Below are 71,228 nucleotides of genomic sequence, written 5' to 3'. Positions count from 1 at the left end.
CTACACTTGTCAAGTGCCTAGAGGCACAGCACAACGAGAAAGCTGACCCGAAAGTTGATCCACCAAATGAGGAAACTGACGAAAAGGAGGAGGCTCTGGTGGAGAAAGTTGAGGAGAAGCTGGAGGTGGACCGCGCTGCAACACTCATAGGATCTCTCTTTATCCAACAGCTGCAAGATATGATCACAAACACCATCAAGGTGTAGTATGAAAGAAGCTTGCATGACTCCATTCTGTACTCAAAGCCTTACTCCAAGAAGATTGACACCTTGAGGATGCCAAGGGGTTATCAGCCGCCCAAATTCATGCAATTCGATGAGAAGGGCAATCCTAAATAACATATTGCCAATTTCATTGAAACCTGTAACAATGCTGGGACGGAGAGAGACTATCTCATCAAACAATTCGTGCGCTCGCTAAAAGGTAACGCCTTTGACTGGTACACCGACCTCGAGCCCGAATCTATCAACAGTTGGGATCAGCTTGAAAGGGAATTCTTTAACCGCTTCTATAGCACTCGCTGCACCGTAAGCATGTTAGAGCTGACAAGTATGAAACAATGGAAGGATGAACCTATCGTCGACTACATCAATAGATGACGTTCATTAAGTTTGGATTGCAAATACCGGCTTTCTGAAACCTCTACTATTGAGATATGTGTTCAAGGCATGCACCGAGGGCTACATTACATCCTCCAAGGCATAAAGCCGAGAACATTTAAGGAGTTGGTAACTTGGTCCCACGACATGGAGCTGAGTATCGCTAATCATAGGAAAAATGAGCCGATCACCGACTTTAAGAAGGATAAGGTGTTCACCCCAAAGGTAGATAAGACTAGGAAAAAACCCGCCAAGGAAGTTTTTACCATCAACACTGCCCCCATTAAGACCTCCTCTGTGCCCGTTAAGATCTCATCCAAAAACAAAATGAAGGAGATGAAAAGAGGTGAGCCTTCTCGCACCCAAGACAGGTACAAAAACACCTTGAGGTACCGTTTGGTACGTGGGACGGGACGGAACAGAGTGGGACGAGGCGTCCGTCCCACATTTGGTGCGCCTAAAATGGGTGGAGCGCATTGTTCCACAAGATGAGTTTTGGGTGAATTTTCGTTTATCCTCACCCTCTGGAACGACTTGTTCCACATCCGTGGAACACAAAATTATAACCTCTCTGTCTCCTTCTTATTCCTCTTTGTTTCCATCCGAGGGCATCTTTGCTCCCTCTCCGTTCCGTCCCGTCCCATTTCGTTCTGTCTCGTCCCGTCCCATCTGCATACCAAACGATACCTGAGGGAACTAGAGCAGAAGATGTACCATTTTCCTGACTCTGATGTGGCTACAATGCTATACCACTTGCTGGAAAAAAAGGTGATTAAGTTACATGAATGCAATCACCCCGAAAAGATGAATCGCGTTAACGATCCTAGGTACTGCAAATACCATCGTATCGTAAATCATCCAATTGGCAAGTGCTTCGTCCTTAAGGAGCTTATCATGAAACTGGCACAACAAGGGCTAATCAAACTCAACCTGGAAGACACGACCGTAACACATACTACTACGATCGTGTTTGGATCCTTTGATCTCATGCCTCTCCAAGTGACACATAACCACTCATGTCCATGCTCAAACTACATGACACCTTTTACACAACCATCACTGGGGGCAAGCGACCAAAATCAACTGCATGCTCGTGGATGGTGGGTCGGCCATAAACATCATGCCAAAGTCAAGAATAACCACAATTGACCTCAAGGTGGATGAACTATCCCGAAGCCGCCTCCTAATCCAAGGTTTTAACCAAGAAGGACAAAAAGTGATGGGCATGATCCGAGTAGAGATGACCATTGGAAAACTTAAAACAAGCACGTTATTCCACGTGATTGATGCAAGAACTTCTTACAGCTTACTCTTAGGAAGGCTTTGGATCCACGAGAATAGAGTAGTGTCATCCACCCTCCACCAATGCTTACAGTTCTACCGAGAAAGGGTGAAGGTGATACAAAGTGACACCAAGCCATTCATTGAAGCTGAATCATACATTACGGACACCAAGTACTATATGGATGAAGAAATGGTGACCGAAGCTCTTCCAAAGGAGATCAAATCCATAGGCAAAGCAGCACCTAAGAAATAGGAATGGCAAGCCATGCCCAAGAAGCAAGAAGGGGAAGCCGTGCCATTTTCAAACAAAGATGATGATGAGCCTGCTAAACCCACAACAACCAAAGGGAGTGTGACGCCCTCAAAATGACCAAACACACCCGTCTTCTGATACATCCCGACGTAGAGAAGAAAGAAGGGGCAATCCCCGTTCGAAACTGGAACAAGCAAAGCTAACACACGGCTACACAAAGACGATGTGAAGTTGCTCAAGACAAATGTAGTTTTACCTCTAACACAGCTAGGTGACGATAAAGTTTGAAAACCATCGCAAGGTTTCGTAAAACCTCTACCAAAGAGGGCGGAACCAAGCTCTCTTCTAACCAAGAGGACCGAAGAAGGTTTGCACCCAAACGCCTACAAATTCATGTCAAAGGCTGGGTACGATTGTGCCTCCCCTTCAACTCTTGGAAAGAATTTCAAACACTGTCAACGACAAAGAATGTGACCTCACCAAGACTTAAAACAAGTTGAATGAGCATGGTTACGGAGTTGACAACAACAAAGCTGGACTTGGCTTCGCACCAAATACGCCCATGAAGATTTCAAGAAAAGCAAAAAATGCTAGCGGTCAACACCTCAAAGCTCTGTGTTCAAAAGGTTGTCAAAACCTAAGAAGCAAATCGACATTGCTAGCTCTCTTCCATGACAGTCGGCCTTGGAAAGACTTGAAGAAACCAAGAAGCCTTTTAGAAAGAGGAAGACGACGCCAAAGGAAGAAACGCTTAACAATCTAGCAGAAAAAGACGACGTTCCAAGCTCGATTCCTTCAAGGATAAAGCACCAAGCAACCTTGAAGTCGACACAAAAAGCCAACGGAAGGTAAAGAGATGCACCACCGTTTACACCGGCCAATCTTCAAGCCAACAAGCCCTAGGGGACGGCATTGAAGAAGAGGTCCAAAATGTCGTCCATATCACGATCTAAAAAGACAAATAAGATGAAATGCCCGAAAAGGACGTCACTGCTGCGCCACCACATCTCAATGATGGGGGGCAAGCCATAGTAGATGATCTCAAGGAGTTTAACTTACGCACAAATGAGGAGCCGAAGCCTATCTTTGTAAGTGTACTGCTAAGTGCGAACAAGAACGAGGAGTACTACCAACTGCTATTGGAGTACAAAGATGTCTTTGCTTAGACCTACAAAAAAATGCTCAGCCTTAACCCTACCATTGTCATGCATCATCTTGCAGCCAAGCCCGGAACACGACCGATAAAGCAAACTCAAAGAGGCTATCGATCTGAGCTCATCCCATAAATTGAAGCTAAGATTGACAAGCTAATCGAAGCAGGCTTCATTCGAAAGGTGCAATACCTTAAGTGAATCTCCAACATCATCATTATCCTTAAGAAATCTGGACAAATACGTGTTTACATAGACTTCCGAGACTTTAACGATGCTTACCCAAATGATGACTTTCCTTTGCCAATCATCAAAATCATGGCGAAAGCGACCACTGGCCAGGAGGAACTATCATTCATGGAGGGCTCCTCTGGGTACAATAAAGTTCACATGGCTCCAGAAAACGAGGAACTAACAGCCTTCCGCACTCCAAAAGGTATTTACTGCTACAAGGTAATGCCCTTCGGCTTGACAAACGTTGGGGCTACATATCAACATGCAATGTAAAAGATCTTCAATGACATGCTACACAAAAAACGTAGAGTTTTACGTAGACAACGTGGTTGTCAAGACCAAGAAGAGATCCGATCACTTGAAGGATTTACGAATGGTGTTCAACAAACTACAACACTACAACCTCAAGATGAACCTGTTGAATTGTGCATTTGGCATCACCTCTGGGAAGTTCCCCGACTTTATTGTCAAGCATCGTGGCATTGAAGTAAACCAATAAAAGATTAAGGCCATTCAAAGCATGCCCGAGCCAAGGAATATACACGAGCTGAAAAGTTTACAAGGGCGGCTAGCCTTCATCAGACGCTCTCACTGGTGCCGAGCTCTACTACTACAATAAAATACTTTACCAAAAGGAAATAGCACTCTACTACCTAAGTAGAACTCTCACTGGTGTCGAGCTCAACTACTCACCGATCGAGAAGATGTACCTTGCCCTAGTCTTTGCCGTCCAAAAGCTAAGACACTATATGCATGCCTACACCATCCACTTGGTTGCTAAAGCCGACCCAGTCAAATATGTCATGTCTAAGCCAGTTTTGATAGAGCGACTAGCTAAATGGGCATTACTTCTCAATCAGTATAAGATCATTAACATCTCAGCTAAAGCCGTCAAGGGACACGTGCTAGCAAACTTCCTTGCCAATCATCCAATATCAGCTAATTGGAAAATCTCAAATGACTTGCTTGACGAGGAGGTGTTCTACATTGACATCTTCCTGACATAGACTATGTTCTTCGACGGATCCACATAAGCAGACGGAGCGGGGGCAGGAGTTGTGTTCATGTCACCACAAACACAAGTGCTACCCTATTCCTTCAGACTAAGCAAACTATGTTCCAACAACGTTGCTGAGTACCAATCATTGATTATTGGACTCCAAATGGCGATCGACATGGAAATCACAACACTAGAAGTGTATGGCGACTCCAGGCTCATAATCAATCAACTATTAACTTAATATGAAGTAAAGAAGATGATCTCGTCCCATATTTCCAGCTAGAAACTCAATTGCTACAAAAGTTCGAGTATAGCGCTAGGAGACGATGAAGCTGTAGACGTGCCATTTTGCCAAAGATGGGTGATCCCACTCGTCATTGAAATGTTACTAGATGACATAAACGTCATCTCAGTACTTTTAGTAAACACTAAAGAATGGAGACAGCTGCTGATCAACTACTTGGAGCATGGAAAGCTTCTGGATGATCCTAGACATTGCTCTAAAATACGTTGATGAGCACCTCACTTTCTCTACTACAAAGGAACACTCTACTGATGCTCTTTTGAAAGATTACTTCTAAGATGCCTAGGTAAGGAAGAAGCAAATCAAGCCATGGAAGAAGCACACTCAGGCGTATGTGGAGCGTATCAATCTGGACCAAAGCGACACTTCTAGCTCAAAAGAATGGGCTACTACTGGCCAAGCATGGTGAAGGATTGCCTGGAATATGCCAAGAGGTGCCAAGCCTGCCAATTCCACGCCAACTTCATACATCAACCGCCTGAGCCATTACACCCTACGGTTGCTTCATGGTCATTAGATGCATGGGGATTAGACGTCGTGGGACTAATCACACCAAAATCATCTGCAAGAGAAGCCTACATCCTAGCTGCAACTGGCTACTTCTCCAAGTGCCTGAAGTCGTACCCCTAAGGGAAGTCAAGAAGGAAATTTTTGTCCATTTCATCAAGGAGCATATCATCCACATATACGGTTTTCCTTGCTACATCATCATCGACAACAAAAAATAGTTCTCTAATCAACTAATGGACGAGCTCTGCGAGAAATACAAGTCAAAGCGTAAGTCTTCTATGTAACATGTTCTGGCCAACGGTCTTACGAAATCATTCAACAAAACGATGTGCAACCTCCTAAAGAAGGTAATCGGCCGAACAAAGAGAGACTGGCACGAAAGAATAAACAAAGCACTTTAGGCATATAGGACGACACATAGGACTCCTACCCATGATACGCCTTATGCTCTCATATATGGCGAGGAAGTTGTCCTGCCTTTCGAAAGTCAAATCCCCTCACTAAGGATGACTATACAAGAAGGCTTGATTGAAGAGGAAAACACAAAGTTACGACTTCAAGAGCTGGAAGCACTCGACGAAAAGAGGCTCGAAGCTTAACAACACTTGGAATACTACAAAGCACAGCTATCCAAGGCATTCAACAAGAAGGTTCACCCAAGGTCTTTTCAAATTGGAGATCTTGTCTTGGAATTACGAAGGCCTATCATCACAACTCACAATTCAAAAAGCAAGTTCACATCAAAGTGGGATGGACCTTACGCAATACAAGAGGTCTACACTAATTGTGCCTACTTAATCATGGCGGAAGATGGCTTAAAGATCGGTCCCATAAATGGCAGATTCTTGAAGCATTACTACCCCTGAACAAAACAAGCAATGTTCCTCCTCTACATGAGCCTACACTGCACATGGTATAACGCTCCTAGTTTGCATGAGCTTAAAAGGTGACACACAAAGCTTCTTACCTGCACGAGCCTAAACTGCACACAGCAACAATGCTCCTTGTTCGCACAAGCTTAAAAGGTGACACCTAATGCTCATTGTTTGCACAAGCTTAAAAGCTGACACCCAACGCTCCTAGCCCATAAGAGCATAAACTATGTACGACAAAAGAAAATCAAAATCATCATCAAAATCACCACCAAAACCTTAAAAAAAATCCATCACTCCTTTGAACTACTTCATGACTTGATCCCTCCTCAATTAAGGGTAGGTAGGCAACTTGAAACTTCAAAACTTCAAGTACAGTCACATCATCAACAAAAACACAAACACTTTGAAGAATAAAGAGCAAATTCAAAATGTAAACATTTTATTTCTTTAAAGGAAGAATTTGGCTACAAAGCCTTATTACAAAAAGAGCAAAAAACAAAGAAGGCTTAAAGTAAAAAAAATGGAAGATACTACTTAAAAGTTATGTCCCTAAAACTACGGCAATGATCTTCAAGCAAGCCTTCCAAAGTCTTCAAAGTCTCTACATTTATGGGAGGCAAGGTGGGCACTTCCATAGCCACGCCTTTCTCTTGCTCTAGGCTTGAAATCTCGTTTTGATGTTGAGAAAGTGTAGCTTCCTACTTCGAGAGAACACCTTGAAGTCGTGATGCTTCGATTTCCAACTGCTCTCACTCATGCGCCAACGCTTCTAAACTCGCCTGGACAGAAGCCAAAGAAGTCTTTGTGGCTTAATAACCTTCCAAAGTGAATTGCTATGAAGATTGAGCTTGGGCAATTGATAAGCCTATTACCGCAAGTTGCTGAACTCTAACCTCTGGATTCAACTTCTTCGAGGAAACAACATGCAAACAAGAATACTCAGTTGAGGTAGCCATAAGCTCGGCAATCTTGACTCTCAAGAGTGAGGAATCAACGTTAAGGTTGCTAATCGTAGAAATAAGCTTCGATAAGTCCTCTTTGAGTAACGCAAGGTCCTTCAATGGGCACTTTGAAATCCTCTTCTCAATATGGCTCTTGATATCCATAGCTACGTGAAGGTTGATACGATGGATAAGCTGCTCAGTGCCACTAAGATTTGACCCTCTAAGAGAGATCTCGAAGCTAGCTGGTAAAAGTGTTGGATGCATGACGGGCTCTTGCATACCTTCACCTACACACAGCAAACTTAGGCAACTTGGCAGATTTTGGAACAAGCTCTGCACCCGGTGGATCCCCAATCTCCTTGTTTGTAGGTAGATTGCCTTCAAATAGCATCTCCATAAAGGAATGAACACCCATGTTTGCCAAGTCAAAAGAACAAGAGGGCCCAGCCTAAACAAGACATAAAACTGAGGAGGCCTAAACATTTTCTTCTTCTTATGACAAAAATCAATGAAAGCAATGAAAGCTAAACCAAAAGCTAAACCAATGAAAGCAGAAAAAAATCACAAGAAATAAGGAAATACATACATCTTTCTCAAGTAACACATGGCCATCAAACTGAGGAGGCCTAAACATTTTCTTCTTCTTATGACAAAAATTAATGTCGCTGTCATCCAGAGTACCTTCATGCGGTCACTTGTTCAAAACTTGTTGACGCTGCCGCAAAATAAGTTTATCTTCGTGCTAGTCAACTTCGTCACCAGTCTCTTCAGAAGCATCCAAATGTTAAGAAGACAAGCACGGGCGTTGATGAGCTAAAGTTGTAGGTCCATTTTGCAAATGAGCTTCACTCATTCAATCAAAAGGTGCCAGCTACATAGGAACCGCAGAATAACCCTCTCTCGATGCATCATTGAGTGAATGAGAAAAATTGGTGCAACTTGTTGTCCCCATTTCTTCATCGTGTACCTTTGACCATCAACCTATGTAGGCACGGGTCACTAGATTACTCTTGAACTCATCCTTGGCTAGCAGGATGATAGAAGCATTTGTGCATACACGGGTACAAGACTCCCAATGCATAAACACGGCTTGCAAGGATTTCAACTGTGTGTCTTCCTTCAGCTTGCCTGGCACATGTTGGACAAAGCCAAATTGCCTACTGAAATAGTGAAGACTATACGGTTGAACAATACATTGGTCTCCTTGCCACAAAGAAACATACCCAGAGCGAAAACTTGTAAGATAAGACAAGTATGAGAAATGAAGGTGTGAATCATCTATGAGGCCTCACCGCGCCAAGCCAACCCTTGCCAAATGATCCATTCTCAAACCTTCACAGCTTATAAATAACACTTACGCTTGCAAATCATCAAGGCTCTTTGTAGAAAGCACGTTAGAGTACTTTGTCATCAAAGGCCCTAACTTGTCTAAAGTCGACGAAGAAAAATGAGTGTCAAGTACTCAACGAACCAACCGTACACATAATGGTAGGGAAGTACAACAGCACGATCTTCGATGTTCATCGAGTTTGAAACAACACTTAAGCTATTATAAATATTGGCTAAAACTGGAATAACAAGGCTGAAAGATTCACTTGCAACCATCTTGCTATCCACTTTGAAGACTTCGGGACGGATAAAGTTGATGTCGTCTTTGAGGAAAACAAACTTACAAAGCCAACAAGCTAAGAAAGCAGCTAGGTAAGATTCTTCCACGTGCTCTGATGCTACGCTAAGATCCTCAAACGCTTTCAACTCAGTAGGGGCACGACATCTAGCTGAACCAATGGCACCTGACGGGTCTGAGTCTCATTTTGGCTTAGTGGTCTTATTGCGGCCACTTTTCTTCGAAGGCTTTTGTACTTCATGGCATCTTAATACCAAAACCAATCCATGAAGAAATCTTCATGCCAGACTTACCCTGAGCCTCCTGGGAAAGCTTATGATATCCCCAAAACAAATAGTGGCAACTCGCAGGCAATCCTCGACTATTGCAATGAGAAAATTTCTCCACTCTAGGAACAACCTTGTCGTAAAACTTACCTTGGATCGGCAAGCCTCTTATCTTGGGGAGATCCCAAAGTAAAATCGACATCTCCTCTTGAGCCATGTGAAGTATGTTGGTCGCTAAACACCAATGCTCAAAGAACGCACGAAGGATGAAAGGATGACGATCATAACTAAACAAAGATGTGTACATGAAGTGATAAAGGCCCACGTTGGTAGGCACATCTTTGGATAGGCTCAAGACATCTTCAAGCCACTCCCAATAAAACTCAATAAAGACAGCTTCTCTAGTAGTTGACAAGATGCCATTCCAAGTCATAGCTCTACTACAGATGCGATCACCAAGAAGCTCAAACGAGACCGGTGAATTGTCATGAACATGGTGCGAATGATTCGAGATAAGAATCCTCTATGTACACGCCTTCTTCTTCGTACTTAGTCAACCAAAATCTGTCACTTCCCAAGATACTTCAGAAGACCACGACTTGATATGCATCGAGTTGTCTTTCGCAGGAAGAACAAGCACTTTAAGGCCAGTGGATTGACTCCCAGAAGCAGTTTAGAAGGGAGTGTTGGAAGCTAAACAGCTTCTGAAGTCGAGGGATCAAAGGCAGCAAGGAACTCCCAAGCTTGGATTCGGTCTGAATCGAAGAAGAAAGAAGAAATGAATGGTTTTAGTCTCTAACAGTTAGTTTCAATTTGAATGTATGTGTGAGTGCGTGAGTGACAAGTGTACACTCCAGATTAAATCACTTAAACCCAAATGAAGGGGTAGGATTAAATCTGGAGAAGTAAGGTAGAAATACTTGTTTAAGTCTCTTGTCAATCACTCTCTAAAAAAGAGTATGGGTTATGGCAATGCACCATACCCTTCAATCACTCATCTACTTAATGAAATTATGGCTGCTGCATTTTGCACAGCCTTGAAACCGTCAGTACCAACTCCAAGTTCTCTGCTATTCTTGTTGGATATAAGTCAACAATCTGTGATTTAAATATATATGCTAATAAACAATAAATGTAATAGGAATTAACAAAATATAAACTAGAATACGAATTATAAAAACAAACAACTTGAAGATCGAGGCTTGCGTACCGCAATGTCCTTGAAACAGAAATTTCGTCCCTACTCAGTGCTTGTAGTTCTACGGACGTCTGCTTCACCAGGATTCAACGATCTAAGTCATAAATTCCAGCACCGGAAAATTGACTTATGGCGAATATTAATGTGGTTCTCTCAGAAAAGATGTTTATGATTGCAGGAGAAGATTTATGGTTTTTCTATATTCTAAATGTCATGCAGATGGATGTATATATAATGTGATTATACCTGTTCGCAACAGGTATGAGGAATGGATGCATCTGTTGGGAGACAACTGCTGAAAAGGGTGTTTTTGTTTCTGCGTTTTCACACTTCAAACTTCATCTGAAAAGATGAGTCTGTTGGTAAAAATAATTAATTAATTAATTTAAATTCGAAATTAAAAATAATTAATTAATTTAATTATTAGAGCCCATCTTTTGACAATTAAATATATATTAATTATATATTAATTATATATTAATTACCAATTAATTAGTACACCCCAAAGCCCAACCCCAAAGGTGAGCCCAATTTTAGTCTCCAGGCCTATTATTCCAATCACTTTCTATAAAGGACAAAGCCTTATAAAGTGAGAAAATCTTTTGGGAATGGCCAATGTGGGACAAAGAAATTTCTACTCAAACTATTCAAATTTCCAACAATACCCCACATTTGAGTTGAAATTTCATTCAAACTCCAACAATTCTAATTCTAAGAAACCCATCCAAAACAATCCATCAAAACACCTAAACAAACAAACTTCATCAAATATATGGCTTTTATGATGAGTGTAAACAAAGATTCAATGTCAGACTTTGGAAAGAGTTTACAGATTGTTTCAACTGCCTTCCCGTGGCAGCTCTCCTTGAAGACAAAGTACTCTGCATGCATGGTGGACTATCACCCGAGTTAAACAATTTAAATCAGATCAACACTTTAAAGCGACCTACTGATGTCCCAGATAGTGGTTTGCTATGTGATCTCCAGTGGTCCGATCCTAGCAAAGACATTGAAGGTTGGGGACCAAATGATAGGGGAATTTCCTTTACCTTCGGTGCTGGTAGGGTAACAGAGTTTCTTCAGAAGCACGATCTAGATTTGATTTGTCGAGCTCACCAGGTCTGAAATATCTTTTCATTTCAGAATTTTCCAATACCATATGATAGGGATGTTGGTATATGGTCCAGCCCATGATCAATGTTCTAGATTATTCTAGTAAGCAAGAGATGAGGCTGGAGCTTGCTAGACAATTCTAGCATGTTATTAAGTTGATGGAAGAAGCTAGAGAGTACTAGCTTCCTTGGTTGCAAATGGAAAGATCTAGAAGCTACAAGTATGTGGCTAGTCTAGATTTTTCTATACTAAGAGGTTTGAAGAATGAACTAGAAACTAGTAGAATGCCAAGCCCTCACCTATAAATATGGGTGTGATGTAACCAATAGAGAACCAAGAGTGAGTAGCAAAGGATCAAGTCCAAAGCTAGAGTTCCACTCCAAGAGTGAGAGTGAGAGTGTTCCACTACACATTGTGTGAGTGAAGTTTAGAGTGATAGAAAGTGTGTGTTATACTTTCTTGTATCCATCAAGCCTTGTCTTTGGCTTGGTAAGACTACTCTTGTTGTATTCATCTTTTTCATATAGTGAAGATTCCTTGTTTGGTGGACGTAGGCATAAATTGCCGAACCACATAAATTCTTGGCGTCCATTTTCTACTTTACCTTGTGCATTCTCTATCTTGTAGTACCGACATCCCTAACAAGTGGTATCAGAGCCAGGTTGGCTCGTACTGCGAGATGGAAGGAAGTGGCACTATGATCAAACTCACCAACTCCAATTGGGTAACATGGAAGCCAAGGATGGAGGACATTCTCTATTGCAAGGATCTGCATGAGCCAATTGAAGGAGATGCCGCTAAGCCAGAGAGCATGTCCGATGCCGAGTGGAAGAAGATGAATCGCAAGGCTATTGGCACAATTAGACAATGGGTGGACGATAGTGTTTTTCACCATGTGTCTAATGAAACCAATGCTCGCGAGTTTTGGACGAAGCTTGAGTCCTTGTTCGAGAAGAAGACCCCAGCCAAGAAAGCCTTCTTGATCAAAGAGCTCATCAATGTGAAGTACAAGGATGGTTTAAGTGTAGCAGAACACTTGAACAATTTCCAGAATATCATCAACCAGTTGGCTACTATGAAAATGACGATCGAGGACGAGCTACAAGCGCTCTTGTTACTTGGATCCTTGCCAGACAGTTGGGAGACCTTTGTGGTGAGTATAAGTAACTCTGCTTCTAATGGTGTTCTTACTCTTGATAATGTTAAAAATAGCATGCTCAATGAAGAAACAAGGAGAAAGACTTCTGGCACAGATAGCAGCCAAGTATTTGTCACAAAGAACCGCGGAAGAAGCACGAGTAGAGGGCCTAGAGGTCATGGCAGGAGTCCTAGCCGATCCAAGTCAAGGTTCAGGGGTGCATGCCACCATTGTGGCAAAGAAGGCCATATGAAGAAAAATTGTCGAGTTTGGAAGAGAGAGCAAAGGGAAGGAAACAATCAGAAGAAAGATGATACTGGCAATACCACCGCTGTCATATGTGGTGATGTACCAGAAATATTGTCTGTTGGTGAATGTCTGCATATGGGCAACTCTGACAGAGACATTGAATGGATCTTTGATAATGGAGCTTCCTTCCATGCTACGTCCAAACGGGAGTTCTTCAGTACATACAAAGAAGGTGACTTTGGCATAGTGAAGATGGGGAATGAAAGCTATTCCAAAATTCTTGGAATTGGTGATATCTGCTTAAGAACTAATCTCGGCTGCCAATTGATGTTGAAAGATGTGAGACATATTCCTGATATACGTCTCAATCTGATATCCATCGGTACCCTTGATCGACAAGGATATTATCACCATATTGGCGAAGGAAAATTGAAGCTTACTAAAGGCTTAATGGTGGTAGCAAGAGCACGACTTTGTTGTACGTTGTACCGGTCAAATGCCAAGGTTTTGAAAGGTGAGTTGAATGCTGTGGAAGACTCATCTCTAGACTTGTGGCATAAGAGGCTAGGCCACATGAGCGAGAAAGGCCTACAAGTTTTGGCAAAGAAGTCTCATATTCCCTTTGCCAAAGGTACGTCGTTAAACTCTTGTGAGCATTGTTTATTCGGAAAACAAAGAAGAGTTAGTTTTTCTGTTCCATCTACAAAGAAAGGAAACTTGTTAGATCTTGTTTATTCAGATGTGTGTGGTCCCATGGAAGTCGAGTCACTTGGAAGAAATAAATATTTTGTTACTTATATTGATGATGCTTCACGAAGGGTGTGGGTGTATTTGTTGAAATCCAAAGACCAGGTGTTTCAGACATTCCAGGAGTTCCATGCCATGGTGGAGAGGGAAACTGGGAAACCTCTCAAGTGCCTTCGTAGCGACAACGGCGGCGAGTACACATCTCACCAGTTTAGAGAGTATTGTGTAAAACATGGCATACGTCATGAGAAGACAGTTCCTGGAACTCCACAACATAACGGTGTTGCTGAAAGAATGAACCGAACCATCATGGAGAAAGTCAGGTGTATGTTGAGGACTGCAAAGTTATCTAAGCAGTTCTGGGGTGAAGCTGTAAGGACAGCCTGCTATTTGATCAACCGATCTCCATCAGTACCATTAGGTCTTGATGTTCCAGAGAGAGTATGGACTGGTAATGATGTGTCTTACTCTCATCTGAAGGTGTTTGGTTGCAAAGCTTTTGTGCATGTGCTCAAAGAGCAGAGATCGAAGTTAGACTACAAAGCTACACCGTGCATCTTTCTTGGTTATGGCGGTGAAGATTTTGGTTACAGATTATGGGACCCATACCAGAAGAAGTTTATCCGAAGTAGAGACGTGGTCTTTTATGAAGATCAAACAATTGGGGATTCGGATAAAGAGGCACAACCAGATGGTGCAGTCAGAGGAGTTGATCCATTAGCTTCAGATGAAGAAAGTCACGATGACATCCCTGAAGCAACTGTCAATGAAGTGCCTGCAGAATCAGATAATGCTGATCAAGAGGAGCCTGATCAAGATGTGCCAGACCATGAGATTGCTGATCAGGGGGAGCCTAGTCAAGAAGAGCAGATTCAAGGAGAATCCAATCAGGGGGAGCCTCTAGCCCCGCAAGAGAATGAAGATCAGGTCAGAAGATCCAGCAGAAGTCGAAGACCGTCTACCAAGTATTCTTCATCAGAGTATATCATGTTGACTAATTATGGAGAGCCTGAAACTTATGAGGAGGCCAGAGCTCATAACGACAGTGATAAATGGATGAAGGCAATGGAGTCAGAGATGGATTCCTTATTAAAGAATAATACCTATGAGCTGGTGGAGCTTCCAAAGGGCAGGAAAGCATTGAAAAACAAGTGGGTGTTCAAATTGAAAAGAGACGACAACATGACAAGGTACAAGGCTCGTTTGGTTGTCAAAGGTTTTGGTCAAAAGAAAGGAGTTGACTTTGATGAGATTTTCTCACCGGTGGTGAAGATGACTTCCATTCGAGTTATCCTTGGTATGGCAGCAAGCATGGATCTTGAGCTCGAGCAGTTAGACGTTAAAACTGCATTTCTCCACGGTAACTTAGAAGAGAAGATATATATGGAGCAACCCAAAGGCTTTGAAGTCAAGGGTAAAGAAACTTTGGTGTGCAAGCTCAAGAAAAGTTTATATGGTCTTAAGCAGGCTCCGAGACAGTGGAATAAGAAGTTCAACTCATTCATGGTGAGTAATGGGTACAAGAGAACTCATGCTGACTCTTGTGTCTATATCAAACAATTTTCTGGAGGTACATTCATCATCTTATTGCTTTATGTTGATGACATGTTGATTGTCGGACAAGATGCTTCTATGATTAAAAAGCTCAAAGAAGAGTTATCTAAGTCCTTTGACATGAAGGACTTAGGGCCAGCCAAGCAGATTTTGGGCATGGAGATAATTCGTGACAGAAAATCCAAGAAGTTGTGGCTGTCACAAGAAAAGTATGTTGAACGGGTGCTTGAAAGGTTCAACATGAAAGCAGCCAAACCGGTAAGCTCACCTTTAGCCAATCATATCAAGTTGAGCAAAGAGTCGTGTCCAAAAACATATGAAGAAAAGGAGAAAATGGCAGTTGTTCCCTACTCTTCAGCAGTAGGAAGTATCATGTATGCAATGGTGTGCACACGGCCAGATATTGCTCATGCAGTAGGTGTGGTGAGCAGGTTTCTCTCTAATCCAGGGAAGGACCACTGGGAAGCTGTTAAGTGGATTCTCAGATATTTGAAGGGGACTTCTAAGATGTGCTTGTGCTTTGGCGGTTCCAAACCAATCTTGGAAGGATTTACAGATGCTGACATGGGAGGTGACCTGGATGGTAGAAAATCTACGTCTGGGTACTTGTTTACTTTTGCAGGGGGAGCCGTGTCTTGGCAATCCAAGTTACAAAAGTGCATTGCTTTGTCCACAACCGAAGCTGAATACATAGCCGCTACAGAAGCATGCAAGGAGTTGTTGTGGCTGAAGCGGTTTCTCCAAGAGTTGGGTTTGAAGCAAAGTGATTATGGCGTTTATTGTGATAGTCAGAGTGCTCTGGATTTGAGCAAGAACACTACATATCATTCACGCACTAAGCACATTGATATTCGTTATCACTGGATTAGAGACGCTATCGAGAACAAGTTGCTACAGCTGAAGAAGATTCATACCGATAATAATTCTTCAGACATGTTGACAAAGGTAGTCACAAAATCAAAGTTGGAATTCTGCATTAAGGCTGCTGGGATGAACTCCAGGTAACTTGGAGTCATGATCGGAATTCCTCCCTCATGGACTGGAGGGGGAGATTGTTGGTATATGGTCCAGCCCATGATCAATGTTCTAGATTATTCTAGTAAGCAAGAGATGAGGCTGGAGCTTGCTAGACAATTCTAGCATGTTATTAAGTTGATGGAAGAAGCTAGAGAGTACTAGCTTCCTTGGTTGCAAATGGAAAGATCTAGAAGCTACAAGTATGTGGCTAGTCTAGATTTTTCTATACTAAGAGGTTTGAAGAATGAACTAGAAACTAGTAGAATGCCAAGCCCTCACCTATAAATATGGGTGTGATGTAACCAATAGAGAACCAAGAGTGAGTAGCAAAGGATCAAGTCCAAAGCTAGAGTTCCACTCCAAGAGTGAGAGTGAGAGTGTTCCACTACACATTGTGTGAGTGAAGTTTAGAGTGATAGAAAGTGTGTGTTATACTTTCTTGTATCCATCAAGCCTTGTCTTTGGCTTGGTAAGACTACTCTTGTTGTATTCATCTTTTTCATATAGTGAAGATTCCTTGTTTGGTGGACGTAGGCATAAATTGCCGAACCACATAAATTCTTGGCGTCCATTTTCTACTTTACCTTGTGCATTCTCTATCTTGTAGTACCGACATCCCTAACAAGGGATTGGCTCATCACCATACAACCAAGAACTCCTTCCACTTATTAGATATTATTTATATTTGCAGGTTGTCAAAGATGGATATGAGTTCTTTGCGGATAAGAAACTCGTGACAATATTTTCAGCACCTAATTACTGTGGTGAGTTTGACAATGATGGGGCAATGATGAGTGTCGATGAGTCTCTCAAGCGCTTTTTCAAGAAATTTAAGCCTTATAAGAAGCCAAGTTAGCTTTAGGAGTAGTGTTAGGTTGATATGATAGGTATATTTTGTATCTCTTTTACCTATTAATTTAGTCATGGTTTGATATAAAACAGTTGGATTTGATGTATTTTGTGTGAATTTTATAGAAGTTATTTTTTCGGAGAAAACTGGATTTTTAGAAGAATTACAAGGAATGCACGAAAGAATAACGAAGTAGACTGATGCTATGTGAGAGTGGTGCTGGAATTTGGGCTTTATCAAATTAAGTCCAATTTGGGCTTCATAAAAACTGGCGTTGGACTATTCCAAGGAGGGGAAGGTTTTTAATCCCCTTATCAAGAAGGTTGCGGGAAAGGAAAAGAGGAGGGGGGATTTTAAGGGAAAAGGAGGGCAGATTAAAAGAAGAGGAATCCAGCAGCCGCAAGGGAGTGGGAGACAAAAAAAAAAAAAACAAAGAACACAGCGCAGACACATACATAAGCCGAGAGAAAGAAGAAGCAATTGGAGAATTCTAGCTTTGCTGTGGAGTGGAGAATGGAATTTCAGTTGTTTCCTTCTTTGTTTTCGAATTCTAGCGTGGTGTATTTTAATTCAATCATGAACTAAGTCCTTTTGCTAGGATTAGGGTGTACTCTTATCATGAACATCTAATTCTTATTATTTCATATTGATCTCGGTTGTTTCCATGTTGAGTAATTGTTATTGTGCTTTATCGTTATCAAATAACTGGCCATTATTTGTGTGAAGAACTAAATTGGGACTGACAGGTTGAGTTTAGTAGATTGCTTCTCATAACAATTACCATGAATTACATAATTGAGTAGACATACTGGTTATGACTTGTGTAGTATTGTGAAATTATCCATTTAGCGTAAAGGGTTTCAATTATCTACTTTTGTGGCTAGACATAGCATGGGTAGATAGTTAGAAACACAGTTAGTATATTCTGAAAGGAAATATTGACGAATCAAGGGATAATTGCTAGCAACATGGGAATAATTTGAGTTTAATATGAATAACGGGATTAGATGGGATTGAGAACGAGGAACCTGATGTCCTAGTGCTTCAATATATTAATTTTTCATAATTCATTCACTTTTACTTCGTGTTTGTTCAATTGATATTTTCACTTTCGTTTGGGTTCTTTGCATATTTGAATTTGTCATCGTAATCCATCTTTTATTTAAGTTTAGTTTGAAGTCAATCTCAATAGTAAATTTAGGTTAATCCGATCCTTGTTTGAACGACACTCTACTTATCACTATATTACTTGGACGATATTGTACACTTGCAATTATCAACAACAAGTTTTTGGCGGAGCACACAAAAGGATAGGGAATAGGCCTTTTAGCGGTGGAAAACATGCATAGCCTAACATCGTTTCTATAGTTCCGTCTAACCCAATGGCAAGAATACCCAACATATATTAAAGTTCTTTTGTACCCAATGCAAATTAATTTTAATGAGATCATGAAAATTAAAGAAAGAAATTGGAAAGTGTTTAAGAGTAGAAACAAATTAACCCTCTCAAGAAAAGCTTAGGCACAACAACTCACATGGGTAGTCTCCACTATTTCTCCACATCATCCAAACATGGACAGTTTGTCCACCAAAGTACTTGAGACATGGCAAAATGAATGGTAAAAAGAATGTGATGCAAAAACCTTCTAGGCAACCCTTTAGCAAAGGAAGAATTCTTAGCAAGACATATACATCGTCATTAATAGAATAAAGTGATAACCTTAACACCTTTGTTTTTTTTTTAGTAAAGCGTTTGTGGGTAGCATAACTGGTAAACCCTCAGGAGACACAACTCCTCCGACTAGGGACACCTAGGGGTTTAAAGGCTTGTTGCACATGCTCAGTGCAATCGTTTCGCCAACGAAAGTGGGCTTAATTAGGTTTTTGTTTTTAGTTAATTTTATTTGTTTTTCAAGTAGAGCTGCAGGTCAGCCGGTACTCCATTGAAAGTCAAGGTACCATTCATCTCACCCTATGTACGAACCTCTACTTTGTAGTAAATAACCATCGTAACATTTTATATTTTTGTATTTGTTGGAAACAGATGAAAAAGTAGAGAATTATATAGAAAAATTTCCAACTATCGTCCGTGCTGATTTGAGCCTAGAAAAGCACTGCAAAACAATATATGAACAATGCATTTGAGTTGGTTAGTTGTGGAGTTTTATATATATAAAAGACAGAGGTTACAGGGGTAGAGAAAGATCTAGGAAGACTTTGAAAAAGACTTTAATAAAAAACTTGGATCCAATAGAAAACATGGGATAAACAAGAGATTTTTCAGCATGACCGTCATACGAGGTGGTACACTACATGTCCCTATATAAATGGTGGGTTATGTGTGTTAAAAGATTAATAACTTAGGAATTAAAAATTTTCACCACTTACATAAAAACACGTGGTGTACCATCCGTGTTTCCATCACAACTAAAAATTTCTTGGGATAAACAAGCCATATATTCTAGGATTTATACAGTTGTCCCCACTTAGTGGGATAAGGCTTTATTATTGTTGGAGTCCCATGCCCTAATTCAACAGTTTTTTGAAAAGCTAATGAGAGCTCCAATCAAATTTTTGTCTGAGTTAAACCTTCTCGTTGTTGGATTTTATTGGTTAAAAAATGTTCTCCGAAGTATCCGAACTTGGTTAAGAGTCCGCACCCAAGAGTTTAGAGCGTACCTCAGTTTATGCTCTTTAATTTTCCTTCTTCCTTGTTATATTGTAGGCTGCATATTTTACTGGATTTTGACATTATGTGCGCTTTATTAACTCTCGCTTTATACATGAAACTTGTCTTCCATTGTTATGATATGCATTTTTCTTTACCTCCAGTCGTTTCTTGGTGCAATGGTGTAAGGTATTGCGATGGGAGATTTCTGAAAAAAGCACCTCCCTTTGTTCGGAAAGACGTAACGTGCCAGGTTACCTGTTTTAAGTCCTCAAATTTCTTTCAATACAAAAACACAAATTCGAAACTTCTTTCAGCTAGAGAGTGCAGAAGATCTTCCCAGGAACATATGCAATGCCCTTGTATGCAGTGGAGACTAGTACTATAAAACCCACTCTATGAAAGAGCAATGGGTAAAAAGTTGGAAAAAGAGTGAGTATTTTCTCTCATTTTTGTGTTTTTGGGTGGGTTGTTTGAGTCTTGATTTTCATGTAAAATAATAGTTGTAAGACTCAGTCGATAGATGAGTACATTAAAATTACTCAAAGAACGAAATAGTGAGTGTCCTTGGAAGGTCTTTTGAGCACTAAATGATAGATGAGGTTATGTTGTGATACATCCACGAATTGTGCTCATGGTAGACTGGGATCTAACACCACATGCACTATAGCTGTTGTGGATTACAAAATGACCACAATCAATGTCCGTTATAAAAGAATTTCCAAAACTAAAAAGAAATAATAAAAAAAAGATATTTATTTTTATTTAATAAATATAATATAATATTTATATACAAGATTCCACATTTACTACAATATAATAATTACATAAAAAAATTCACAATTAAAATCAATGAGCTATCCTAAGAAATATGAAACTATCTATCAAGTATGAAATACTCCATTTACAAACAAATTGTCACTTAAAATACTTCACTTTTCCTTGAAAATACTTCACTTTTCCTTGAATCGTATGAAAAAGATTCGTAATTTAATCACCGCCACTGCCACTGCCCCTTCCTCCTGGTTGAATAATTCACCTAGACACATAAGGAAAAATAAGTTGATCAAACGATTACTTCTAAGAAAACAGATGCTTAACAATTTGGTATATAACACTATAAATCTTGGCTATGCCAATAGACTCATTAAGCTCATGAACGTAAATGATTTGATTCCATGAAAACCTTGACATCTGAATGACATCTTAGAAAAAAGAAGATTGCAATGCAAGATTGATTCCGAGACTGATTGAGAAAAAGCATATTCTCTATCTCTACCACAAAAAATTTCTAAGATTTATGAAGGCAACACCACTTCCTTGCAGCAGCTGCCAACATTAGGATAAAAACAACTGTAAGTTCCATCTCCATGACTTCACCCAACATCTCTGATACATCCTCTTACAATCATGTTAATCATAAGGATAATGAAATTAAGCACTTACATCTTCGAACTGCTACTCCAGCATTATTTGGGCTCCGCTCCTCAATGTAAACTTGCCTTCCAGATAAATGAATTGGAGATGCCTACAAGGAATAGGGAAATACATACTTTCAGGCCATGCACAAATCATCGCTTTATAAAAATAATGGACCAGCAATCTACAACAGCAATGGACCAACAATCCACAGGATACACCCAAAAAAGGAAAACACTACAATCAAAGCTATATTGTATTCTAATATTATGCCCCAAAGACAACATAACCTCCTAATAAAGGTAATTGGCTGAAGAAACAACAGGCCATCAATCCACATTAACAGAAAAAGAATGGAATGATGTTTAATTCTCGATACCGAATCCCATAGAGATTGTCTAATAACTTACCATAGTCAACAAAATATTCAAATAACACTTGGCATTGAAATATTCAAGCATTCATCTGCAACCAAATTACCTTAAAAATGCCACAACACCAAACCCCACACATATTTAAGTATAGAAGTACAAATTACAAGCACAAACCCCCAAAATTATAACAAAGCAAATACAAAGGCAAATAGTTCATCAATGTTGACAATAGTGCAAGTATGGGAACTCTCTAACAATTGAATACCCAAGGACAAATGCAATATGCCTTAAGAATCCGCAATAGATGCATAACTACATATGAGAACTGACAGGACTTTCAACAAATAACAGGAAATTTGCCTGAATCATATGAACATTTTGAAACGAAAGAAAAAAACTTGATCAACAACTTATCACAAAAAAATAAAACCTTGATTGCATTGTGAATGCCAAAAATGTCTTCATATTCAACAAAAGCGTAGCAGACTCCAATTTCCTGCATGCACCAATTTCTACTTTAGCTCTGATCCAGTTCATAGTTTTAGAGACAAACTCACCTTGCCAGCTCTCATCATGTATAATTTGACTGAAGTTTTTAAACTCCTCCTCAATCTCATCTTTAGTAACCGTAGGAGGCAAATTTCTTATATTGGTTGTGCATATATAGCACTTTCAAAGGATAAACAACCAAAACCTAGATTTTGAATTTCTATTAAGAGATTGAACAAAAGAAATTCATATTTTCAAAATTAAACAATTGGTTGGTAGAGAGAGTGAGATTCCAAACCATACAAGAAGAACTTGAATGAAAGGAAAACATATCAGATTTAGAAATCGAAATACTATCAACTCGAAAATTAAGAATCACTAACAACAACTTCAAATTATCGCTACGATTATTCATAATTTTAAAAATTAATTAAAAATAATTAGAGAAATTGAGAAAATTGAGGACCTGGTCATGGCCAATTGAACCATAGGTGGACGACTTCGGCGAAGAGAGTGTAGCACCATTATTGCATTCACTCCCACTATAAATTGTTTATTCCAGTTGAAGCACCTCAGTTTTCGAAGCGACACGGTGGAGTGGAAGGGATGGTCGCCGCTATTGCAGTGAGGCTAAGAAGGAGAGCGCATGGAGGTTGTGATGGGGTTGATTTGTTGGGTTGCTAATGTTGTTGCAGGAGAAGAGTGAGAGGTTTTTGAGTGGGCGACATCGGGAGGGGAAGAAATTGGTGGTCGTGGTGAGGTGAGGAGTCATGGAGGGAGAGAGGCGATGAGTGGAAAGAAGATTAAAAAATGAGAGAGAAGTTTGAGAGAGGGAGGTGAAGTTAGGAAATGAAGGATTTCACTTAAATTTTGAGAATTGCGGGAGTACGGTGAAATTTCAAAGATATGGGAAATTTTTCAATCCCTTCTAATTTTTTTTTTTAAATAATGCGTGTAATTTCACAACATTGAATTTTTTTTATTTACCACGAACATTAAATGTGGTTAAAAACTATATTACCACGATCAAGATCAATGGTGGTTTAATATTTTTACAACGTGTTGATTAAGTATGTGGTATTAAATTGTTTTATTATAACGGGCCACTACTTATCCGTTGTAAAATATTATTATCCACAACGTGCTAACTAAGCCTGTGATACATGTTCACTTTTTATAACAGGCGCATAAAGCCCGTGGTAAATTTGTCTTGGTAGATGAGCTACTGTCTAGTAGTGAGTGTAAAAACATTTGGTAAATTATAATGTAAAGTGATATAATGTATATAATGACAAAAATAGACGTGGGAGTTGTGGTCAATCTACAATGACAACGGTGGTGAAGGCAGTGGTGATGGTGCGGTAGTGGTGATGGTAGCGACAAAGGTGCAGGTATGGTGGTGGAGCCAATAGTGGAATGTGGTGGTTCTGGTGCAAAGATAACAATAGTAGCAGGGGTCGTGGTAGAAATGGTAGTGAAGCCTGTGGTTGTGGTTGTGGTAGCTATGGTGGTGGCTGTGGTTAGGTGGTGGTGGTAGTGGTGGCAGCAACGATGGCAGGGGCAGTAGTGTAATGATAGTGGTGGCAATGGTGGTGGTGGCAGTTACGATTGTGGCAGCAACGACAACGATGGTGGAGGTGATAACAACAATGATGGCAGTACTGGCGGTGGTGGTATAAGTTTAGTGTTTGTAGGGTAGGTAGTGATTGTCATTTTGTTCTCCAAGGGATGAAATGTGTGTATAAGATTAAACAAATGTCATTTTAAAAACTAATAAGGGTATTAAAAGAATTGAAAATATTCATCAAGGGCTCAACTCTGCTTTTATAAATGCAACTTACATGTTACTTTTAAAAGTTGTTGTCTAGACCCTTGCTTTTAAAATAAGGTGAATATTTTGTTTTTACCAAAAAAAATTTTTATTGCTTACTTTAGAAGTGAAGCTGTTTTTTGTGAAAAAAAAATACCGAAGGAGCCTTACACTAATGAGCTTCTTCTTGTTTAACGGATAAAGTTTTGGAGAAATTTTTTTTTTCGAACAAAACACACATTGTCGAATCCTTCATGATTAAATTCTTGTTATAGCAATCTTCACAATAAAATAAAGAAGACCAAATTGCACTAATAGACTTTGTAGTTACCGGAAATTTCGCTTGTTCCTGTAGTTTTTTGTTAGACTGTTGTCCTTATAGTTTCGTTATATTTTCACTTTAGTCCAGTTGTTAACCTACATCTTCTCATTCGAAAAATGAGAATTGGAAGAAATTTTGACTCATTTAGCCAAATAAAGGACAGGGGTGAAAGAATTCTAAGAGAACTGAAGGGAGAATCAGTGCAACTTAGGCAAATGAAGAAAACTAAAACAAAAAGATAAGAATAAAGCGTTAATTATGTATATCTTGTCCACGTTTGAGAGAATACACTTCCCACCACTAAAAGGCGTGGTGATTTATGCTCTCATCTTGAGTTGAGGAAGAAAAACATAAACACTACATACTACATAATCACTAATATACAAAAACAAAAATTAGCAAACTAAGCACATGAATTACTATTGAATCGGTATAGAGACATTGATGTTGGTGTATGGACAAAAATGTTACGGGAATATTGTTTGTGAAAGACTACACTAATTACGACCATATGAAATCTACAAAACGTAGGTCCACATAAGGATGTGTCTTCATTTTGAATGAAGGAGCTATGAGCTGGACAAGCAATATGCAGAAGTGCATAACGCTCTCCATCTGAGAAACAAAATATGATTCTGCTTCAATGCTAATCAAGTTGTTTTGGATAAAGAAGTTCATCACTGGACTTGTAAATGTTCCTACTATTGAATCACTAATGACATTATTAGGTGATTAAAATGGGGCATTGGCTCAATCCAGGGAACTACGATTTCATGAATCATCGAAACAAAAATAAAAAAGCATCGTTAATTACAAGATTATAGAATTTGGGAAGAAGAAGGTGGTTTAGGTTTAAGATTTAACGCTGCAAAAAACGTACTGAACTCAATCACTAATTAAGGCGATAACATAGAAGCTACTTGATCGACATCTAGATAGTTTTGGTGTGCGTCATTGTGAGCATTAGTATTGGAAAAAGATTTAGTCTAGTTATCTGTCACTTACCCTAGCTAGTAGGTAGCATGGGTGTATGCATGGGGTGTTGTCTAACAACTTGAGTATGGCTGTCATTCTCACTAATTCAAGGGATTGCTGACCTTGCTTTAGTTGTTAGTCTAGTTGCTACCCTTGCTTTAGTTGTTAGGTGATTAGGTGTAAATCAAGGAATGAAGATTGTTTTTTGTTCCTTGTTTTTCTCTTCTTCTCACACTCATATATATGAGCTATCTTTGCACTTTGTTTCTTCATAATAATAAAAAATACACCTTCAAATTTCAATATGGAATAAGAGCAGTGATCCTAATCGACCTGCTTCTGAGTAGTTTCTTGAGAGATTTGTGAGTTTTTCCTGATTCTCTATCATGGCTGAAGAGAGTTCAGTGCATGGCGAAGAAGTTAGCTCGCATGCTCCGCCATCTTCATTTCTTTTAGATGTTGATGTCAACCCAAATCAACGTCTCAATTCTGTCTTACTAAATGAGTTCAATTATCTTCCCTGGGAGAGAGCAATCACTCTTGCCTTGGGAGGACGATCGAAACTGGGTTATGTTAATGGTGTTATTCCAGCGCCTGATGTGTCCTCATCAGATTACAATGATTGGTTGTGCAAGGACCAGTTGTTCATGTCATGGCTACTCAATTTTATGGATCGAAAGATTACATAAATTTTCAGCTATGCTGAATCCTCCTGCATCCTTTGGAAAAATCTCAAAGAAATGTATGGGAATCAGAATAATGCAGCTCGAGTGTTCCAGTTAAAAAAGGATATTGTTGGTCTATAACAGGAAGGAAACTCATTTGTGCAACACCTTGGGAAGTTAACCACCATGTGGAACGAGTTAAATGTCTATCGGCCACACATCATTGACGCTGCCATGCTGACCAAGAGAGCTGATAAAGACAAAATATTTCAACTTCTTGCGAGTTTAAGTCCTAAATACGAAGATCTTAGGAGTCATGTCCTTATGAATCCTGATCTTCCCTCCTTCTCAAGTGTGTGTGCCACGATTCAAAGGGAAGAAACTCGCAGAAAAATCATGATTGTGGAATTAAAGGCAAATATACCAGAAGCTAGGGCATATCTCTAACCACAAAACTAGTGAAGAGAGTGGTTTCAAAGGAAAGAAACCTATTGTGAAATGTAGCTACTGTGATACTGGTGGACATACACAAGATCATTGCTGGATTCTCCATCCTGAACTAAAGCCCAAGTTTTCTAGGGACAACTACAAGGGTTTCCCTAAGGGTTCACACAACTCATCCTACAAGGCAAATCATACCATCACCACTCATTCCGAGGGAGCACAGAAGTTCACCTCCAATCCAGCCACCCTGATCAATGAATTTTTTGCCTTCCTCCATAAGAAACAAGGTCATGGAGACAATGAAGGATCAACTAGTCAAGGTGACAACAAACAAGCTGCTCTACTCGGGTAGTTTACTGGTTTTTTGGCTGAAAATGAAGGTGCAACAAGATATTCCAGGTATCTTACAATCCTTCTCAACTACTCTCAAAGTAGGTAATGTGCATGATTATTGGATTATAGATTCAGGAGCTACTGATCATATGACTAACAAGTCCACAAATCTGCATAATTTTGAAAAACTCTCATGTCCATCTCAAGTGTCAGTTGCTAATGGCAAGGGTGTTATGGTTGTAGGGAGAAGGAAAACACATTTGATTTCTAGTGATGTCGAGTCTGAGGCTCTTTATGTTCCCTCATTCCCTTTTCAACTCTTATCTGTTGGAAAAATCACAAACTCATTAAATTGTCTTGCTATTTTCTCCCTAAAAACTATGGTTTTCAGGATATCACCACCAAGAAGATGATTGGTGAAGGTTTTTTCTTAAATGGCCTCTACTACCTTTCCAAGCATGTCCAAATTCCTAAGGTTTTCCAAGTCACTTCAAGCCTGGTTCAAGAACAACAACTTTGGCACCAACGACTTGCACATCCTTCTGATAACGTTCTATCATTTTTGTTTCCAAACCTATGCAAAGTTACAAGTTCCTGTGATGTTTGTCACTTCTCTAAGTCCACTAGATTACCTTTCACTTCCTCCTTGTCTAGGGCTAGTAATCCTTTTGAAATCGTGCATTCCGATGTTTGGGGACCAGTCCTAGAGTCCTTTGATGGATACAAATATTTTGTAACTTTTGTGGATGATTTCACAAGGATCACTTGGTTGTATCTTTTGAAATTTAAAAGTGAAGTGCTGAAAGTTTTTCAAGATTTTCATAGACTTGTAAACACACAATTTTCTTCAAACATTCATATCTTACAATCAGATAATGGCTCCGAATATATGTCCCGTAACATGTCTCACTATCTAAGCACACATGGTATATTACATCAAACTAGTTATGTTGGAACACCTCAACAAAATGAGGTAGCAGAAAGGAAGAATAGAGATCTACTTGAAAGAATTAGAGCTCTTATGTTTCACTCGAATGTGCCTAAAAAATTTTGGTCACAAGGTGTTCTTACTACTGCATATCTCATCAATAGATTGCCTAGTAAGATATTGAACTTTAAATCACCTTATGAGGTCTTGAAAGATAGACAGATCAATCTATCCCATTTGAGAGTTTTTGGTTGTACATGCTTTGTTCACATACAAGCACCAAATCGTGACAAACTAGATCCAAGGGCTACCAAATGTGTTTTCCAAGGCTATTCATCCACTTTAAAGGGTTACAAATGCTACAATCCAACAACTAGGAAAATAGTTGTTTCAAGAGATGTGAAATTTGAAGAAACCATGCCTTACTTCACTCAACCTCTGAACTATTCTAGAGAGAGGGAGAATTTGCTTGATTTGTTCCCAATACATATCCAAGTGAAGAGGATACAACAAATATTTCAAGGGACCAGGTATTGAATGAGGTTGATTCTCGCAACCTGCATAATTCTCTACCTGTGGTCCCTAAAGAACCTATCTCATCAGAACCCTCAAGTAGTCCTTCCAACCAAGAAACTGCTCAATTGCCAGCAACTCAATCTCCCACAGTTCGTCGAAATCCTCTCCGAGAGAGGAAACTTCCATCTAAGTTACATGATTATGTAACTTACAATGCCAGGTATCCCTTGACTTCTGCTATTAATTACAGCAAAGTTTCATCCTTCTTTGCTGCATTCCTCAGTGTAATTACTGAAACCTATGAACCATAAAGCTTTCAAGAAGCTAATCTACACAGTGAGTGGAGAGCTGCTATGGCAGAAGAGTTTCAAGCTCTTCATGAAAACAATACCTGGACTATAGTGAAACTTCCCAAAGGAAAGAAAGCTGTGGGAAGTCGTTGGGTATACAAGACCAAGTTCCATTCAGATGGCACGATTGAAAGGAACAAGTCTCGTTTGGTTGCTCAAGGATTTACTCAAACCTATGGAGTGGATTACAAGGAGACATTTGCTGATGTGGCAAAGATAAACATTGTGAGGGTGTTGTTATCTGTTGCCATTAACAATGCATGGCCTTTTTTTCAAATGGATGTTAAAAATGCTTTTCTGTATGGTGAGCTTGAAGAAGAAGTTTTCATGAAACTGCCTCCAGGTCATCCTAAATCAAACAATCCAGAAATGGTGTGCAAACTTCATAAATCCATTTATAGTCTTAAGCAAAGTCCACGTGCATGGTATGCCAAGCTCAGTCATGTTTTAGAAAGAGTTGGTTTCTATCGGAGCAATGCTGATTCTTCCTTATTTGTGCGTGCAAGCACACCGAGTAAACTTATGGTGCTTATTTACGTTGATGATCTCATTGTGACAGGTGCTAATATGTCAGAGATTAGTGCTCTTAAACAATATCTCAATCACAAGTTTGCTATCAAAGATCTCGACATTCTTAAATATTTTCTAGGGATCGAGATGAGACACTCTCACAAGGGTTGTTTTCTAAATCAGCGCAAGTATGTTATTGATCTTCTTCGTGAGGCCAACATGACAGATTGTAAACCTGCTCGCACACCTTTAAATAGTGACTTGAAGCTGCAATCTCACGGTGATCTCATTCCCAATATAGAGTACTATCAGAGATTGGTCGGCAAACTCATTTATCTAACTATCACTCACCCTGATATAACATATACCATGAGTCTTGTTAGCCAGTTTATGCATGCTCCAAGCATGGATCACATGAAGATTGTTCATCGTGTGCTTTGATATCTGAAGGGCTCCATTGGTAAAGGGGTTCTCATGCGCAACAATAATCACACTCATATCTCAAGATATACAAATGCAAATTGGGTGGGGAACGCTCTCGATCGCAAATCTATCACTGGTTTCTGCACCTTCGTAAGAGGTAACCTAGTCACCTGGAAGAGCAAGAAACAAAGCGTGGTTGCACGCTCTAGTGTAAAAGCAAAATGCCGTGCTATCGTTTCGACTGCTTGTTAACTTATTTGGCTCAAAAATCTGTTATTGGACTTAGGGTTTCCTCATCAACAACATGTGGCTCTCTACTGTGACAATCAAGTTGCGATGTACATAGCATCAAATCCTATCTTCCATGAGCGAACTAAACACATTGAAGTTGACTGCCACTATGTTCGAAATCAAGTGCAGTCCAAGGTGATTGATACACACTTCATTCGTAGTCATGATCAACTTGCAGATATCTTCACAAAAGGATTACTGTTCGCTATTTTTCATCACCTCTTGTCCAAGCTTGGATCAATCGACCCATTTGATCCAGCTTGAATGGGAGTATTGGAAGAAGATCCAGTCTAGTTATTTGTCACTTACCCTAGCTGGTAGGTAGCATGGGTGTATGCATAGGGTGTTGTCTAACAACTTGAGTATGGCTGTCAAGGGATTGCTTACCTTGCTTTAGTTGTTAGTCTAGTTGCTGCCCTTGCTTTAGTTGTTAGGTGATTAAGTGTAAATCAAGGAAGGAAGATTGTTTTTTGTTCCTTGCTTTTCTCTTCTTCCCACGCTCATATATATGAGCTATCTTTGTACTTTGTTTCTTCATAATAATAAAAAATATACCTTCAAATTTCAATAATTAGCTTTAGTGCAAGTGAGAGATCATTGAAGTTGTGTTCTAAAAACCGATTTTGCAATATTAGATATTACTAGAAAAATGCCCGCGTGTTGCTGCGGAACTTGAATGCACAAATCTTAAGTACACGAATTAGACACATGTAACTTGAAAATTTTTTTTTAACAAAATCATGAACAAATAAAAAGGATAGATGAGTGAAAGGTGAAAAAGTAGGTTGTTTTTGTTTTAGCAACTAATCTTTCAAGCATAAATGTTCAAAGCAACAAAGATGCAGTGTGCTTGTTTCCATAAGTTAGAGAAGGAAGATGCAGTCCACACATATTTTGCCTCTGCAGTTACGGTGACAAAATACATGCTCTGCAATCTAGGCACCTGTTTAAGTAATTACAAAAAAGAAACCCAAATGTTCAAAGGAATAAAGATGCAGGAAGCTTGTTTCCATTAGTTAGAAAAGGAAGATGCAGTCCACACATATTTTGCCCCTGTAGTTAAGGTGACAAAATACATACCCTGCAGCCAAGGCACCTGTTTAAGCAGTTACAAAAAATCCAAAAAAATGTTATGTTGTTGTTTCAACAACTAAGTTTACAGTTGCACATGTTTTAAAGGCAAACAATTGTAGTGCAACTTTGTAGCAATTCATAACGAAGACTGTAGTCATTCATTTTTTCGGTGGGCGAACATCTTCAGCACTATAATAAAAAACACGAATCATAGTTTAGTAAACATTGATATAACAGATGTTATGCAGGTGTGCATGCGAAAAATAAATTGTAATTTACCTATCCTTGGTTTTTTTGGCTTAAGACTTTGTTTTGAGTGCAGCTATCGGTTCTTTACCAGCAGGCTCAATCTTAGGGACAACCAATTTGTGGAATTCTCTGGCAATTCTAGCAGAATTGGTTGTCTCTGTTTGCCCAGTGCGAGTTTTTTTGCTGTGAATGAAGGTACAATTTATAAGGTTAGAGAGAATTGTGAAAGGTATGCAAAAAAGTGTCAAAGACTGGAGCAAACAGATTGGCCAACGGTTTTTTATCAACAGCATAACACATATGTACACCCAAGATAAGCAAGCATATTTATGAAGATTTATACATAAGATGATAACTGAGAGGAAAACTTAACCTGTCTGGTTTGTCTGCTTGATCAATGAACAATGCCCTCTTTGAAGTTTTGAAGTAAAATACTGCAGGAACCATACGGCTGCCTATTAGAAAAGTAGGCATAATGAGCACATCATTGTAATCTAAACATGTGTATAAAATCTTTTTTGGCATCAAATTAGAAAAAAAAAAATTGTGTCTAAAATGAATGGTAGCTGCCCAAAAAGCAAGGAACCAATGAAATACCTCATTATATTCTATCTTAGGTAAGGATTAAAAACATATAACATGCAACATTTAATACCCATAATACGACGAACAGACAAAATTCTCAAGGAAGGTATTGCTTAGATATATGTCTCAACAACAATCATCTCATGCAGGCCAAAGCTTTATAAAAAGAACATCGTGTTTCAATACTCTTTTTCGTATATAGTGCATTGTTGAAACAACTTGTGCAAAAACAGGATAGTGTTTACTATGGCCTTCTGTCCTTTCATGAACTTACAGTACCTATGTCGCTTCACTCTTTATATATTCACTATTTTGTTTTAAACCTACTGCAAAATTAAACATTGTTACCAGAAGCAAAACACTACTTAGAACCTTTCATAATTTTACACCCAAAACTCTACTAAAGTTCATCGTGTTACTAACTCTATCTACAAAGATCAGAATAATTTTTGGAAATGTTACGGGAGGTCTTTGCTCCAAGGGAGATTAGCACAATTGACTACCAGAAAAACCTAACGAAAACATCAACCAACCAAAGTAACCAACCTTCAAAGAATGATTTGGAAAAGTTAGAACGCAATAAAGAAAGGAAGCAACCAACAAAAAACATATAAAATGCCTAATAACATTTGATAAACAATTAAGAACACTGGGTTAAATAAGAATCACAACACGAAGAGATCTTCAAACAACAACAGAATTGCATAGACAAAATTTAAACCATAAAAAAGAAAGAACTATCAGACCTCTGGACAATCAGAGGTCACAAAGATAACCATGAATAAGAAACAAAGCACAGAACAAACATATAATATAAGCTGAAAAAAAAACCCAAACAGTGATTTTAAAAATTACAAAATCGCATTGTTTGAAATGGAAAGCATAGGGAAACAACGTATTCAAGTTCAGGACATACCAAAGGCTTGATTGAAATGTAATGGTTCAGAACCCCTTCATCAAAGGCAGCAGCAAGAGCAGATTATGATTCAACGATGTGAGCCTGATCTAAACTGCAAAAAAGCAATGAGACTGCGATTAAGAATTCGAAGTGTAAACAAACAGATACAATAAAAGTAACTTAAATTGTTACGGTATAAAGGACTCAATCTGTTAAAGCGCACCAAATAAAGGGTAAGTCTCAGAACATTAAACATAAAAACTAAAACACTCATATCTCTCTGCAAATCTTACAAACAAAATCCTAAACATAATCGTTGAAATCCAAACAGACCTATTTTTGAAACCGTTTCTCACCCCATACCATAGAAAATGCACCCTATACCCTAAAAATAATGCTCAGTGGCCAGATAGCAATCTGTGCACGTTGATCAAGATGGACAGACCTAAATGGTAGTAACCAAAGCACAACAATCCTCCAAAGGAAAACAAACAATGAAAAGACTTCAAGAAAAATCTATATCATTTATTCAATGAAACACCCTAAGTTGGAAAAGAGTGAAATTAAAATTGAAAAACAATAATCTAACAGAGACAAATTTAAAGCAAAAAAACATTAGAATCTTTACAGAAACCAACAAAAATGGCTGCAAGTTAAAATTTGATATATGGCTAAATTTCCCTAATGTTTATAATAATCTGTGAAAACAAAATTGGATACATCAGTTAAGAATACACCAAAGCTTAATACACAGATGTAACATGTTGCAACCATTAATGCATGTATAGAGACACACATCTGAGATGGGAAACCCCCCCCCCCCCCAAAAAAAACACATTTTGAAAATATAGCAAAATAAATATATAAAAGCAAATGTGTGCTGCTTCACCTATCTGAAATGAAATGAAAGGCTATACTGAAATGAAAGCCTACCAGGTGCAAATAGAATTAAACCATATAGCTGGGCCTTGTATATGGTTAAATCCTTGGTCTCCAGAAATTATGGTAAAAGGAAGACTAATCAAATGATTACACTTAGAACTATACTATCGTTTCAATTTTTCAAAAGTGTTAACTAATTGAAAAACCACACCATTTAAAGAACCAGCGGAAATCAGAATAAAAATAGAATACTACAGAGGTAAATGAACAGCCATTAATATAATTTTTTTTCTCAACATGGCAACAACAATTAGAAAAAGAAAAGGAGAAATCTATGGGATACATGTAAAGTCTGTTTGAAAAGTTCAATATATTTGTTTGTTAAACTGGGTTATCAAACTTCACACCCATAATTTTCAAAAAGAAAAGAAAAAGAAGAACTGAAATCATTGACAATTCCAAGTAATATAGTAGCTATTATTAAGATCGAAAACGAATTCTGGAAAGTATGGGAACCAAAGACTATTAGAATGAAGGCATGTGCTACAAAGTGGAATTCTAATGCTTACTTGTCACAAAGGGCATATGCTACAATGAAGGCATGTGGCCAAACTTGGTGAGTTGCGGCACTTAGCAGCTATCTACATACCAGAATAAGGATTTTGGAGATGATAGCAGCTTTCGGAAAGACTCAAAATCAAAGATTGACCTGGAAAATGTGAAATAATCAAGTGAAATTAACATTGTCCTGATAATAAGCTAAGAAAATCATATTCATCATAAATCGGTAACCAAAAGTCACAAAGTAGGATTCCTCTTACAGTTAAGGACACGTTTTTGTTAAAGCACCAACAAATTGAAAATCATATTCATGATAAACCAGTAATCCACTTGCATGTTCTTTTCCCAATTTAAACTTCTGTCAGTAATTAACCACAAAGAAATACTTTCAGTTCCATAGGCCTTTGAAGGGGTCAAAGCTTTCAGTGGTCACTATTTTCAGATTCAGTAAAGCATGTGATCTTTAAACAATCCCGAAAAACAAGTACCCGTATACGCTTACAAAAATGATGTATTATCAAGAAGAAATTAGAATATCAAAGTCCTCAACAAAACATGGGGCACAATTATCACAATTAGAAAAATCACTTCTTCCGGTTATAAATACACAAAAGTAGGGAAAATCATAATTGGATCAAATATAAAAGACAAATTTAAAGAAGATGCTCAAGGAAACATTTTATCGATGATTATTCGAGAAGGAATATGGTCAAGAACGAAACTATGAGGAATACCAAATACCTCACAGGAACACAAAACTACTTGAACGTACTCTAACGAATGTATATCCAGCATTCTCTAAAAACTATCTCCATCCTACATCATCATCATCTACCCTTAAGCACAACCACTAAAATTGTAAAAGACCTGAAAACCATGATCTACACCACAAATAATACTACTAATCCATAAACCAATCAGTCATCAAGCATGTTCCTTTATCTTTTCCTAATTTGATTGTGTATTGTATTTATTTTGCAATGCTCCAAAACAGTGAAATGCACATGATCAGAGGGATATTCAAAGGATGAAAAGCAGAAAATGAACCTGAATTCAACTTGTTGAGAAGGAAACAGCAGCAAAGCATGAAGAAAACAGAAATGAGCACAGTGCAACATCCCAAGTTTAAAAGACACAACCTTACGCTAACAGTGTACAAAACAGTGCACCAAACAGACTTATCTTCCTAACACCCAACTAAACAGGCTATAAACATCCAATACAATTTTGCTGAAACAAAAAAATGTCAATCATAGTTTTAACAAAGCAAATGGGAAACAAACAATAAATAATGATTTCTGAACAATGTTTTACCTGTTGAATCAGATGACAAAACTGAAAACCCTCTCCTCTCCCATACCTCCCCCAGACATCCTCTACTCACCAACCCCGTGGGGTAGCCCGTTAACCCCAAAAAACGCACCCCAATCCTCCCTCTCTCTCTCCCTGTCCATCCGTCCCTCAAAAAGTGGGAAAAAAATCTACAAACATCTCTCCCACTCATGAAATCGAGGATCTGCAGCAATGGTGCTGAGATCCCCACTCCTCCCTCTCCCTGTCGCTCTATCTCTTTCTCTCTCTCTCTCTCTCTCTCTTTCTCTCTCTCTCTCTCTCTCTCTCTCTCTCTCTCTCTCTATCGGATGCATGGCCTCTCATCCCCGAAACCCTCACTAAATGACAGGAAACCCAAACCCACCCCAATCCGTCTCAAACGCACAGGACAAAATTGCCCTTCCAACCCAGCCCCAATACCAGCCCAAACCTCACGGTTTTGTTGTAAATAGCGTGAAATCGAGTGGCTCCCTTATAAGCCATATGGACAAAATTACCCTCTGAAATTTTGAGAATTACCCTCCCAACCCATGCAATTCGGCCGGTATTGTTGTAAATAGGGTGAAATCGAGTGGCAAATAATGAGGCAGCTACAGTGCCGTCCCCCCTTCAATTTTAGAATATATAACTAAGGAGGTTAAAGAGATTTGATGAGCTAATTAAACCTCAGGCAAAGTGTCACTCACATAGGCCAAATGTATACCATATCCCAAACCTCACTTAAAAATACACCAAAAAAATAGAATGATTTCATTCTAATCTCAAAACAAAAGGCCAAATATTAAGCATTAACTAATGAGAATTAAAATTTGTATAAACTCAAGAATTCAAAGTTTCAAATGTGCCATTGCCTTGGAAAAAAGTACAACCAAGATTTGGCAACCTTGGCATATCAGATACCCCCAAAAACAAAAATAACAAAGATTAATCCGAAAAAGAGTTCAAAAGTTTAGAACAGCAAATAGCATAAAAAAATTACAGAACACAACAAATAATACAACTCGTGCAACACATAGACCACATACTCAAAAGAAGTAACAACCTGCCCAACTTTTACTGCTTGCAGCAACATTTCCTCTGTGAGAAAATCACAATAGCCCTCCAAATAAGATGTTACACCAATGAGTGTGAGTCAACATAAAGACAATGAACTTAGAAAGCTCTCATGGAATTACCATATCCACCACTGGAGAAAGAAAAATGTTATTTAATAGTCTTTCATGTATAATGTGTACATAAAGTAATGCAGATAAAAAATGAATTTAAAAGCCCAAAAGTAAGTAAAAATCTACTTAAAGTGATGTGTACACACATATATAACGACTAAAGATGTGGTTTAGAGTCTAGACAGAACCAGATGTTAGCATCGGCTATATTGTACCAGATTACTATATTAGTCTAGAGCTCAATCAAGTGCCAACTCAGCCATGATTAAGTTAGACAATTAAATCATTCAGTTGTACTAAAGTTAATTAATAGTGTTTAGTTGTTGATGAGCTGCATTAGTTGATGTATGGAAAGAATCCAGTTCAAGTAATGAAAAAAAAAATTCTCTCTCTTCGAAAGGGAAGTGTAGACTTCTCTTTCTAGCTTCTCTCTTGTAACTTATTAGAGCTTATTTGAAGATCAATCATAGTGATTTCTTCATTGCTTTCACCAGATATTTCTATAGTTCTACACTATTAGTCCAATTGACAGAACAAATAGCAAGTGCGATTTTATTCGCTGCTTCAAATTTGTTGTAAAAAATATACCACCAAGGGTGGCAATTGATTCCTGTAATAACTTACTATAAAAGTAGAGGTATGGATAAAAAGAAAATACTTCCTTTGAAAGATATAGAACAAACCTGAAATTCAACGAATTGTCCTTTTACAAAGGGCAACACCAGACTTGATTTCCCAACTCCAACATCCCTAAGAAGCACCTGAAGAAGAACATCAAACATCACTGTGGTGAAAGAAACCAAACCCACATCAAAAACCCCAAAATTCGAACCCCAGTTTTCCTGAAAGCAAAAACCAAATCAAATCCGGCAACCAAACACAAATTCTCTCCAAAAAAAAAATATTTCAACAACCAATACCCATTAACAATTTAATCATATACGAAAGAAAAATCTAAACACAGAATCACATATTAACAAACTGAAAACCCAAAAAAAAAAAAAAAACTGACCTTAAAACAAAAGAACAAACAGACAGAACAGAGAGATGAATCCCAAAAAGAAAGAAAATGAAACAAATAAGGGAATAAATAGAAAGATGAATCCCCAAAACCTGACCTAACGTACTAAAAAATACCAACAGATACAAATGCAAGAAATAATAAAAAATTAAGATTTTAGTTCAAAATCCAAATGAAAAAGAGACTTATCTGAACATGCAACAGGGCATGGACGATCGGGAGTGAATCCCGGACTGAGGGACCATGCTTGGGCCTGTTCACCATCCCCACCCTTCCCTCTCTGTTTCTCTCCCCGTAATCCGGACGACCCATCCTCTTTCTTTCACTGTCATCCACCCAGTCACCATATCAAACATTGGGGCACTAACATCCTAACCTCTCCCTCTCCCCCTCCCTCTCTCTCTCTATCGCTCCCTATTTGTCCCTCTCTCTCCCTCTCTCTCTCTCTCTCGGAGGCATGGCCTCCCATCCCCTAAACCCTCACTGAATGTCAGCAAACTCAAACCCACCCCAATCCGTCTCAAACGCACAGGATAAAATTGCCCTTCCAACCCAGCCTCAATACCAGCCCAAACCTCACGGTTTTGTTGTAAATAGCGTGAAATCGAGTGGCTCCCTGATAAGCCATATGGACAAAATTACCCTCTGAAATTTTGAGAATTACCCTCCCAACCCAAGCAATTCGGCCGTATTGTTGTAAATAGGGTGAAATCGAGTGGCAAAGAATGAGGCCGCTACAGTACCGTCCCCCCTTCAATTTTAGAATAGATAATGTAACAACATTAACTCATTAATAAAGCACAAGATTAATTAATTCATGAGTTTTTGTTACAACCACCCCCAAATAATTACATTATTGATATTTTCACCCCCATTTGCCACGTGTCAATCATCAAACCCCCCCTTTCTTTTCTTCTTCCTTGTCCCCCACCCCCGTGACCTTCTTCTTCCCTCTCCCTCTCAACTCTCCCGAAGCTCTCTCACTCTCCCGTGTATCTCTCTCTCCCTCTCAACCTCTCGCATCTCTCTCTCTCCTCCTGGACTCACGAAGACCATACCACCCTTAGGAGAGGCTTGTAGCAAGCCCCGAATTTCCCTTGCCTGCGAGACCGACGACACGGAGCAAAGCTCTGGTGAGTTTTCTTCCATTTTTCCCGTCGAGTAAATCTCGAATCCCTCGTTCTTGTACCTAGCATGATGTTCGGTTGTGATTTAGAAGCTTGAACCTTCCTTTTTTACGTAGGATTTGCTTCGGAATCGTTGTGGGTGAGCACACCCATTTTTTCGACGAACCCGTGCACTCCGTGGGCTTTTCCGGTCACCTTCGACCGAGTTACGGTGTTTGGAAGGTAGAAATCTCTTCCTCTCTCTTTGTTCTTCATGTTCGTACCTAGATCGGAGCTTGAAGCCCCCGTTTTCAGGTGACCGAAGCTGTAGCAGCTCCGGCCTTCTTCTTCCTCGGCACAGGCCATCCGGCCCTTCCCATTTCATTCCCTCAGGCCTTAGGCCCGTGTTGACTAAAGCCCAAAAACCTAGCCCCTTTAGTTTTTAATGTTTTGTTATTTGGTTTTAAAACCCATAAGGGCTCGGGCCCTAGTTTAATTTGGCCTTGGGCCGATTCTTTTAAAAAGGGCTTAAAGCCCTGTTATTTTTTATTAAGGCCTTAAGGCCTTGTAATTTTGGTGTTGTGTGTGTGTGTGTGTATTTGTAGTGTGTGTATATGTTTGGGCTTAAGCCCAAACCTCAATTCTCACCCTAATACCCTTTTTACCCAAAACCTTAGAATTTCTAAAATCCATTTAAAACCCTAAACCCATCCAAACCCAATTCCCTTATTTTATTTAATTCAAACCCAATCTTTTAGAGAATCCTTTTTATTTATTTATTAATTACATTCTTGTTCTTAGGTAAAGTTGCTAGTGGAGAAATTCTATATCCTTATTCGCACGACTCTTCTGCTAAGGAATATTTGTGAGTGGACCCCTTCTAAAATTACATGATTTTATAGTAATTGCATAAATGATTAGCATGCCTACGAATTTTGTGAATTGATTTATATCAATCCTGTTTAATGAATTTATTGATTATCGTCTCGTGTTTTGGTGAGAAATTAATTGTTAGCCTATTTTGAGCTATATTTTAATATATCGTATTTTCTATAAAAACCATGAACTGGTAGACTATCCGATAGATGACGATAGGATGCTAGAACATGTTTTTGAAGCCCTCTTTATAGTGTAGACGATGATCGGTAATCTATGCTATGAAGTGATTTTTATGAGATGCGTAAATAATTGTGCATACCTAGTAGACACTATGCCGCCTGGGGCGAGGAACTAGTGTTGGCATTTAGGCCGGGAGAAATAATCCCTAGCTACAGGCTGAGGGACATGGAGCAGGTATTGGGCCGGGAGTTGGTAATCTCTGGCTACGGGCGCAGAGACCACGGAGCAGGCATTGGGCCGGGAGTTTAATTATTCAATGATCTTTCTAGCAGCACACCGCGTTAACGAGACGATTTATGATACGTTTACTGTTTTGTTTTCCGCGATGCGTTTCCGCGATGTGACTTTTGAGATATTTTGGCATGCTGGGATTTTTATTAAATCTATCACTTATTATGCTAGTAGTTTTCATTATATATAAACTGTGGGGGTTAGTATGTTGATAACTGTTTATTATTATTGTATATATGAACTTGGTCCACTCACCTTTGTTTTGCACCCCCATTCAAGTCATAGAAACGAGGACTACGACTGGACGTACGAGGCATTCCTCTACCAGTAGCACTCTATCACCCACTTGTGTGATATCTTGTAATGTTCTTTCTTTTTTTGTAAATCTCGTTTTAAATTGTGTCTAGTTTGTTCTAGACACTTCCTTGAACGTTGTTTATTACTCTTAAATTCTGATGTTATTCATGAATATTTTCTTCTAATCATTACTCTTATAATCAATTAATGGCTTTCGTCACCTTGGGTGTCGGCCAGCACGTGTCTATCCTGATATTCGAAGAATATCAGGGTCGGGGCGTGTCAGATTGGTATCAGAGCATGGTTAGGGTTTCTTTCCACTAATTCGGTAAATTTCAGTCTTTCTAAAATCTTATTGTCTTGTCAGAATCATGGCTAATCCTAGTGGGAATGTGCCTCGACGACCTCGTTCATCTATAATGGGGGGAATTCAGCAGTTTACTAATGCTTTAATGAATGCTCTTCCGGGTCATAGACCGAATCGGACGTATATAGAGATTGCCAGAAGTCATGGAGTTACTGATTTAAAAACTGTGGGGAATGGCCAGGAGGCTGAGCAGTGGTTGGAGAAAATGGAGGATACTTTAGAGGCTATGAAGTGTCCTCTAAATGAGTGGGCGAGTACTGCAGGATTCTTTATCCAGGGTGATGCTAGAAGTTGGTGCAAAACAGCGAAGGATTCTCGTCCACCTGGTTCCTGGATGACTTGGGCTGCTTTCAGAAAACGTTTTATTGCTTATTTCCTAAGCCCCAACTACAGACTGAGGAAGAGGCAGGAGTACTTAGAGTTCCGACAAGGTGATCTCAGCATTACAGAGTTCGACAGCACTTTCAGGCGTTTGTTTAGACACCATGATGGGACGTATGATAACCCTCAGGCACAAATGGAGCAGGCGAGAATTGCGCTAAATCAGGAGTACCGTACACTGGTAGCTGCTCAGAGACCCAGAACCTATGAGGATATAATCGAAATAAGTCTGAGCATAGAACAGTCTAAGTGGGATACAGAGATGCAGGATCAGCCACAGACTTGGATCTAGCCCCAGAGACAGAATAGACAGCGGAGTCAGAATCAGAGGAATCAGAATTTCCAGTCACGGAGTACCAGAGAATCAGCGGGCCCTTCCAGTTCTGTAGGCCCCAGACATTCTTTTTCCTTTAAGCGACCAGGTCGGGGTTCCGGGTCCTCCAGTTAGGGCTTAGGCAGCGAATCAGCGAGGCGATCTTTCAGTCACTTCACTCCAGGTTATGCAGTCTGTGATCATTGTGGGTTACGTCATCGAGGGAGTTGTGGGATGACGTCTGTAGTGTGTCACAGATGCGGTGGGACCGGACACTTTGTTCGTGATTGTCCTTCAGCACCACCTGGTAACTTTCCTCTAACTCAAACTACAATGGATATCGGCCAGTTCAGAATGTTGGCGCTCAACAGAGCTATGATGGCAGTGGCAGTAGTAGTCAGAGTTATGGTAGCAGTTCTAACCAGAACTTCGGGGGAAATAGAGGTCCGCAGCTTGGTGGCAGAGGTAGTCAGAGTTTCAGAAGAAGTGACAGCCGAAGTACTCAGTTTTCGACTCAGCAGCAGGCTAGAACATCTTCTAGTAGCAGTAGTCAGGGGAGCAGAGCAGTACGAAACTCCAGAGGTTGTGGCGGTCAGGTTCATGGGCGTATGAACGCCATGACTCAGCAGGAGGCTGATCAGGATCCTCGAGTTATTACTGGTACGTTACCTGTCAGTAATACTTGGGCTAGAGTTTTAATTGATCCGGGTGCTACGCAGTCTTTTGTTTCTTCATCTTTTGCTCGGGTTATGCCTTCTGAACCTCAGTCACTAGGTTTTGATATGCTAATCCAAATGCCAAGTGGTGAATTATTTTGTGCTCAATGGAAATATCAGAATTGTCCAGTTATTGTGGAAGGGGAAAACTTAGAGGTTGATTTAATTCCTTTCAAACTGGCGGAGTTTGATGTCATTCTGGGAATGGATTGGTTATCTAAGCACCGAGCGAATGTCGCATGTTGGGAGAAAACTGTGACGTTCAATCGGCCGGGACTTCCAGCAGTGACAATTATGGGTGAGCGATGTGTCCTCCCTAATAGTATTATTTCTGCCATTCAAGCGACAAGGTTGCTGAATAAGGGTTGTGTGGGATTTTTAGCCCACGTAGTGGTGAAGGATGAACCTTCTTTGCGTCCTGAAGATGTGCTACTTGTAAGGAATTTCATCGATGTATTTCCTGATGATTTATCGGGATTGCCACCTGCAAGGGAAATTGAGTTCACTATCGATTTACTCCCAGGTACCAATCGTATTTCCTTGGCACCTTATCGAATGGCACCAGCAGAATTGAGAGAATTGAAGATTCAACTCCAGGAATTGGTAGACAAGGGTTACATCCAGCCGAGTACTTCCCCATGGGGAGCTCCTGTTCTTTTTGTGAGAAAGAAGAATGGATCGATGAGACTCTGTATCGATTATAGGCAACTGAATCGGGTAACGATGAAGAATCGTTACCCTCTACCTCGGATCGATGATCTATTTGATCAGTTGAAAGGTGCTCAAGTATTTTCCAAAATTGATCTTCGATCGGGTTACCATCAGTTAAGGATTCGCGAGGATGATGTCTCGAAAACTACTTTCCGTACAAGGTATGGACATTATGAATTTCGTGTCATGCCTTTCGGATTGACAAATGCGCCTGCAGCATTTATGGATTTGATGAACAGAGTTTTTAGACCATATCTGGATCAGTTTGTGATTGTGTTCATTGATGACATTCTAATTTACTCTAAAAGTGCGAGGGAGCACAGGAAGCAATTGAGACTAGTGCTGGAACAACTGAGGGACGAACAACTTTATGCCAAATTCAGTAAGTGCCAGTTTTGGTTAACTCAGGTTGGTTTTCTTGGCCATATAGTTTCTGCTAAAGGAATTAGTGTGGATCCCCAAAAGATGTCAGCAGTATCTAACTGGGAACAACCAAAGAGTGTTACTGAAATAAGAAGTTTTCTGGGTTTGGCAGGGTATTATCGGAGATTTATTCAGAATTTTTCTGCAATTTCCTTACCTCTTACTAAGTTGACTCGTAAGGGTGTTAAATTTGTGTGGGATGAAGATCGTGAGCAAAGTTTTCAGGAGCTTAAACGACGCCTCACTCAAGCCCCTATTCTCGCTCTGCCAGATGACAGTGGTGAATTTGAGGTGTATACTGATGCTTCTCTATTAGGTTTTGGGTGTGTACTGATGCAGCATGGAAAGGTTATTGCCTACGCTTCCAGACAGCTCAAAACTCATGAAAGAAATTATCCCACTCATGATTTGGAGTTAGGAGCGGTGATTTTCGCTTTGAAGATTTAGAGACACTACTTGTATAGAGAGAAATGTCGTATTTTTACGGATCATAAAAGTCTTAAGTATGTGTTCACCAAGAAGGAACTAAATTTGAGGCAGAGAAGGTGGATGGAGCTTATTAGTGATTATGATTGTTCGATCGAGTACCATCCTGGGCATGCTAATGCCGTGGCTGATGCTCTTAGTCGGAAACATCACGAGCAGCTTGCATCACTTCAGACTATGCACGTTCCATTACTATTTTCTCTTCGGGAAATGGGTTTTAATTTGGAACCGGGTAAGCATGGAGCTTGGCTAGCACATTTTCAGGTTAGACCTATTTTTGTTGATATGGTCATAGAAGCTCAGGAACTTGATCCATAATGCGACGCGATAAAGGCACAAGTGTTGAAAGGGAAGAACGATAAATTCATCATCCGTGAGGACGAAGCGTTATTTAAAGGAAATCGTTTGTTCGTGTCTAAAGATAATGAAGTGGTTAAGAGGGAAATTCTTGATGAGGCTCATACTTCAGCTTATGTTATGCATCCAGGGAGTACTAAATTGTATCGTACCATTTATCCTTTCTATTACTGGGAAGGGATGAAACGGGACGTAGCAGAGTATGTGAGCAGATGTTTAATCTGTCAGCAGGTTAAAGCAGACAGGCAGAGACCTGGGGGATTGATGCAGAACCTTCCGATACCAGTTTGGAAGTGGGAGGATATCATTATGGACTTTGTATAATGGCTGCCTAGAACACCGTCAAGGTATGATGGTATTTGGGTAATTGTTGATCGGCTTACCAAGACCGCTCATTTCTTACCAGTTCGACAGACCTACTCACTGGAGAAATTGGCGAAATTATTTGTGGATAGTATTGTTCGTCTGCATGGTGTACCCGTCTCCATTGTGTCAGACAGAGATCCCAGATTTACTTCAAGGTTCTGGAAAGCCTTTAATGCCGCTATGGGTACTCAATTACGGTTCAGCACTGCTTATCATCCACAAACTGATGGTCAGTCCGAGCGGACGATTCAGACTTTAGAGGACATGTTGAGAGTGTCTGTATTGCAGTGGAAAGGTAGTTGGGATAACTATTTGCCGTTGGTAGAGTTTGCTTATAATAATAGTTATCATTCGAGTATTGGTATGGCGCCTTTTGAAGCACTTTACGGGAAGGCGTGTAGGACGCCATTATGTTAGACAGAGGCAGGAGAAAGGCCATTGGTGGGACCAGAGATTGTGGATACCACCAACGCTAATATCCGTTTGATTAAGGCGAACTTGAAAGCAGCTCAGGACCGACATAAGAGTATTGCGGACAAACACTCCAAGGATCATGAGTATATAGTGGGCGACTTTGTGTTCTTGAAGTTATCTCCTTGGAAGGGTGTTGTTCGTTTTGGGAAGCGAGGAAAGCTGAGTCCTCGATATGTTGGTCCTTATCAGATTATTGAGAGGATTGGTGCAGTTGCATATAGGTTAGAGCTACCACCGGAGTTGTCACAGATCCATAACGTTTTCCATGTTTCCATGCTTCGGAAATACGTACCGGATCCTTCTCATATCATCCAGATAGAGCCATTGGAAGTAAATCCGGATGTTAGCTATGTAGAAGAACCAGTGGCAATCATTGACAGGCAGGATAAGGTGTTGCGGAACAAGGTTATTCATTTGGTAAAGGTACTGTGGAGGAACCATGCAATCGAAGAAGCTACTTGGGAGACTGAGGAATCAATGCAGAGCCAGTATCCCTTTCTTTTTGTGTAAATTGTAATTTCGAGGACGAAATTATTGTAAGGGGGTAGATTGTTACAACCACCCCCAAATAATTACATTATTGATATTTTCACCCCCATTTGCCACGTGTCAATCATCAACCCCCCCCTTTCTTTTCTTCTTCCTTGTCCCCCACCCCCGTGACCTTCTTCTTCCCTCTCCCTCTCAACTCTCCCGAAGCTCTCTCACTCTCCCATGTATCTCTCTCTCACTCTCAACCTCTCGCATCTCTCTCTCTCCTCTTGGACTCACGAAGACCATACCACCCTCAGGAGAGGCTTGTAGCAAGCCCCGGATTTCCCCTGCCCGCGAGACCGACGACACGGAGCAAAGCTCCGGTGAGTTTTCTTCCATTTTTCCCGTCGGGTAAGTCTCGAATCCCTCGTTCTTGTACCTAGCATGATGTTTGGTTGTGATTTAGAAGCTTGAACCTTCCTTTTTTACGTAGGATTTGCTTCGGAATCGTTGTGGGTGAGCACACCCATTTTTTCGACGAACCCGTGCACTCCGTGGGCTTTTCCGGTCACCTTCGACCGAGTTACGGTGTTTGGAAGGTAGAAATCTCTTCCTCTCTCTTTGTTCTTCATGTTCATACCTAGATCAGAGCTTGAAGCCCCCGTTTTCAGGTGACCGGAGCTGTAGTAGCTCTGGCCTTCTTCTTCCTCGGCACAGGCCATCCGGCCCTTCCCATTTCATTCCCTCGGGCCTTAGGCCCGTGTTGACTAAAGCCCAAAATCCTAGCCCCCTTTAGTTTTTAATGTTTTGTTATTTGGTTTTAAAACCCATAAGGGCTCGGGCCCTAGTTTAATTTGGCCTTGGGCCGGTTCTTTTAAAAATGGCTTAAAGCCCTGTTAGTTTTTATTAAGGCCTTAAGGCCTTGTAATTTTGGTGTTGTGTGTGTGTGTGTGTGTATTTGTAGTGTGTGTATATGTTTGGGCTTAAGCCCAAACCTCAATTCTCACCCTAATACCCTTTTTACCCAAAACCTTAGAATTTCTAAAATCCATTTAAAACCCTAAACCCATCCAAACCCAATTCCCTTATTTTATTTAATTCAAACCCAATCTTTTAGAGAATCCATTTTATTTATTTATTAATTACATTCTTGTTCTTAGGTAAAGTTGCTAGTGGAGAAATTCGATATCCTTATTCGCACGACTCTTCTGCTAAGGAATATTTGTGAGTGGACCCCTTCTAAAATTACATGATTTTATAGTAATTGCATAAATGATTAGCATGCCTACGAATTTTGTGAATTGATTTATATCAATCCTGTTTAATGAATTTATTGATTATCGTCTCGTGTTTTGGTGAGAAATTAATTGTTAGCCTATTTTGAGCTATATTTTAATATATCGTATTTTCTATAAAAACCATGAACTGGTAGACTATCCGATAGATGACGATAGGATGCTAGAACATGTTTTTGAACCCCTCTTTATATTGTAGACGATGATCGGTAATCTATGCTATGAAGTGGTTTTTATGAGATGCGTAAATAATTGTGCGTACCTAGTAGACACTATGTCGCCTGGGGCGAGGAACTGGTGTTGGCATTTAGGCCGGGAGAAATAATCCCTAGCTACGGGCTGAGGGACATGGAGCAGATATTGGGCCGGGAGTTGGTAATCTCTGGCTACGGGCGCAGAGACCACGGAGCAGGCATTGGGTCGGGAGTTTAATTATTCAATGATCTTTCTAGCAGCACACCGCGTTAATGAGACGATTTATGATATGTTTACTGTTTTGTTTTCCACGATGCGTTTCCGCGATGTGACTTTTGAGATATTTTGGCATGCTGGGATTTTTATTAAATCCATCACTTATTATGCTAGTAGTTTTCATTATATATAAACTGTGGGGGTTAGTATGTTGATAACTGTTTATTATTATTGTATATATGAACTTGGTCCACTCACCTTTGTTTTGCGCCCCCATTCAGGTCATAGAAACGAGGACTACGACTGGACGTACGAGGCATTCCCCTACCAGTAGCACTCTATCACCCACTTGTGTGATATCTTGTAATGTTCTTTCTTTTTTTGTAAATCTCGTTTTAAATTGTGTCTAGTTCGTTCTAGACACTTCCTTGAACGTTGTTTATTACTCTTAAATTCTGATGTTATTCATGAATATTTTCTTCTAATCATTACTCTTATAATCAATTAATGGCTTTCGTCACCTTGGGTGTCGGCCAGCACGTGTCTATCCTGATATTCGAAGAATATCAGGGTCGAGGAGTGTCAGTTTTGCTTTATATTATGGATATAATATACTATGGATGTGTCCATAATTTAAGGTATGGAAGCAATGTCCTCAAGGAGCAACAAGGTTAGGGCAGGGAGACTTGTATTCCATAGTCACTTAATTCTTAAATAAAGTTCCTAGCCATTGGAAAGTCAATTGGACATTGACTATCAGAAAAGGCCGGTGTATATCACATTAAATTAGCATGATCTCCTTCTACGCATGTTGGACACGTGTGGATATACAGGTGCTTGTCTGTTGAACAAGTTCATTGAACAATGACCATCCAAAAAGCTTAAACGTATGGATGTTTACCACATGTCGTTAGAAAGCTTCTGGTTGTAGTATGCAAATAGTTCTCAGATCTTAGGCATTTTAGGTATCTTATGCTTAACTTTGATTTCACCTCAAAGCCCTCACTACTTCCCAGACCCGATAATGTGATACTCGGGTTCATATGTATGAGTATGGAGATGCGTTTACATGAACGCTAATAACGAATTTGTCACCTTCTGGTAATTTTCCAATAGAAGCAGAGATCCCTTGAAGCCACTTAAAGGTCAATCTCAGAAATCTCTAGCTAGAATAACTATTTATCAATCTATATTGTAAGAACTGCTTAAACAGATGTATCATGGTGATCATAAATATCTATATGTGATTTAACATAATTTCATATCACATAAATCTAGATTGGGATATGGATGACTGAAGAACCAAATTGCATTGTAACTAGAATCAAGGTAAGAAAAAGTATCAAGATTACTTCACGTATACTTCTACTAATCCAGAAAGCTAAAAAATGTTGATACATGTCACTCATGGTTTGTGGAATTAAATTAATTCATTATCTAATTTCACTACCCTGCTAAGTCACACACCTATGGTAGTTCTAGTAATGTTAACAAAGATGATTAGATATAAATAATTGCAGTGTTCTAAAAATCGGCCTATGCGTTAGGCCCTAAAAGACCCTCCGCGATTTAGGGCAAATCATTTCGAAAAATCGGTCTGGAGCTAGGTGGCGGGCTAGGCAGCACCTAGGTGGATTTGATTTTTTTTTTTAATTAATTGTGTGCTTTTTTATTTTTTTTAGTTTCATGGTGGTATACTTATGGAAATGGTGTACCTAATTTTCAAAGGATGGATTGACTACAAGTTCATCCAATTGTGAAATAAATTGGAGAACTTTTGAGGGGATACATACAAAAAATAAAATAAACTAGATACAACAACGTTAAATAATTTAGTTTATGTCCAATCCAATGCAAGGATCATGAATAAGAAAAATTTAGTCTATCATCCAAGAATACTTCTCATTATGATGATATGCTTACTGCTTTTTAAATATTGAACTTGTTGGAAGGATGTACTTTATGTATTCTTCTACTTCTATTTTTGCATTTTATCATTATTCTATTATCCATACAAGTATAGTTTTTTTTTTCAAGTGTAAATAGACACTTATTTACAAGATATATAATAAATTTATATAAATCCTTGTAGGCCGTCTAGGCGCCCGCCTAGGCACTAAGCCCCTACCCGCCACCCAACTAGCACCTAGCGTTTTTTAGAACTTTGGTTATAAGACATGGTAAGTTAGTAGAACTTTTGATATGCAATTTAACTGAAGTTTCTTCCCAGCTACTATATCAGTCAATTCAAACGCTAACCACTTACTATTATCTATGATTAGTATATGCTGATTTTAATCAGTTTATAATTCTTTCTTCCTTAATCAATTGAACCTCACCTTAAATTATTTGAAACAAATATAGGGTTGACATTCTTAGAGATTTCCTTTTGTCCTACCATTCAAGGCTATGGCTTTTAGTGTTGGTATTATTCGGTTTGCTATATGCTAAGAGCACCACAGCTGACATGGATTATGCCTATTGGTCATTGTGTCCCCCTTCTGCAATCAAGTTCGAATCCCCCTCCCAGTAGATTGTAGTTTACTACATCGTCTCATCAGTCAGCGGAAATGGGTTGTGCTGTTGTTGTTGTTAAGTTTTTATAACACTTTTGGTCTTGTTGGGAAGGCAACTACTTAGAGACTCTTCATTCTTCATTTCTTTCTTTCCAAGTTTCATCCGATATACAATTTTTTGCCGAAACCTGGCAATCTGAACAATCACTATACGGCCTTGAAAACTTCCAATGGAATCACTGAGACTCCGTAGACCCTCACGCCGGGGATTCCGAACACTCCCATCAAGTTACTCTGATTCATCTCGTCAGCAGGTTTTATTATTGCCTTTTATTTACATCATCTTATTTTTTTCATCGGAACATTATAAATCCATCTCTCTTTTTCTTATGTTTCTTCTCACATTTTCTTAATTCATTTTCTTGTTCTTCGTTACACAGCTAAAGCTGTTTCTTTGTGCATCCTTCAAACTGAACTTTTTTCATGAGATTAATTTGTTCGGTCTCTGTAGCAGAGGAATATACCGTGGAAGGTCTTGAAACAAATATGTGTGAGGATCAAGAAGTCTGTTGTAGTTAAAAATTTGAAAGCCGAAAACCCTCAGGAGCCTCTCTTGGGTGATAATACTAATTGGCTTCACAATAGCCAAATACCAGCTGATCGAGGAACTCCGGAGGAACCAAGTTATCGTATATGTCACCCGAACTCAATGAGCATGAAAATATATGTGAAATTTCCGTCAAATCGGAAGACTGTTGTATTGGAAGCAAAAGGGTACAACATCATCAATGACATCAAATCCATGATCTGGTCCAAGGAGGGAGTCCAATCAGGCCAGTACTCTCTAGTTTGTAGAGGAAAACTACTTGAAGATTACCAGACATTGGCGTCACTTGACATTCGAACAGAATCAACCCTTTATGTGATTTTCAATCCAAGAGACGTGATGTCGATTTTTGTGAAAATACCAAGCGGAAAGATGGTTAAATTTGAGGTTAAGGTCTTTTACACTGTCCGGGATATCAAAACGATTGTTGAGAGTTTTATCGGGTGTCCTGTTACCGATTGCAGTATGATCTATGCAGGAAATGAGCTGCAGGATTGCAAGACCTTGGATTTCTACAAGGTCGAAGAAAATTCCACTTTAGAAGTTTTTCCCTTTTGGTTTCAGATATTTATTAAGACGTGGAGTGGGAAAACCATTACACTTGACGTGACACGAAAGACTACTGTCAGAGAGGTGAAGGACAAGATATTTTGCAAGGTCAGAGTGCCGGTTCATGTTCAGAGTATTGTATTTGCCGGTAAACGCCTTGATGATGAATGCCGTCTTTCATGTTACAACATTCAGAAAGGCTCCACGCTCCACATGGTTTTGGGTTGGTGAACCAAATTCCACTGTCATTCATCATTCACAAGAAATGCAAGCTAGATTTGAACTTCTGTCAGGCGCTATTTGAATCTTTTCATTTGGTTTCGATGAAATTGTACGGTGTTTTCCATTGAAAGTTGTATATTAAATAATCTCCAACTCATCCTACATTTTTGCAATAGATTTTACTGTTTTTCTTTTCTCAGATTTTCACATTACAAAACTATTTGAAGGATTCTGAAATTCAGGCATTAGTGCATTGAGATGTTATAGCTATCTGAAATCTGACCTAGTTTAGGTATATATACAAGATTAATATGCTGGTGGAGTGGAGGCTTGAAAGTTGAAGCAACAACAACAACAACAACAACAACAAAGCCTTTTCCCACTAAGTGGGGTCGGCTATATGAATCCTAGAACGCCATTGCGCTCGGTTTTGTGTCATGTCCTCCGTTAGATCCAAGTACTCAAGTCTTTTCTTAGGGTCTCTTCCAAAGTTTTCCTAGGTCTTCCTCTACCCATTCGGCCCTGAACCTCTGTCCCGTAGTCACATTTTCGAACCGGAGCGTCAGTAGGCCTTCTTTGCACGTGTCCAAACCACCGGAACCGATTTTCTCTCATATTTCCTTCAATTTTGGCTACTCCTACTTTACCTCGGATAACCTCATTCCCAATCTTATCCTTTCTCGTGTGCCCATACATCCCACGAAGCATCCTCATCTCCGCTACACCCATTTTGTGTACGTTGATGCTTCACTGCCCAACATTATGTGCCATACAACATCGCTGGCCTTATTGTCGTCCTATAAAATTTTCCCTTGAACTTCAGTGGCCTACGACGGTCACACAACACGCCGGATGCACTCTTACACTTCATCCATCCAGCTTGTATTCTATGGTTGAGATCTCCATCTAATTCTCCGTTCTCTTGCAAGATAGATCCTAGGTAGCGAAAACGGTCACTTTTTGTGATCTTCGCTAGATTGCTCTGGTCATTAGTGTGGATAAGTATATAAATGAATAGAGATAGGAAAGCAAACACAAGATGTACGTGGTTCACCCAGATTGGCTACGTCCACGAAATAGAGGAGTTCTCATTAATTGTGAAGGGTTTACACAAAAGCAAACACAAGATGTACGTGGTTCACCCAGATTGGCTACGTCCACGGAATAGAGGAGTTCTCATTAATTGTAAAGGGTTTACACAAGTACATAGGTTCAAGCTCTCATTTAGTGAGTACAAGTGAATGATTTAGTACAAATGACATTAGGAAATATTGTGGGAGAATGATCTCGTGGCCACGAAACTTCTAAGTACCGGAGTGTGGTATCGTCTTGACTTGCCTTATCTGTCTCATAGGTAGATGTGGCATCTTCTCTGGAAGTACTCTTCCTCCATCCAGGGGTGGTATCTGTAACTGGTGGAGATGCACAAGGTAATGTATCAATTTCACTTGAAGCTTACTTGTAGTTTCATGCTTGGTCAAGCGCGATACAAACCATGTAGTAGGAGTCCCCCAAGTCGCCGAGCTAGGGGATCTGCTGAAAGAGGTGACAGACAAGGTAAGCAATCAGAGCTCCGGCTGATTGTTCACATTCTCCCTATCTTGCAGGCAGCATGAAGGATAAAGAGAAGAAAAATGAGGAGAGATGATATGGGATACTTTTGCTTTTGAAGAAGTAATTTTCCACAGGCTTATTCTTGAACTGGGCTGGAGGGTTTTCTGGTTTCCTCCAGAGTATAAGGCCGACTGAAGAATTTGAGGGTCAAAACAAGTTCATCAAATCTAGAGTACGTTCGACCCTGCTGATATGGGATACTTTTGCTTTTGACAGAGTAGTGGATGTATCGGCACGTGTGCTGTTACGCTTGTCTCCACATGCTTCCTTGTATCCTTCTCACTTGCCCTATTTGTTCCTCAGGCAGATGCGGTATCTTCCCTGGAAGCATAAGATGTTGAAGATGAGTACTCGAGAGCAATGCCAGGTAAGTAATCAGGTAAGGGGTTCCAGGCAGTCAGTTCCTGGCTGGAAGCTTGATTCCAAGTGCTGACTGATTGCTCTCTTTCTCCTTGTCTTGCAGGTAAGAACAAGGCCAAAGGAAAAGACAGGGAAAAAGCATGATATGGGATACTCTTGCTTTTAACCCTGATGATATGAGATATTCTTGCTCTAGTATAGCTTGTTTACAGAGGTATTATCGGGGGGAAAGAAAGCTGAATATTTCGAAAGGCTTCGTTAGGAGTGCCCTCTCAAATAAGAGAAAGGGTTGAGCATTTTTGCAGGTCTGCCTGTCCGTTAGGGATGGAGGTCGACATATATAGGAGTCTCCCTAACATCAAGTAATAATGCTATTCCTTTACCCTGCTTGGTTATAGCACGGTAGTGGGAGCTGCCAGCTTCACATGTTTTAACTCTGTCAGAGCACTTTGAAAAAGTGGTCTGTGGTATCTGGAAAGCTGATGTTGCGTGTGAAGATTACAGACAAGCTTTATCCAAGGAGATCCAGCTCTTGAAGTTGGGAAAGTGGTGCCTCTTCGATTTTCGAACAAGCAATCCTGTCGGGGATCTGGCTCTCGAAATTCGGAGAACGATGCCTCTTCGATTTTTGAGAAAGCAATCCTGCTGAGGGCCTGGCTCTCGAGATTCGGAGAGCGGTGTCTCTTCGATTTTTGAGAAAGTAATCATGTTGGGAGTCTGGCTCTCGAGATTCGGAGGGCGGTGCCTCTTCGATTTTGGAGCAAGCAATCTTGTTGGGAGTGTTTTCTCGAATGTGAGTAAAGGTTGGACGTGTTTGCTAGTCTACCTTGCCACGAAGCACAGAGGTTGACACACAGGGACTTTCCAATTATCCAGCAGTGGTACTGTTCCTTTACCCTCTCTTCGATTTTTGAGAAAGTAATCATGTTGGGAGTCTGGCTCTCGAGATTCGGAGGGCGGTGCCTCTTCGATTTTGGAGCAAGCAATCTTGTTGGGGGTGTTTTCTCGAATGTGAGTAAAGGTTGGGCATGTTTGCTAGTCTACCTTGCCACGAAGCACAAAGGTTGACACACAGGGACTTTCCAATTATCCAGCAGTGGTACTGTTCCTTTACCCTCTCTTCGATTTTTGAGAAAGTAATCATGTTGGGAGTCTGGCTCTCGAGATTCGGAGGGCGGTGCCTCTTCGATTTTGGAGCAAGCAATCTTGTTGGGAGTGTTTTCTCGAATGTGAGTACAGGTTGGGCATGTTTGCTAGTCTACCTTGCCACGAAGCACAGAGGTTGACACACCGGGACTTTCCAATTATCCAGCAGTGGTACTGTTCCTTTACCCTTGTGGGTAATAATATGGTAGCTAGACCTTCAAAATTTATGTGTTTAAACTTTGTTAGTGTTGTTTCTTTGCAATTCTTTTACTCTTCTTGGTCAAAGCGATGTAGTGGGAGCTGCAAGCTTCACGTGTCTCAACTTTGTCAGAGAACTTTGGCAAAGTTATCTGTGGTACCCATGAGCTACTGTTGCGTGTGGGAAGTGGGTGATTGAACAGTACGATTCATGTGCTTTCTACTTCGTCAGAAATCTTCGACAGAATGCCCATAATTTCCGCAAAGCTGAGTGTGCGTGTGACAGGTGCTGACAAGGCTGGAAAAGTAGGTGCCTCTTCGATTTCTGAGATCGGCCCTTGTGGTCTCTGAGCATCCCAGCTTTTGAGAAAGCAAGCCTCTTCGATTTCTGAGATCGGCCTTCGTGGTCTTTGAGCAGCCCAGCTTTTGAGAAAGCAAACGCCTCTTCGATTTCTGAGATCGACCCTCGTGGTCTCTGAGCAGCCCAGCTTTTGAGAAAGCAAACGCCTCTTCGATTTCTGAGCAAGCGCCTCTTCGATTTCTGAAGCTTCGTCGAGTGCAGATTTTTATAGGGGCTGACATTAAGTTCCAAAGCACACTTGAATATCCACCAGTAGAAGCTCCATTCTTGCACTTCTAAGATCTTGATTTGTCCGACCTCTTCTCTCTTCAACACCTTTGAAAATGTCTGGTCCCTCTGACCGTCGTTTTGACTTGAACCTTGTTGAAGAGGCAGCCCCGCCTTCTCCAGACAACATATGGCGCCCATCCTTCGTCTCCCCTACTGGTCCTCTTACCGTTGGGGATTCCGTGATGAAGAATGATATGACCGCTGCGGTAGTGGCCAGAAACCTTCTCACTCCCAAAGATAACAGACTACTTTCCAAACGGTCTGATGAGTTGGCTGTTAAGGATTCTCTGGCTCTCAGTGTTCAGTGTGCAGGTTCTGTGTCTAATATGGCCCAACGCCTATTTGCTCGAACCCGCCAAGTTGAATCATTGGCGGCTGAAGTGATGAGTCTCAAACAGGAGATTAGAGGGCTCAAGCATGAGAATAAACAGTTGCACCGGCTCGCACAAGACTATGCTACAAACATGAAGAGGAAGCTTGACCAGATGAAGGAATCTGATGGTCAGGTTTTACTTGATCATCAGAGATTTGTGGGTTTGTTCCAAAGGCATTTATTGCCTTCGTCTTCTGGGGCTGTACCGCGTAATGAAGCTCCAAATGATCAACCTCTGATGCCTCCTCCTTCTAGGGTTTTGTCCAGTACTGAGGCTCCGAATGATCCTCCTCCGGTGCCTTCTCTTTCTGGGGCTCTACCGCCTGCTGAGACTTCTCCTAAGCAACCTTTGTGAAGGCTCCCTCTTGTTTGTTTATTTTGACTCAAGTATACGTACATATTTGTAACTTATCGGGGATATCAATAAATAAGCTTTCCTTCATTTCAACGTATTGTGTTAAATACACCAAAACCTTCTTCGCTAAGTTCTTTGAATTTTCTTTTGTTGAAGCTTGTATGTTGAAGCTTTGTGAGTGGAGCATATAGGTTGAGGTAGTGTTCCCTTAATTTCCCGAGTGAGGAAAACTTCTTGGTTGGAGACTTGGAAAATCCAAGTCACTGAGTGGGATCGGCTATATGAATCTTAGAACGCCATTGAGTGGGATCCGCTCAGTTATCAGTCAAAAACAGTAATTTTCGAATACTAATTCATACGATCGCATGTCAGAGGAATGATTTAATTTGAATGCTCTCACTTTCCTCAAACACAGGCTGTGTGCTGTACTTTATCACTAATTGCAAAAACATTCTGTTGTTGCTTACAAGTTTTAAGTGTATACATTTAGCTCTGGAGAAAAGCAGCTTGTCAAGTTGACCTACAACCGGCAGCATGAGTATGCCTTGATTCACAAGGAACGGAATTTGGAAACAATCTGAGTTCTCTAGATCGTATTTTCGTTAAAATGATTCGCATTTGGATATTTGAAGGAATTTATTCTTGATTCTTTCATGAAATCTTTTTTGCAAGAGGAGTTTCTACAAGAAGAGTTGCATAAAAATTATGCATAGCAGCGCCCAAAGGAATGTCCGCCGGAGACTAAATATGTTTTTGACCTAAATTGGGGCATGGATCCCCACTTTTTTAGAGATTTTTTTTTACCTCAATTGCTTCCTGTGTCAAACTGAATTTTGAGATGTCAGCAGAATAAAATCTTTAGGCTGGAGAAGAACCTCATGTGCAAGTTTGGATCGGGGTTTGGCATAATTATAAATACTTGGCTTGGAAACAACATGATGAACCAAGAAAATTCCTCTGATGGAGTGAGAGAATCGAACACCGGGCTATTGTAGACTCATTTGACTCATCAAATTCATTTCTACGTATTCTAGAGGCAGTAAGACAGTGCATAAATTGGAAACCAAACTTCTCAAATCTCACTTGGAGCTTTGCACGTCACAGCCATCAACATGACAAATGAAAATTAAAATATGATCAATGAAGTAAGCAAGCAGAAGTGTCACACTTTCGGTTTCGAGGGTTTAAGAACTTAAGACCTCAATTTGTGCATTTAGTTCACATTATTCCCGCCCGAGGAACGTTTCGCTTCTGCCAAAACTGGGTGCACTGGACTCTCTCCACTCTTGGATCCATGCTCTGAACCTTCCAACGAAATCTCAGTCAAAGAATTCTGGCCTTTTGATCTGTTTGCCCTTCTTGATGACCTCGCTGACCCGCCTTCGGATGACCCCTTTTTCTTCCTTTGCTTTGGTATTCCAGGAGGGTCTTGTGAGGGGGATTCCGATCCAAGATTGTTAGAATTCCGGCTTCTTCTTGAATGACGGCTACTACCTTCTCGAGACTCGCGAGATGGAGAATCCATTGGTCCTTCCTTGGAGCGGTGGCGCCTAGAATGCTTCTTTGATCCATCAGAGCTCTTTTTGGTTGGGGAACCTTCAGATTCACCTGTGGAATGACGCCTAGTCCTTGGAATGTCATTTCGCTGCACCAACTCTTGGGCAGCAAGGTTTGTTTTATGCATATCTGCAAAAGACAGTGATCAATTTTAATGTCATATCAAAATGTGACATGCTATGTTGTCAGACTGTCAATCTGAATAGGCAAGGCTAATACTATGAGGTGGAAAAGATATGTCGTGTTAGAAAAAATAGCAAACCTTGGGACGACAGTTCTTTAACAGTCAATTGCCCGGGGGATGAGACTTCTGGAGAAGCGCCTTTGAACTCATTCATCTGCAAGATGAAATGTCATAGTCACAATTTTATGTAAAATGGAAAAAATGTGCTTTTTGAATTAAGAATGATTAACTAGTGTGGATGTTTAAGATCGAGAGACAGGGAGAGCGAGCAACGTACCCAGCTCGGAGTACTATTTGTAGATGGACCATCCCATCCAATGTGCCCAACATGCTTAACATCTGTGGGAAATCCAATTTGTATGTCATCATTTTTCTCATCTGCAAAATTTGTACAGCTTGGTCAATCACTTTGCCCTTCCTTTTCAACATCTGGTAAAAGATTATTCATATCACCCTGAAGACATTAAGGAAAAAGCAAAAAAACGATAGGAACTGCAAGCTAATTTCACCAAGAACATATGTTGAAACCAGACACTGCACAACTATCTAATCAATTCATGACAAGGACATAGTATGATGAGAAACCAAATGAATCTAATTAATGTTTGAAAAATCAACGGAAATTGCACGTACCAAACATTTGCGAAAAGTGTTTCAGGCCTTTCAAGAGCCCCTTCACCTTGGTAGCCATTTTGTTGGCTCAAGTGCTTCAGGACATGCACTTCAGAAGAAACCTTCAGCAGAAAATTAAGTTGCGAGTGTAGCGCGTATGGACAGCAGCGCTTATTCGGAACTTCAAATGCAAAGAAAGCAACAATGTGTAATACAAGCTCCTGATCATGAAAACCACAAAACAGAGAAAAGAATCAATACTGCAGCAACAATTTGGAAACTCCTTTTCCCAAAGAATATTCATCAGTTGCTAGTTGCTACACCATCTTGTGTCATTTTCGAAATTGATCCCCAATTAGCGCAACACAAAAAAGTCCGAATCCCGCCTCCCCCATTGATCCAAAAACACACACAAAAAAAAAAAAAATAATCATAATCATAATGTAGTTCTGGTACCTTGAGAAGAAAGGCATTCAGCATGATACAACAAGGTCTAGCAATGTGAAGGCATCATGATAAATGTTGCCCACCGTACCCAAATAATCCAACCGGGCAAAGAGAGGTCAATTTACAAACCCAGATTTGCAGATGTGGGATGTGGTGCCATGGGGTCTGACCTAATTTTTTTCGTGAGTCAGAAAATCCGAAAAGAATCAGAATTGAAATGAGAGCACAGGTTTTGATGGATGTCCCGGTGGCGAGTGCAGTGGTCGTTCCCGGTGGCCAGTCATCAAAACCTGTAGCTCACCGGATTTTCGGGTGCGAAAGAAAGATAGAAGTAGAAATGGCGAGAACCATAGGCTAAATTTGGGTGAGGGGGCCTGTTAACGGGTTTTCAGTGAATGCGCGGCAAAAGCGGTTGGGAAAAACAATTGTGTGGCAGTTGTGGAATTGTAATAGTTGCTCACATCTTATTTATCATCCTCTTCCTAATTTTTTTATCATTTTCTAATTCACCCACAACGACTCACTCCAATAAATCATTTGTTTTTTTTTTCTTTTTCGTACAACTCAAAAATACGTTTTATGACATGTTTACTTATAAATTCATGAATCGAGAAAGTTAAGAATATAGGAGAAAATGAATGAAAATTGAATTAATATCCACTTTATTTAATCATGACCAATAGATGTTAGTAATTTTAATACGTTGTGCTCTTGTTCTTTAATCAATAGAGGTCAAAAATTCAAACTTTGAGATTTCTTTCGATCTCCAAATTAGGACACGATCAATTGCCACATTGGCATACTAAACTAGCTAGTTATGCTAATCGTAGAATTTGATTAAAGAGTAGTTGTACATTTTTAATTAACGACATTGTGGGTCACACAATATGGCTAATGAAGTTTGTACAAATCTAAGTGTAACGTGTCGCAATAACCTGAATATGAAAAGGTGTTGTCGATATCTTTTTACAAAAGAAGTTAGTTCATATTTACAGAACTAGCTTATGTCTCATTTATGAACTGAAGCTCAAATGGTTAGCGAATATAGGAAGGCGAATATAGGTCAAGGTATGATTTTCTATGGTAAAGAAATCCATATGGTGGAAAGGATTTCGAGAAAGGGAACACTACTACCTGCATCAACATCAAGCCACAAATAAAGACAGTGGAGAAAACCAAAGGCCTCGCGTAACGTTAGGAGTGAAGTCTAAACCGAAGGCCTTGCGGAGAGGGTCCAGTGTTTAAAATTTCTTGGTCGATGTGTCCAAATCAAAGAAAGATATAAAAACTTGGTTGATATTCCAAAAAAATCAAAGAAAGATATAAAAATAAGGAGTGAAGTCTAAACTTCACCTTATATTGGAGAAACTTTTAAATTTAGGTTAAAATCGATAGATATCGTCAATATTTCTAACACATCTTAAAAGTTAGAGAAACTCTTATTTTTCGTCCAAACCAATGTTTAACAATCTCTAAAGTTTGAGTTTAAACTTTCATTATTTCCATCAAAAGCAACCGATATCGATATTCGATATATCCGTCGATATTTCCACAAATCCGCGTATCGATATTTCCACCGATACCAATATTTTAAATACTAGTTTCATCCAATATCTCACGTCAACCTAAGCATACAAGAAGAAAGCATGATAACAACTCAAGGCACGAGCAAGAAACGCAGCATATAAAACCAAATAACAATCAGGTACCCTGTGTAATAAACATTCACAAGAATTTAACATTAAACATAAAATCAAATATCCAAGTTAAATGCAGGAAAAAGTTGCATTATTTTTTTAAGTTGAAGGACCCGGACAAGTCCAAGGGCACAAGCTTCCTCTCATCAGAAAACCTTCTCAATTACGAAGCCTTCAAATCATCCATGCCGACCCTAGCCTGTGTCAATAGAATAAACTTCGTCAGCATATATTTTAACTGTTTCCGATAGCAAATCAGTTATTAATTTCTTGTCTTCAGTTCTCATTGTTGTTTCCAAATAGAAAATCAATGGAATCACAACTGGAGGAAATTATGGAACTTCCCTTCCAACCGAAGGATATTCAAGATCTTTGAGTTTCACTAATCTTACAAGACCCGAGTTACTTTTTAGTATAACGTGTTTCAAGAGCAATAGTTCGGGGAATTTTCAAAACAGAGCGTTGTCCAAACTCAATCTTGTGTGGCTAACTAATGGAATAGAGACTGTTCCTTCAACTTCTCCCTTAATCATCCATTGGTAATTCTACCCGATCATTGTGGTCAATTAATAATGCAACTTTGAACCTCAGAACTAAACAATGATGTCATAGAAATTGGCTCTCACTAAATTCGGCAACACAAATAAAACCTTACCAAAAACTTGTGATTCTCTTGAAGAAGAGGCGTAAAGGCAGTGCAGAATTTCTCTATGTCACCCATGATATCGCCGTTGCCTCCTATCACCTCCATGAACTTCTTTCGGTCAGGAGCGAGCTTCATGGCAACCTATCATTATAGTGACTAATAAGTCCAAATTTCTAGAAGAAAAAAGTTCTCGTTCGCTATATCTTTCAAACATTCAGTAAACAAGAGGTGAAATACCAAAACGAAACTGTATAATAATTAAATCTCAGAGTAATGATCAACTAATGGATAATTAAATCTAAGTGGACTTTACGATAGGGATTTTTCTAAAAGGGAAAACACAAAAAAGCTTCCAGGGTTAATAAAATTAATAGTTTCTTGGTTTCTGATCTGTACTTTTTACATGCCTAAATTCTTGTACAAGAGAAAGAATAGCACCAAAGAGTAGTTTATGAAGATAGAGATTTGCGAAACCATAAGAGTACCTCCAGGGCCCAACAAAACGAAAATTTTACACAGTCAAGCATTTTAAAACGGAAGCACTGAACTTGCAGAAATATAATCACTGTCATAGTACTATCTAAGTCCAGCATAAGACATCAGAGGACTAAAGCCAGTATGAAAACTGGTAGTGCATCAAATAATGGAAGGGGCATCAGAGACATTACACTGAAACTTGAACTAGCAAGCCATCCATGATATTTTTTCAGGGTCTTGCCGTAGGAATCTGTACAAGCCTGAGACATTGACCAATCTTGATGCTCCAGTAAGTTCCGGAATAGCTCTACCAAGAAATCCATTGCTCTGAAATGAATAAGAATAGTATCATACATATGAGGTATCAATTATAACAAAGTGCAACATCATAAAAGCACAAAAACACACGTTAATGATCATATCATTTACCTTGTCAACCAAAGAAGACCGTTGGTGCAGCTGGATGATGCTTTTGCTGTTTTCGTTTCAATCTCAACTTGTACCAATCTGTACAAGTGGTTGAATGCGGCAGGATTGGATGTATATTTAGATTCCAATCTCTGAAAAAACCCAAAATTGATGAGATTGAGAACACAAATGGGCACTCAAAATAAATAAAAAATAAAAAAAAACTAAAAGATGATCTAACTTGTTTACATAGTATGGAAATATAGATCACTGACATATACAAGTTAGACAACAGAAAACATAATTCTACTAAACTCACAGCGAGCACAAATGGGGAAAATACAAGTAAAAGAACATTCTTACCGTTATGTTACCTCCGATGTCCGATTTAACAAGGGTCATAGCAGCTCCAAACTTATCTAACACCAATTTCGAATTTCAACTTGTAAGTCAAAAGGATCAAGCCCAGAACCAACTCATGAAGCTCATATTATAAAATTTTAACAAATGGGTAGCTAGCATTGTGGTTAAAAACCGGGTACAAACAGCAATCGGGCATTAACGAAAACGAAAACCCGGTTCAATTTCTAGGTCAGAGCAAAAGAGGGGGAGAAATGAACCTATAACAGGCAAAATCTGCTTGCAGACATCAAGGAAAGGCTTGGTCAGAATCTCTCCTTGTTCGGACTTGACAGTCTTGAATCCTTCCAGAGCAGGAGCGAACACAGTCCCCTCCATCTTCTTCCCACTTCACTGCGCAATTCATATCACCATTCAAATTCACAAAAAAAAAAAATTACAAATAAAGCTCAAATCTTTCAGCTTAATCGAAAAATGATCCAGATGAACAACAAATGGGTAATTCAGATAGAGTTAGAGGAAGATCGGAGCTTACACGAAAGTTGCTGATGCGGTTGGATCTGGGTGAGATTGCAGAAATGGTGAGGATCAAAATCGAAATTTAAAATGTGGGTTGGGTTGGATTCGATTATTCCAGAAATGGGAAACCTTTGGGTGGAGAAATTGCAATGGGAGAATCGGATCCTTCTTCTGTGATTTGAATTGATTTGGAAGGTGAATGTATAGAAGGAGTGAAAGGGATTTGACTAATTGACTGTTTTGGGGATCAACTACGAATCCGCAGAGTCCGGGATACGAAGACGTGTTGGATTGGCGAAAGGGATAACCGCCAGCCCGCTCAAGGCTAGGCGGGTTCGTGGCCTTTTTAATTTTTTTAATTTTAATTTTTTATAATCTGTTTAATTTTTATTTTTTTATTTTTTATAATCAAGTTATAATTCATGCGCATATTCTTTCAGTTTCATCACCTCGAATTCATTCTTCTCGGGATCTCGTAGTTAGGAGTCCACGGATGGATAAATCTGGACCGTTCAAAGAAATGAAAGAGATCAGGACACTTAACTGTGTGAGATGGATTAATGGGATAGGGTAATGTATGACGTATGATTTAAAATGAATGTTTCGAATCACCGTGTCCGTCGGTCCCAAACACAAAAATTCAGATTAAATCTCGATTCCAGCACCGCGCTCTTTTATTCTTGTTATTGGATTAAACAAATTAAGAAAAGGAGTCAAGGGATAGAATTAGAGTGTACAAAAGGGTGAAAAATAGAGGATTAATTACAGTACAGTATATGCCCTTAATTGATTTACTATTTAACTGTTAGTATATTCTCTCTTTTTAATTGTATATTTTATTGTTAGATTGTGAATGTATTAAGTAAATGAATTTACGGTAGCTAAAACCAAAACATGATAGTGTGTATTAATGTTCATATTTCATATGGAGATAATCATGGACTAGGAATTAAAATCTATCTCTGCAGCTCTGAGGCCTTTGACTCGGGTGAGATCTGCCTAATCTTGAACACTAAAATTTGTTAAATTAGAGAGCAAAAGAGATTCAAATCCACGTCATGGTGCAAAGGCAACACTCATCTTCACCATTGTGGTAAAAGGCCACTTAATCTTGAACACTAAAGTTTGATTATCAACTTTCGGAGCTTGTTTTGGACGTTAATTATTCGAAACAAACAAAAAATTGTCAGATTAATAGGTAATCAAAAGCTGGTGTAAAAAGTTGATATCTGGCCTTGTTTGAGTTTGATAAATGATCATAATTAAATTTCTATTAGAGTAGATTGAACCAACAAATATGAAGTAAACAAATTTGTATGGAAGTGCATTTTTGTATTTGTACATTTTTAATCAAATTCACAAATCATCAAATTAAAAAGTTGTGCATTGTCCTATAGTTTAGTGATGTACCTTTTATATTTACACTGTATCAAACTCGTTATTCATAATTTAAACCAACACCTTTAACATATAAGTAGAAACAAATAGATGGTATGAAGTATACACGATCTCCATTAGCCAATTAGAAAATAAGGAGAAATTAAATTAATTAGACATTGCACTCTAAAATTCATATAATTATTTTATTGAAAATTCCAAGTTTTCAAAGCTCATCATCTTATCATGAAACAAAATTGAGAAATACACAAATTATCATGTGTTTGAATAATTAAGGTAATTAATTTAGAAGAATTTGGGAGGGTATTTGATGGCATTCTTGACAATCTTTTTGGAGGCAGCATGAGCAAGATCAATGCCGCATATATCCGCCAGCCTGATGAGGTAAAGAAGCACATCGGAAAGCTCTTCTCCCAGATGCTCTTTATCTGATTCCTCCCAATTTGGCAACCCTCTGTCCACCTCTCCCCTCCATTGGAATATTTCTGATAGCTCTCCTACCTCTCCCACCTACACAACATCCAGTCCATCCTATATGTTATACCAAACATGAAAATTATTTATCTGTTTTCGAATTCTATTTGTATTTTCAACCACTCGTGCCGTACAGTTTAGCAGCTTCATATTTCAGAAACTATTAAACCACACTCATGTGAATGAATAATGTTTAATTGCCTTGGTGTTTCATGAAGTTTATGTTAAAAGTTCAAAAGCAGGTATGTATTAGGCTAGTTGGTCAGAGCACTATGACCGTTCACTTAAATCTTAATTTGAATTCTCACTCCCGTAAGTTAAATAATTTAAAATTATCAAATAAAGAAACACCGACAAATTAATGAAACGGACAGCTCATGCACATGTTTAGGAATAATATGTTTGCATCTACAAAGAGATCAAATAAAATGGAACAAAAGAGGAAAAATAGAAAAAAATGTATGTATGTATGTGGCAAATTAAGGAACATCTTCCAACATGTTTGTATGTGTATATACAATTATACATGCCAAGCGATGGTCGGGTAGCGAGAATGAGCTCAGTGCCTAGAGACCTAAGAGGGGCCTAGGCGCTTTTAAAAAAAATAATATTTACTATATAGAGTAAACTGTCATTTAACCCCCTAAACTATCACGTGAGTTTCAATTTCCCCCTTGAACTATTTTTTCAGCCAATTGACCCCCTAAACTATGTTAAAGTGGCCAATTAACCCCCTACCGTTAAGTATCTTTAACTCCATCCAATTTTCTGTTAGAAAGTGTCATGTGCTTGGCACATGACCACCTTTTTTACATTTTATGTCTAAATCTTTACAAAGAAAACATATAAAACAAATATTAAAAAAAAAACATACAAACCCTAAACTTAATCATTCAAAATAATAGAAAAAGTAAGGCTTTTTATATTAACACCCTATAAAATGTTGAATGCACCCATATTAAAATTTAATATTAAATGATTTATTTACTCTACTATGCAATGACAATTTTGACCTTATTAGGTTTAAAAAAAAATTATAAATACACTCCAAATCACTTTTAGCGTATTATTTATCTTCTCAACTATCAAAACCCTCTCATCCTCCATTGTTGAACAAAACCCTAATCAATGAAACTACAAACATGTTGATTGAGAAAAATTGTTTTTGACGAATGAAACACGAAATCGATGTTTCTGAAGCTTCACATGAGGTAAGACTTCACATTTTTCATTGTTTTAGTGATTTCGATGACATCGATAATTATTTAATCTTGCGTTTGCTGCATTATTTAAACTTATATATTCATATTCATATTCATATTCATCTTTGAGGGTTCATATTGAAAAATAATGCAGCAAACGCAAGATTAAATAATTATCGATGTCATCGAAATCACTAAAACAATGAAAAATATGAAGTCTTACCTCATGTGAAGCTTCAGAAACATCGATTTCATGTTTCATTCATCAAAAACAATTTTTCTCAATCAACATGTTTGTAGTTTCATTGGTTATGATTTTGTTCAACAATGGAGGATGAGAGGGTTTTGATAGTTGAGAAGATAAATAATATGCTAAAAGTGATTTGGGATGTATTTATAAATTTTTTTTTTAAACCTAATAATGTCAAAATTGTCATTGCATAGTGGAGTAAATAAGTCATTTAATATTAAATTTTAATATGGGGTGCATTCAACATTTTGTGGGGTGTTAATATAAAAAGCCTTACCTTTTCTATTATTTTGAATGATTAAGTTTAGGGTTTGTATGTTTTTTTTTTTTAATATTTATTTTATATGTTTTCTTTGTAAAGATTTAGACATAAAATGTAAAAAGGTGGTCATGTGCCAAGCACATGACTCTTTCTAACAGAAAATTGGATGGAGTTAAAGATATTTAACGGTAGGGGGTTAATTGGCCATTTTAATATAGTTTAGGGGGTCAATTGGCTGAAAAAATAGTTCAGGGGGGAAATTGAAACTCACGTGATAGTTTAGGGGGTTAAATGACAGTTTACTCTTACTATATATATAATAAGCATTAAATAGTATTTGTGTTATTTTTAAAGGGACGAATACAATATCTTATATTCAATGTGCCCAGCATTATTTATATTTTATATATGTAAAGAGAATTTTAAGTAAATAATATGGTAGGATCTTAAAGAGAAAAAGTAAATAATATACGACGAATAAAAGGGTAATTCTAGAGAGATTAAATTTGACAACTAAATATACAAATTAAATAATGTATCACCAATAAGAATAATCACATTTATCAACGCTTAAGTAATAAATTAATCATCAACTTCCATGTTCTTTAGTTTTCAAAATTTTGTCTGCAAATTTAGTCTCCCTAACTTTATCCTAAATAAAATATAAAACAACAGTTCAACGAAAGAGGAGGTGGTAAGGATAATAAATATGAAATGTTAGCAAAGAGGAAGGTGGTGGGATTCATTTAGAGATGAAAAAAAAGGATACAAAACGATGAGTCTGTGAGAAAATTTTACGTCTATAGGTAATATTCAAAGGCAAATCATCTTCCCTATAAGTCTGTCACTAGCTCTGCAACTAAAAAAATTTCAGATTCAGTGTTCCGTATAAGCTCGCCCACCCCCGCCTACTTTAGTATAACTTCGCTCAGGCGGACGCCTGATTCATTTTCTAATTCCCTTCATGCCTATGGCAAAATCGCAGCAGTTAGCCACCACCTACTGCCCTAGGCAACCGTCTAGAGCAATTTTTCAAACACTAATATACTTATATTCTTCAGACTGTGAATTTGAACCGTACATTAACATAATATCATCATAATTAATATGGTAATATGAATATATAAACATCTTATGTCCTCAAACCATTTTCCAAGAGCAAAGAAGATTGCACGACCCAAACGTAAAAACTAATGAAAGAGAAAAGTAACATAGAAATGAATGACAAGACGATGGATAGAGTAGCATGGTTAGGCTTGCATCATACATAGAACACAGTTTCATGGTTAACAAAACAAATGATGAGAGTAGATAGTAGTAGGGGAAGGATTTAGTTTTACCATAGCAAGGAGTAGATTTCTGGGACTATGATATTTCTCCCAGTCTCTAGCCTTGGCAAATTCCTCAAGCTTCTTAGAGAGGTCCTTGAGACTAATATTCTCTCTTTCTTCTTCTCCTACATTAATCTCTTCTCCTTCTCCCATTTTTCACTCTCTTGGGTTTTTGCATGGAAATGAGGAGAGAGGGACTTTTAATAGCTTGAAAAAGGATAAAGGTGCAAATTTTATTTATATTTTTTGAGGGAATAAGTACCTTATATGCTAATAAAATGGAAAAAAGGGAAAGGATAAAAAGTCTAAAAATGCCTGCCCTTGGTCATCCTGATGTTTTATACAAGAGATTCCTTACCGTCCACCCACTTCATTGCATATAATTAGTAGAGAATATTCCATGTTAACTCACCATGTGTTAGGTTTAAGTCAGCAACCATTAGGAATGTTATGGCCGGTCCAGATTGAATGTACGTGTGAGTGTTCCAACAACTAGTTGGATTTAGGCACCTCATAAGTAGATCTGACAATTTCTTACATGATCCGTTAACATGATACATAAATGACATGTAAATAACGGGTTTCAGGTAAACACGATAACTAATCAGGTCGTTATCGGATCACACAATAAGAACTCGTTGATAACAGGTCATTAACAGGTTTACACGAGTGACACGCAGGTAACCTGTTTCGACACGATAAGAAAAAAATTATTTTGATGATTTTAATTTTTTAAACTACTAAAAAAACTTACTATAAAATACAATAGATATATAGTGGATATGAATATATTGTTTATTAATTATTATGGTATTATGTTTTATTTATTTATTTTTATAGTATACTATAGGCAAGGAGTGAGATTAAAAAAATTATAAAACACATTAAAAATAAAAATATTGTTACAGTCCTATTAGATTAAGGAATGTGATTGTGTAAATTCTAGTAGATATGAGAATGTATCTTGTATTCCTATTAGAAGTAAATTACCTATTAAATGTTGTAATCCTAAAGGGTAAGGAATAAACTTTCCTTACTACTATAAATAAAGACACAATAATGTGGAATAACACACCTCACAATTACACATATCTCTCTTTCTCTCTACTATTGTGAAATCTCGTTCCCAGATTTCACTGTTATAATCTGCGTATTTGTACTATTGAGATTTTATATTATTTCTCGAGAATTTATTTTAAATTGTTTGGAATTAGATTTTAATTAAACTATTACGAAGAGTGAAGTTTGGAAATAACTATTTAAAATTCGTTGACCTTTTGAGGTCATAAGTAACGTTTTCAAATAGGTCTCGAAGCCATGAGCGCATAAGCGAAAGCCGTTTGCGAGTCCGAGTTATAACGGTATAGTTACAGACGTTTGAAGTTGTGAGCTATAGATTGTGGGAATTATTTAATTCCCACATGTGGGTTAAAGGTTAAGTAAGTTTAATAAAAGAGGGAGAGACCAATTAGAGAGGGGGAGGTTTCTGGGAAAAAAAAAACGGAATGGCTGATTTCAGCCCCTTTTTGGGTGATTTCGACCCATTAACCCGCCATCTTGACCTGCTCATATCTCCTTCATCCGAGCTCTGTTTTGGGTAATCTTGGTGTCCATGGAAAGCTCTTGGCGAGCCCTAGATCTCTGTATTTTTAGATTTCCCATTTTCTTATCCATTTTTCCAGTTTGAGGCAGCAAAGTTCCGTGGGTTTCTGGCGATTTTATCTTTTTTTTTCCGATGAATCCGACAATCATTTCCTTCGAGTGAGGTATGAAATTTCATCTACTCTTCATAATCTTCAAGTTGGTATGCTTGGTTTGTGCTTTCGTATTCGTTTTAGAGTTGGGTGTTTAGAACCCTAGAAACCCGGTTTTCTCCGGTGAATTTGGACGGCTTCCGGTTAGAATTGGTCGTCGGATTATTTGTGAAAAGTGTTTCCCTTGTTGAGCTCTAGCTACCATGTAAATTTGAGCTCATCTAGTTAATATTGAAAATTTGGGTTTTCAAACCCTTCACCATGGCTAGTGATAGGAGCATATTTATGTGACTAAGTTAGCTTGTTCTCATGCATTTATGTTGTTATTTCTTAGTTAATTATGTATTTTAAGCTATTTTCGTGTGTTTGTAGGTCCATAGGCCTTATGAAGCAATAAGATGCATTTTGGTGCATTTTGGGCTTGGAATGAATAGCACATGCATGGACCAAAGTGGATGGATGAAATTGAAGACTAAAGAGGCTAGGAATGTGTTAAAGAGAAAGAAGAATTAATGTAAAAAGGACAAAGAGCTCAGCCACAAAGGGGTGTCACTCCACCATTCACCTTTCCATCATTGTCGTGCACCACCATTGCACTTCCTTTGGATTCCTATGCCGTGCATCATCATCCATGTTCCCTCCATTGACTCATTTGTTGCATCATTCCACCTTTCTTTCCTTTCTCTACCATGTGCACAATCATTCATGTTCCCTAGCTGCAACACCACTCCATTTTACCCCCATGCTTTGCATCATCATTTCACTTTCACCTTTGAATCATTTCAAACACCACTCATTGCACTCAATTGCTACACCATTCCTTGTTCCCTCCATCATTTCAGATTTCATGCATCATTACATTTAATCATTGCACTCAATTGCTACACCACTCCTTGTTCCCTCCATCATTTCAGATTTCATGCATCATTGCACTTAATTGCTACACCACTCCATGTTCCCCTCCATTGCCATGCACTTCCTCTATAAAAGGAAGTGTGTGTAACATAAATTTAGTTCATACTTGGTTAGATCATTCACTCCCATTTCAACACAACCTTCATTCACATCCATTCATCTTCACATCCATTCCTCCATACAAACAAACCTTCTAACACTCACCAACACCTTGTGCTGTAGCAAAGGAAGGGAAGGAAAGTGCTTGGACATGCTTGCTATCTAACTTGGATCGTTGGAGCGTTTAGGTGTTTCCTTTTTTTTGTTTCTAATGTTTAAATTCATTTTCTTTCGTTTTGTTGTAAATATGAGTGGCTAAACCCCTCGCGGCTAGGGATGATTTCAAAGCCATGATTATGTGTGCAATATAATTTAATAAATTCCAGTTATGAACTCTTGAATTGTGAATGCAATTGGCTTAACTATTTGATTGATAACTTATTTGTATTTGTTAATTAAGGGTCGACGCTTAATTGGCATGCATAAATCCGTTGCTAGAATATAAGGAAGTTTCACATAATCGTTACAAACTTATATTCACATGTAGTGAATGTCGCTTATAAACGATCGCGTTAAGTTCAATTCCTAGCATGAGTGACATGATGTCATAGTTGCAAGTGCTTTGTCAATGCTTATGATTTTCAAACGTAATGATCTTTGATTGTATCTCTATTATGATGTCATGTAGGGAACTTTAGAAGAATGTTTTGGGTTGTCGAATGATGTCATCTAATCCAATAAAACAAGGAAAATCTAAGAGTTAACTAGTAATGTCACGGTTAATTTGGAGCATTGTCGTTCATAATTCAATGAAGTATTAACTGGAAATCGAGTTATTTGCATACATGTCATGTGTGGAGAAAAAGCCTCTAGCTATCCCATCCATCATCTTATTTCTCACATTTGTTTTACAATCTGTCTAGTTTTTCATACTTGTTTGTTTGTTTCAACTTCATCCAATTCAAAACCCCCCTTTTAGTTTCTTGTTTCAAAGTTTTTTAAATCTATTTTAGTTTGTGTTTTTAAGTGTTTTGATTCAAGTAAAAGTCAATTTTCGTCCAAAGTCATTCCTAGTGTCTAGTTTAAGTTTATTTGGTTGTTTTAAGCTGTTTTGAGTATTTTAAGTTTGCTTTGAGTCTTGTTAAGTGATTTTAAGTTTAGTTTTATGTTTTTGAGTCAGTTTAGAGGTTATTAGCAAGCCCTCCTAATCCCTGGTCTAGAACGATCCCTACTTATACTTTAATATATGTGATATTGGTGATTACCTGTTTTCGTAATTGTTATCCTATGTGGATATGACTTGGTTTTATAAATATGTTTTCTATTGAATTGTTATTTTTAATGTTTAGCCATTGATTTAAGTTTATGAAATGAGATTTGACATGTATAAATTGAAATAT

At 38.9% G+C, this 71,228-nt stretch overlaps 5 protein-coding genes and 2 long non-coding RNA genes across 9 annotated transcripts; 3 read left to right on the top strand and 4 right to left on the bottom strand.

The window, feature by feature from the left end:
• Positions 1-11,007: 11,007 nt before the first annotated feature.
• Positions 11,008-23,542, top strand: LOC103453475 (serine/threonine-protein phosphatase PP1-like; the record flags this gene model as incomplete). Its single annotated transcript, XM_070811342.1, has 7 exons — positions 11,008-11,364; positions 16,755-16,914; positions 22,426-22,487; positions 22,559-22,623; positions 23,047-23,062; positions 23,165-23,254; positions 23,366-23,542. Coding segments are annotated over 7 exons (927 nt in total), but the record flags the coding sequence as incomplete, so codon positions are not given.
• A 6,863-nt stretch (positions 23,543-30,405) lies between these two features.
• On the bottom strand, positions 30,406-33,924 carry LOC139190293 (uncharacterized). Its single transcript, XR_011574412.1, has 5 exons — positions 33,688-33,924; positions 32,255-32,348; positions 31,127-31,208; positions 30,784-30,936; positions 30,406-30,693 (listed from the first exon to the last, which is right to left on the bottom strand). It is a non-coding gene; the product is annotated as an uncharacterized lncRNA (long non-coding RNA).
• Positions 33,925-45,219: 11,295 nt separating this feature from the next.
• On the top strand, positions 45,220-47,210 carry LOC139190742 (uncharacterized). Its single transcript, XR_011575103.1, has 4 exons — positions 45,220-45,430; positions 45,513-45,618; positions 46,180-46,243; positions 47,007-47,210. It is a non-coding gene; the product is annotated as an uncharacterized lncRNA (long non-coding RNA).
• Positions 47,211-49,340: 2,130 nt separating this feature from the next.
• LOC139190698 (polyubiquitin-like) lies at positions 49,341-50,792 on the top strand. The gene is made up of 2 exons (XM_070811121.1): positions 49,341-49,555; positions 49,756-50,792. The coding sequence occupies exons 1-2, from the start codon at positions 49,472-49,474 to the stop codon at positions 50,626-50,628; spliced, it is 957 nt and encodes a 318-aa protein (XP_070667222.1). The 5' UTR covers positions 49,341-49,471; the 3' UTR covers positions 50,629-50,792.
• Positions 50,793-56,285: 5,493 nt separating this feature from the next.
• LOC139187454 (CRIB domain-containing protein RIC7-like) lies at positions 56,286-58,423 on the bottom strand. Of its 2 annotated transcripts, none has more exons than XM_070810312.1 (5): positions 58,106-58,423; positions 57,671-57,870; positions 57,315-57,415; positions 57,116-57,191; positions 56,286-56,982 (listed from the first exon to the last, which is right to left on the bottom strand). In XM_070810312.1, exons 2-5 carry the CDS (start codon positions 57,726-57,728, stop codon positions 56,510-56,512), a joined length of 708 nt encoding a protein of 235 aa, XP_070666413.1. In that variant the 5' UTR covers positions 57,729-57,870; positions 58,106-58,423; the 3' UTR covers positions 56,286-56,509. The 2 variants fall into 2 exon arrangements, with proteins under 2 accessions (XP_070666413.1, XP_070666414.1); XM_070810313.1 differs by having other exon boundaries at positions 57,671-57,830; positions 58,106-58,247.
• Positions 58,424-59,763: 1,340 nt separating this feature from the next.
• Positions 59,764-62,588, bottom strand: LOC139190292 (glycolipid transfer protein 1-like). 2 transcript variants are annotated; one of them, XM_070810310.1, is made up of 7 exons: positions 62,220-62,588; positions 61,945-62,077; positions 61,688-61,743; positions 61,346-61,476; positions 61,108-61,243; positions 60,449-60,580; positions 59,764-59,992 (listed from the first exon to the last, which is right to left on the bottom strand). In XM_070810310.1, the coding sequence occupies exons 2-7, from the start codon at positions 62,060-62,062 to the stop codon at positions 59,957-59,959; spliced, it is 609 nt and encodes a 202-aa protein (XP_070666411.1). In that variant the 5' UTR covers positions 62,063-62,077; positions 62,220-62,588; the 3' UTR covers positions 59,764-59,956. The 2 variants fall into 2 exon arrangements, with proteins under 2 accessions (XP_070666411.1, XP_070666412.1); XM_070810311.1 differs by having other exon boundaries at positions 61,945-62,072; positions 62,220-62,542.
• Positions 62,589-63,759: 1,171 nt separating this feature from the next.
• LOC139190702 (uncharacterized) lies at positions 63,760-67,325 on the bottom strand. Its single transcript, XM_070811125.1, has 2 exons — positions 67,130-67,325; positions 63,760-64,111 (listed from the first exon to the last, which is right to left on the bottom strand). The coding sequence occupies exons 1-2, from the start codon at positions 67,271-67,273 to the stop codon at positions 63,887-63,889; spliced, it is 369 nt and encodes a 122-aa protein (XP_070667226.1). The 5' UTR covers positions 67,274-67,325; the 3' UTR covers positions 63,760-63,886.
• Between the last annotated feature and the right edge of the window lie 3,903 nt (positions 67,326-71,228).

Source organism: Malus domestica, chromosome 13 (genome assembly GCF_042453785.1).
Source record: "Malus domestica chromosome 13, GDT2T_hap1".
Lineage (NCBI taxonomy): Eukaryota > Viridiplantae > Streptophyta > Magnoliopsida > Rosales > Rosaceae > Malus > Malus domestica.
This window is presented reverse-complemented; position numbering and strand designations above follow the sequence as displayed.

Bases quoted from the DNA above. Each gene is read 5' to 3' on its own strand.
- LOC139190698 (XM_070811121.1), top strand. From the start codon at position 49,472: ATGGAATCACTGAGACTCCGTAGACCCTCACGCCGGGGATTCCGAACA. The intron at 49,556-49,755 runs GTTTTATTATTG...TCTCTGTAGCAG, and splicing joins CTGATTCATCTCGTCAGCAG to AGGAATATACCGTGGAAGGT.
- LOC139190292 (XM_070810310.1), bottom strand. From the start codon at position 62,062: ATGGAGGGGACTGTGTTCGCTCCTGCTCTGGAAGGATTCAAGACTGTC. The intron at 61,477-61,687 runs GTAAGAATGTTC...GGGTTTTTTCAG, and splicing joins ACATCGGAGGTAACATAACG to AGATTGGAATCTAAATATAC. The intron at 60,581-61,107 runs GTAATGTCTCTG...CTATAATGATAG, and splicing joins TTGCTAGTTCAAGTTTCAGT to GTTGCCATGAAGCTCGCTCC.
- LOC139187454 (XM_070810312.1), bottom strand. From the start codon at position 57,728: ATGGCTACCAAGGTGAAGGGGCTCTTGAAAGGCCTGAAACACTTTTCG. The intron at 57,416-57,670 runs GTACGTGCAATT...CAAATTTTGCAG, and splicing joins ACACTTTTCGCAAATGTTTG to ATGAGAAAAATGATGACATA. The intron at 56,983-57,115 runs GTTTGCTATTTT...TGTCTTTTGCAG, and splicing joins TAAAGAACTGTCGTCCCAAG to ATATGCATAAAACAAACCTT.
- LOC139190702 (XM_070811125.1), bottom strand. From the start codon at position 67,273: ATGGGAGAAGGAGAAGAGATTAATGTAGGAGAAGAAGAAAGAGAGAAT. The intron at 64,112-67,129 runs GTAAAACTAAAT...GATGTTGTGTAG, and splicing joins GAAATCTACTCCTTGCTATG to GTGGGAGAGGTAGGAGAGCT.